At 38.2% G+C, this 72089-nt stretch overlaps 4 protein-coding genes, 1 long non-coding RNA gene and 1 pseudogene across 5 annotated transcripts; 2 read left to right on the forward strand and 4 right to left on the reverse strand.

The window, feature by feature from the left end:
- Positions 1-7936: 7936 nt before the first annotated feature.
- LOC141623332 (trihelix transcription factor GT-2-like) lies at positions 7937-11380 on the reverse strand (annotated as a pseudogene).
- A 1581-nt stretch (positions 11381-12961) lies between these two features.
- On the reverse strand, positions 12962-18068 carry LOC141623333 (protein BOLA2). Its single transcript, XM_074439445.1, has 3 exons — positions 17900-18068; positions 13487-13509; positions 12962-13362 (listed from the first exon to the last, which is right to left on the reverse strand). Exons 1-3 carry the CDS (start codon positions 17960-17962, stop codon positions 13182-13184), a joined length of 267 nt encoding a protein of 88 aa, XP_074295546.1. The 5' UTR covers positions 17963-18068; the 3' UTR covers positions 12962-13181.
- An 18503-nt stretch (positions 18069-36571) lies between these two features.
- Positions 36572-40539, forward strand: LOC141617439 (protein FAR1-RELATED SEQUENCE 5-like). The gene is made up of 5 exons (XM_074434637.1): positions 36572-36734; positions 39148-39626; positions 39717-39939; positions 40059-40382; positions 40463-40539. Exons 1-5 carry the CDS (start codon positions 36572-36574, stop codon positions 40537-40539), a joined length of 1266 nt encoding a protein of 421 aa, XP_074290738.1.
- A 67-nt stretch (positions 40540-40606) lies between these two features.
- On the forward strand, positions 40607-42019 carry LOC141617441 (protein FAR1-RELATED SEQUENCE 9-like). Its single transcript, XM_074434638.1, has 2 exons — positions 40607-40865; positions 41682-42019. Exons 1-2 carry the CDS (start codon positions 40607-40609, stop codon positions 42017-42019), a joined length of 597 nt encoding a protein of 198 aa, XP_074290739.1.
- Positions 42020-47283: 5264 nt separating this feature from the next.
- LOC141621414 (uncharacterized) lies at positions 47284-48675 on the reverse strand. The gene is made up of 3 exons (XR_012532309.1): positions 48621-48675; positions 47464-47569; positions 47284-47356 (listed from the first exon to the last, which is right to left on the reverse strand). It is a non-coding gene; the product is annotated as an uncharacterized LOC141621414 (long non-coding RNA).
- Positions 48676-62930: 14255 nt separating this feature from the next.
- On the reverse strand, positions 62931-64854 carry LOC141617442 (uncharacterized). The gene is made up of 5 exons (XM_074434639.1): positions 64758-64854; positions 63934-64652; positions 63614-63832; positions 63389-63527; positions 62931-63164 (listed from the first exon to the last, which is right to left on the reverse strand). Exons 2-5 carry the CDS (start codon positions 64641-64643, stop codon positions 62931-62933), a joined length of 1302 nt encoding a protein of 433 aa, XP_074290740.1. The 5' UTR covers positions 64644-64652; positions 64758-64854.
- Between the last annotated feature and the right edge of the window lie 7235 nt (positions 64855-72089).

A 72089-nucleotide genomic window follows, 5' to 3' on the forward strand; every position in this document is an offset into this window, starting at 1 on the left:
GCTGCTGATTCGGAGGAGCAGTGGGATTGAGCACATTTTGACTACTCCACCTCAAATTGGGATGGACGTTCGGCTCGTAATAAGTGTTGTTCTGCCTGTAATATTGAAAGGCAGCACAAGACTCATAGGAGTTGGGACAATGATCTGAGACATGTCCCTCTCCTCCACATCTTCTACAGACGAAAGGACCGTCTGACACAGCATTCACCTGATACATCCCTCCTTTGGAAGCTCCTCCCAGCTCATATTTATCAAATCTTGCAGTGAGAGCTTCAAGTGCAGCTACAGAAGAAGATTCAGCAGCTCTTCTTTGATTACCTCTGGAGTTCCCATATTCAGCCTTATGGGTGGCCAAATCATCAATGATCTTCCACCCCTTAGTCTCTCCCATATTCTCAAAGAAATCGGCCATTGGTCAAAGATCCAAAATAGCCCTCTCGATCGTCATACAACCCGTTATAGGCGGTGCATAGACTCCACTTTTCGAACCCATGGTGCGGAATGGTTCGCACCAACTTCTTGAAGCGGACCCATGCCTCGTGAAAGTTCTCGTCAGGCCCTTGTTTAAAGCTCGTGATCTGAGCTCTAATGGCAATAGTCTTCGATGCAGAAAAGTACTTCTTATAAAATGCTAAAGCCAGTGAATTCCAGTCAGTTACACCGTGAGCAGCCCGGTCCAAATCCCTATACCACTCCCTTGCAGCATCGCGGAGTGAGAAGATAAACATGGTTTCTTTTATCTGATCCGGTGTCACGCCAGTTGGTGGGGGTATGGAGCAGCAATAATCGATAAAGGTCTCCATGTGCTTAGCTGCATCTTCATTTGCAGCTCCCCCGAACTGGTTCCTTTCAACCAAGTTGATATAAGAAGGCTTTGGTTCAAATTTTCTTGCCTCCCCTGGTAATACAAATCCCTTATAGAGATTTGCTGCTGTCGGTTCAGAGTGACTGGCGATGGTTGCTTCTTCGGCCATTTCTAGAAAGTCCGGAGAAGTGACTGTTTCAGCTGATGAATTGGAAACTGGAGATGAAGGTGGATCTTCCTCGAAAAGCTCGTTCTCGTGAAAGCTTGACAGAGTACTCAGCTCTTCCTCTGTCGGTAATACCCTTTGTGATCGTCTCAACTCGCGCAAAGATTTCTCAAGCTCAGGATTATAAGGCAATAATTCACCACCCTGTGACCTGCGCATAAGAAGAAACTACAAATAGGATATAAGAATAGTCTAAGGAACGGATGTCCCTTAAACTAAAAAACAGACTAAAATAAAGACAACCAAAAATTAGAACAACTGCCTCCCCGGCAACGGCGCCAAAATTTGACACGGCTATCGCAACCCTATCAAAGATAAAACCTAACGGTCTCAACTAAAATGTAGCAGAGGCAGTCGAGTATCGAATCCACAGGGAGGTAATGTAATTAACAGTTGCCTAATTCTAGTCCTAAAGTAACAATGGGAGGTTTGTTTGAATTTGGTTCTAAACTACGAAGTTTGAAAGGGAGAGAAATAAAGTAAAGAGCAGTAAAGGCAGTAAAATATGATTAAACTATCAAGAAGAGAGGGACATGTCAGGATTTCGGTTCACTACGGTAGTCCCGTGACTCATTGTAAATGATTGGACGAACTAATGTGAGACGGATGTTGAAAGGTCCTTTCGGTCCACTTTCTATCCTAAAATACCACTAACTTAACTTTCATCCTCATTAGGGTAGTCTACTGTTTATAGCAGGCCTATTTAGTCCAATCTCTCGATCCAGGATTAATTTTAGCCAGATTAAAGGGTGACATAGAAGCGTGCACTCAACTAGGTCGGATAAATACAATTAAATTGCTATAGTGACAGAGTCTCGTAATCAATTCGTCTAATTCATTCATTACATCGTCACATTTCTACCACAGATCCCCTAATCCCGACATGAAGGGGGTGTAGTTACACATATCGCTAATTAAACTAACAGCAATTAAATTCCCAGCAGAAAACATTATAAATAAACAATAAATTGCAGTAAGGAAAATTAGGGCAAAAGAAATAATAACACAAATGAGAAATTAAAGCAACCAAATGATTAATTATTATTAAGAGGGAGAAAGGAATTACAATCCAAGCGAATCCGGCGTAAAGAACACAAAATCCGAGTGAAAATAATCCCGAAATAAAGTAACAGTGAAGAGGAAAAGCAACGTCGCAAGGTTTACAGTAGAGTGTTTGATAATATGAAAGATGATCCTAATTAACCTAGTAAAGCGTGCTTAAATAGCAAAGCAAAAGAGTTTAGCGAAATAAAACATCACGCGGGCTAATTAAAGCCCAAACCCATCAAAACCACTCGATCGAGTGGATTAAAACCACTCGATCGACCAATTCTTCAGCCAAAACAGCTCGATCGACTGAAAAGTTACTCGATCGAGCAACAGCTCTTTCTACAGCATAAGGATCGAGTACAAAGTACTCGATCGACCACTTCTTGGATGTAGAAACCACTCGATCGAGTGGAAAACAGCTCGATCGAGTGACTTGACTTCATTTCAGCTCAAGTCCGCGTCTAAGTGCCTTGTAATGCGTGCCTCGACGCTTCCAAACACAGTATCTCACTCAGGAAAATCCCGTCTCCTCTAAATGCATGCAAAAAGGACGAAAAAGGGTACGATTCCACTACTTTCGTGTTCATTTCTACAAAATGGACAAAACGAACCAAAGTAGCCAATTCGGGGCAAAATATCATAAAAACAATATGAAAATGCATAGAAATACGTGCTGAAATAGGCTAAAAAGACTATACATTAGGCACGTATCAGCTGTGATGCTATGGTGTGTGTGTGATTATGGTGGAGTCACTTGCGGGAGTGGCTTCACACCCTAGTTCGCCCTCCGTGGAACCCGACACAGGAGAGGATGTGCACATTAAGGGACATGGATTGATAGTCTCTCGTTGATGAGCTGGACTTGGTGGGGATGGGCTGCGGTCCCCCACCGGCGGAGTGGGTTACCTGTTGCGATGGGTAATCCGTCAAGGCTACACACTTCGGTGTGTAGCCAGTTACTGTGGAGGATGATCAGCCGGTTACATTATTTTTTTGTCTTATCTTGATTGAACGGTACTGACCCCGTTGTTGTTGTTTTGTAAAACCTGCGGTGATCCATTCGGGGATGGTGAGCAGATTGTGACAGGTAATTCAGATGTTTAGCTATGGGACAGTCGTGGGGAGTCATCACTCGAATCTAGCTTCCACCGTCAAGAGACTTAGCTTGCATTCTTTGTAGTTGTTAGACCTTTCACAATTATACTTTGGTTTGGTTTTGGAAATATGTAATCACTAACTCTTTATACTTTAATAAAGGTTGTTTGGAATTGGTAACTTTGATATACTAACCTCGGGAAACCGAGATGGTAATAGTCTTACATGCTAGGGTAGTCCTTGGTAAGGTACCTTGGTATGAGGGGGTGTTACAGATGTTCCTGTTCTTTATACTATTCAATCAAACAAAAATTAAGTACGATATCGCAGTTCGTAAAGCATGTATAATAGTGGGTCAGAATGGGTGATGAAGGGGGCTGGTTTAGACAACGGTCACGCAGGAGGGGTAGGTGATGATAAGCATGGTGGTTGGGTGGTGGCGGCAGGAGTGGTGGTTGAGGATGTGGAGAAAGCAAATTGAAAGGAGTAATGGATTTTGAAGAAAATGTAAAAATATTGGTGTTGAATTAAGAGGGGTAATGTGGGAAATCATGTCCATGATTGAGTAAATCATGTACATGAATGAGCAACACCCTAAAATAAACCGTTAGTGCAAATATTATAATCATGAACGGTCTCAAATTGGTGGTATAAAAACTCTAAGTGGTAGGACTCATCAAAAATGGGGAGTGCATCCCACTTAACCTCTATATTAGCATCACTAAGTCCTCCATCAACTTCAAATTGGTCAACTACATCCCATATAAAAGGATTTTCAAAGGTTTCACATGTCTCGGGTAAAACCTCATTCGTTTCACTATGGTCGGGTTCAAGCTTATCCATGGCACGTGTGTCAACTACCTCCTTCACGAAATGGTAAATTGGAGCGACAATAGGGGCATTTCAATAATGAAAGTCGGTTCATCGTCATCGTCATCCAATAATTCAAAATGGTTAGGGTCAAAAGACTCACATTGGGAGGTTGGGAGAGCATGAGAAGAGGTAATAAGCTCACATTGGCTCGCTTCCTTTTGAGAACGAACTTGAAGCACTTTGAGCTTCTCTTGCATACGACACACATTGAATTGGCGCGCTAACTCTCGACATTCGGTAGCCATGATATCCAAGAAATTCCAAAGCTCCGGCCCAATCATGTTGTAGAGATTCTCATTACTAAACTTTAGAGCCAATCCACGGGTCTCAGAATCCATGCCACCAAGCACGAAATGACCCAAGTAATCCTCATCAAGGACATGTCCAAGAGAGATGAGACCATCAAAAAAGTAGTAGAATCGGTCAAGATAGTCAGAAAAAGGCTCATCTTGGAGTTGTTGGGCGAATTCGTAATTCATTATGAAAGGCCAAGCTTTATTACCTACAAAATAGGCACTAAAACTACAAAGAAACCATGAGAAGATCCCAAGGAACAAGTGTTCCCCGAGACAAAATAAAATAAGATAAAATTCAATAACTAATTAGCAAACAAAACGGTGCTCCCCGGCAACGGCGCCAAAATTTGATAGGCTATCGCACACCTATGCAAAAATAAATACCCTAGACACAAATGAATGTAGTACGTATGGGTCGAATCCACAAAAAGACAGTAGTTTTTAATTAGTTGTTATGGAATGAGTTTTATCTTGAGTCGATTATCGTATGATTGGTTGGTTGGATAATGGAAGAAAACAATAATGATAAAGAAATAGTCTAGGGAGGTCGGGTCACACATGCAAATTATGTAAATGCTCAAATTAAACATAGGAGTTGATAAATCATTAATTGTTTAGGCTTAGAGACACCCACCTCTCGATATTAGTGTCAACCATAGACCGGGTCCTAGAGAAACTCTCGTTTATGACTAGGTCGTCCTACTACACATGCTTAGTCTAATCCGATTCCGTGCCTCTCGACTTATAGAACGAATTAACAAACTTAATCGATGATTATGATCATTAAACAAAGATTAGTCGTGACAATACAAACATGTGATAGAAACAATGAAATGATATTATAACATCCTAGTTTAACAATTGCAAGAACTACTTATGCAGTTATGCATGATTTCCCTTATTCCCTAGACAATTGAATTACTTATTCATAATGAAAACTAATCCAATGATATGTGAAATGGTAAAGATAAACATACTAAGTAGTGATGTAAATGGCAAATGAATAACAAAACAATATTGGAAATAAGATTACCTTAACAATTGGGAATGGACTTGGAAATGAAGAACAAGATAGAACAAATGGAAATAACTTGAAATGTAAATTGTATATAACTTGAATAAAATTGTTTATAACATAATGGAAATGTTAAAGGGAAATCTAATCTAACCTAAACTAAGAACTGAAATGAGAGTATGAAAGTGGTGTAGAAGGTGTGTGAGAAGTGTGTTTTAGGTCCCGGATCAACACCCTTTATATAGGGGTGAAGGGAGTAACATAAACAACATAAAAAGAGGTAACCCCGATCGGGGTCGTGGCTATTTGGCTCCGGCTTCTTAATTCCTCTAGTTAATGCACATAGTATCCAATGTTGATGTTTAATGCCTTGTTTAATCATCCGATAATGATCTTAAAGCATAGCATCCAATGTATTCTAGCATCTTAAGCTTCCACCTAGTTGGACTTGATTTCTTGGGCTTGACTTTGCATAAAACTTTATTTTGCATTTTCATCTTAATCCATATCTTTATGCATGCAAATCCATGTAGCACTTCAATGTTGGTCCAACTCATGCTCCACACTTAGCCTTGTATACTAGCTCTTGCAATTTTGTTAGAAATAAGCTTCTAAAGCTCAACTTCCTACAAAATGTGACAAACCATGCAAAGACAACTATAACACAATATTATCTCGTAAAACTACTAGATTAGTGCAAATGACATATATATTAGAGCTAAAGTAGGGAGTCAAAATGTATATAAAATGGACTTATCAAGTTCAAACCGATGATGAACTAGATTGCATTTTCTTGCCTTGAAGCCCTTTGCGTAAATTGTATTATGAATTATTTGAGTAATTATATTTTAGTGTTCTTTTATGCTACATAAATTTTATTAAAACACCCCAATTCCATAAATCCTAGATTCGTCACTGCCTATTGTACATGCTCTTAAAGAGCACCTCCAAGAGCTCCCATTGTACATACTCTTAAGAGACCTCAAGAGTCATATTGATGTCCCACCTCATTGTGTTCTGTGCAACAATCTTATGGAAAGCAATGAACATTTCTTTTTCGAGTGTCCCTTGATTGGGTCCGTTTTTCAAGATCTGAACATTATTAGTTTCAACGAGTTTTTGTCAAATTATGATAATATTACAAGTCAAAGTTTTCTAATAAAACTTAATTATCTCAAAGACTTAATTCCAAAAGATGAGTTTATTAAGATTATTTTTATTTGGTGGAATGCATGGTTTCATAGAAATGACATTATTTTTAATAATGTTCATTTCAATATCAGCAAACTTATTACTTTATGTAAAAATAGCATCGAGACCTGGAATGTGACTAGATTTAAGGATCTCAACAATCTCGAGATAGAAAACTCAGCTAGAAATAACTCTAGTATGAAAGAGATCTGGTTGGAAAAATCTAGAAACGGTTTCCTAAAGCTAAATTTTGACGGATCAAGAATAGAAAGTAATAAAGGTGCCTTAGGATATTCTATAAGAGATCACAATGGTAAGGTCGTTTTGCTAGGAGCAAAAAAGTGTGGATCCAATAGTATCCTTGTTGCGGAAGCTCTCGCTTTAAAGGAAGGTATTTTAGCAACTCAATCTGAGGTACTTGGCAAATTCCTTGAGAAATTTCTAGTATTATCAAGGATGTGAAATTAGACCTTCATTTTTTCGATGAAGTGATAATTAAACATTGCTTTCGTGAAGCCAACAAGGTTGCTGACTTCATGGCTTCGATTGGACATTCTTGTCCTTCTCTTTCGAGGTGGTTTGATAGCCGGTGGCTTCAACTTACCTCCCTCATTCGAAAGGATGAGATAGGTTGGTCCTACTCTAGAGGATCAACCTAGTTTTCTTACCTAATCAAAAAAAAAAAAACAGAGCCTTAATCCCAAAATGAATTGGGATCGACTGACATGAATCATCTTTTAGAACCGTCACTGGGTGAACGCACACCTCAAAGTGCGAATGGAAAATGGAAAAGTGAAACACAAAAGGGATATTAGAATTAAAACATTTGGATATCCGATCTGATCCGAAACTATAGTTTTTTGGTATAATTTCAAGAAAATGCAATTTTATCTGATACAACAACTTAATTAAAGTTTAAAATATTAGAGAAATATGTAAGTGGTACTTAAATTTCAGGTGAGAACATTGAAGTAAAAGTACTAAAGAAAATTATCATGCAAGATGATCGTGTTTCAAAGTTAATTTTAAAGTAAATTCCAAAATATGAATATTCGCATCCGATCCGATTAATTTGGATATCCGAAACATTTGGTTTAGATATGGATATCTAACTTAAGGAATTTCTAATATGCATATCCGATCCAAACTAACACTTTGGATTCGAATATCCGATCAGTGCTCTGCCCTAAATGTGACAAGCTGGTCTTGTATAATTTGTTTCAAACAAAAAAAAATCGATGTCACCGGGGAACCATTCACCGAAAGATATCAGGAGGTTTAATAACTATAACTCACTTATTATAAATTCAAACCTTTTATTTCAAAAACGCACAAAACCTCTACTAAACGAGTTCTGGTACAACGATCTTACAACTGTTTTTGTGAAAAAAAAAAAAGAAAAAAAAAAGAAAGAAAAGGCGCTTGAACAAAGTATACTACTGCACGCACACAAACCAGCCTACCCAACTTCAGCCTTGAGACATTATGTACTTGGTTGTTCGGTTTGCAAGGATCTCGACACACTACAATGGCTTACATTTCATACACCACCACAACCCTAGCCATGGTCTACAATATCTGATCACTTCATAATTTATACTCTTGTCGGAGAACTAACATTAGGGACAGATTCATAGTCATTTCCATCATTGTCATCTTCATTACCACCATCCTCGGCCTCATTGTTGTGATTCTCAATTTTCTGATTACCATTTTGGCTTGGTGCCACATTCATCATATGCATCAAAAGCTCTTCCGGTCTTGAGCTAGAACCTGAGTTTTCATAATCAGGATCTACTACTCTCTTGGTTCTCATGCCATATAGAGAATCAAGGAGGTGGAAATAAGGGCATGTTTTGGAATCCACAGGCCTCTGCCTGTGGCTGTCTTTCACTCTCCGGTAATACTTGTTTATGTTCTCCCATTTCTCTTTACACTTTTTAGCATTTCGATCGTACCCAATACTTTTCATACCCATTGAAATGTCTTCCCATAAAGGCCCCATTCTTTGATTTTGTAATTCCATGCTAGTTTTAATTCTAATCAAGGCTTCAACTTCCTCTTTTGGCCACCGTGAATTGGAATTTTCGCCATCATCTTTCTCTTTTTTACCCACAATGCTTGGTTCTGATTTCAGGAATTCGTCCATCTGGCCTAACATCCCAGAAAAGTTGCCTTGCTCCGAGATCTTTTGCAAGAAGGCAAGTACAGCTGCATCTTTTGCTGCCGATATCGATCTTTCATGAATCAAAAGTTCATGTTGCTTCTTGATTCTTTCAATTTCTTGCATCTTCCACTCCACTTCTCTGGCTAATCTCTCTTGCTCAAACTTATCTATGGCTTCCAGTAATTTGTTCTGCAACTCCTCTTGTTTCGCAAGCACAGATTTCATCAATTTATCGAATAAATCTGCCCATTTTCTCTTCCTTTTTCGAGCAGTCTCCGATTGGCTCCCTGAAGAAGAGGGAGTTGATGATGAAGTGGTTATAGGACTCATATCAAAATTTACCGATATGGGATTCGTCATTTGGGGAACATATGGCGGGTTGCACGAGATTGGAATTGCATCGATTGTTGTATCCTTCATCATTGTTGCTGTTTGCTGGGAGATGATGCACTTTTGAGTGCGATTTGATGGTGATCAAGAGCTTCAAGATAACTGAAAAACCGATATGTTTTTGCAGTTGGCCGAGCAGACGAACCGTTTTTCAGTCGCTTGTGATACTTGAATATGTTCTCAAATTTCTCCTTGCATTTATGGGCACTTCTACTATATCCAAGCGCAGCCATTCTCCTGCAATCAGACAGGCAAATTCACTTTCAAATTTCATTTAATCAACCCCACCTGTCTGAACCAATAAAGAACACCACGAACTTATACGAGAAAATTCTCGATTGTCAAAATTCAAGTTAACAAGTAACAACGTATGTTATTCCGACTCTTCATATTACCGCATGTAAGTATATAACCTAACCCAACACTTGTTTTTGACAAAATAGAAGTGTCCGACACTTTCGCACACATCCCAATTAAGACATGGTTGATACAATAGCAGAGTCTAAGGAACATAGGTAACAGTGTAACAGCAAGGACTCAATTAAGACACGGTTGACACAATAGCATCAACGACTTTGCGATTGATCAAGATTCAATCATGGCAAACAGCAGTACAGTCAGGCAGTACACTGATTCATCTACAACCCACCCAGTAACAGAAAACTTAAACCAGTCAAATTTTCAAATGAACTCCATACTAAAAGAAGCCCAGGCATTTCCAATTTTCAATCTACCTATAGATACAAAACAACAAATTCATAAGAAAATGACAATTAAGCAGGAGGGGAGCAAAGTATAAATTCTCAAATTGGCAGTACATTTCATCAAGCAAAAACATCAGTCAAACCTGCGTTATCAACCATAAGAACCACCATCCCAGAATCTCTAAATTTTACGATTGAAGAGGTCAAAAACATAGCTCGGCACAAGAATCCCAAACTAACAAGTAGCTAAACTCCAATTATATATAACCCACCTCTACAACATAATAGATACCTACAGCCTATACCTCGCCTTGTTGGATTCTAGAACGCAATAATAACCGAAGCTTACTACTAACAGTCAAGCCAACCACCAAGCTACAATAGCTAAGAGAGTCGATATCACCTAATTTTGTCGATAAACTCATCGACGTTACTTGGGTTCGAATTCATTAGCAACAAAACCGCCACCGTGGCTACCTCATGTCCTCATCCAAAAACCAAAACCAAAACCAAAACCAAAACCAAACCACTACCACCAAGGTTTAGAGAAGAACACAACCTTACATCTAACTAGCCAAGACTACAATAGAGGAAGTACCCACACTTTCTACCTACCAAAAACATCAGACTGTCTTCCAAAAAAACAACCACAAATGTCACACAAACCATCACCTTCGTTTCCTTCCTTGTACCCACCTATAATATAAGTTGCTAGCTATCGAATTCAACAAAATAAAAAAAATGTCCCATATACTTCAATAAAACAGTGATGGACTTTTTAATGATTACACCCAGCCAGTGGCAGAACCAGAATTCAAACATGGGAGCGAAAACATAGATCGAAAATTTTATAAAGCGAATAGCGCTTTTTAACTAAAAATTTCAAATTTTTCATTGTTCGTGGGCGACCACTCCTGCTAGCCCCCTCGCTCCGCCACTTCACAGGCTAATAAACAACCTCATAATCTAATTAGCAAAACCCAGTTCTTAAAATTATAATCATCAGCTCATATTAGCATGACACAGTAAATACAGGTGCTCAGACTACAGTTATTTCAGGTGCTAAGACAGTAATAAAACAGTGAAAACACAGACAGTAAATTTCAACCAAAACAACAAAACCCAATACTTAAAAACATGAAATTAACAAAAGAAGAATGAAAAAAACCTAGAAATTTCCTCCCAAAGAGGGGATTTAGCAGCAGAATCCCTAAAAGCAACATCCAAGGCAGACCTAATCTCAATCAAAGCCATAGTTTCTTTCTCAGGCCATCTATTTCCACCTAAATTACTGCAAAATTCTGCACTTGTTGTTTCACCCACTGAATTATTGTTATTATTATTATTATTATTATTGTTCTCCTCTTCTTCAGTTCTTTCCACCTCATTTTCAACTGATTTCGTCTCATTTTCCCTTGTAATTTCAGCTGCTCCACTGTTTTCCTGCATCTGAAATTTACAGCCTAGAACCAAAAAAGTTGAAATTTTTTTTTTATTGTTTTTTATTGATGGGTTTGAGTTAAAATGAAGTGGGTTTTGGGTAAAAAATTGATTTATGGGGGGGTTTAATTAGGATTAGCTGGGATGTGATATTTTGTTGTTGGATAGGGGAAAAAAGAGGGGTAGGAGGGGTGAATTTAGGGTTTAATCAAGATTTTTGTAGGTCAATAAATAGTATAGTGTCAGGTGAAAATGGAAAGAAATTGGGTAAATTGATAATTTACCTACTTTGTAATAAAGTGTGAGCAGTATGGTCAATCGTTAAACACTTGTGACTTCTCAAGAAAAAACTGTGTAATTCAATTTTTTTTTTTTTTAATTTTTCTAAGGGTGTGTTTGGATTAAGAGATGTGGAGGGAAAAAAAGGGATGAGAATAAGGGATTTAAAATATCTTATTTGAATAACAACAAGTGTATCTAAATAACCACACTCTATTCCCTCTCCCCCCTCCCCTCAATTTCCCTCCACTTTTGTTCTCTTATGACGAATATATCTGTCGCAAACTTATTACGGGTCTCTCTTATGACGAATATATCCGTCGCAAACTTATTACGGGTTAAATATTACCCATATAGATAGATGAGACGAAAATTAGAGTGTATAGGGAGTCACAGATAACTTGTCTTTATTTACCAATATGGGTTTTATTTGACCTGTCACAAGTGAGAATTTATGCTTTGGTTTTTAATTGGAATTTGGGATCCTCTATATTTATTTTCAGCAAGTCTCATTATAGACGAGGCATATTCGTCTATAATGAGAGACAGGTCGGATCCCTCTCACAAAGAGGCAAATGGGAGGTCAAATGGTAACCCACTTGGTTTCCACTTGCCCTCCCATTTGGCTCTTTGTGAGAGGGATCCAGCCCGTCTTTTATTATAGACGAATATGTCCGTCTATAATGAGAATTTGTGATTTATTTTTTGGTCTATACTTTTTTTTTTAGGTCTAATTAATGGTTGAAATACTACTCGTTCTTATCTCTCATTTCGTCACTCGCACATCGATGGGAATGGGTTCATACAAGAGAGATTTGAGATTCGGTCATTAATATAAAGTTCGAATATAAAAATCAGCAACAAACTTCGTCTGTATAGTTAGATACATTCTAATCATGCAGGAAAAAAAAACGTATATGAGGCAAGGGTTACTCTTGAGTCTTGATATTGCGTCACTAATTTATTTAAAAAGAACGTAATACTTTATTGCTATTAATAAGTACGCTGCTCATACTACGATCAGTTTCCTTTAACGCTTATTTAAGATCTTCAAATAAGTGTTGTCAATTAATATCCTCAACTACATGGTATCAACTAAAGAGGGTTTAGCCTAGTGGTTAAGATGGAGATATTATGACAATAGATCACGTGTTCAAGCCCCCCTTCCCTTTATATTGTACTCCGTATTGCCTTGTACCTCATTTGACACCAAAAAAACTATATGGGTGCTAGCCGTGTTTCGATCAATCTCTCTCATAAAGTAGATCATGACCGTGGATGGGAATGCTCATAACCCACCATTCCTCATAAGGTTGTCACAATTCAGGGTAAGCGAATTAAACTGCAGCCACCAACAATCAGAAGACACATTTGGCGGATTCTATCTTGCAAAGACAACACTCTCAAAACAATCATAAGCATACATCAAATTGAAGAATATAACAGGTCAAGCTATGTTTTTATTAATAGTTTTGGACTATGGCCACCATGACTCAAGTGCGTAAATAAATCCGTCACCATTAAACAGAGTTAGATCAACTAGCATCTCTGGGAGTGTTTAAACAAATCCATCATCATTAAACAGAGTTAGATCTACTAGTATGACCAACTACTTGTTCACTTGCCTATAACAAGAGAAGCATTCACATTTTACGCAGATGGTTGGGATTGTTGTTCCCATTGCTCTGGTGTCAAAGCTTTCTTTATCGATAATGCATGAATCTCTTGCATCTCTTTTTCTAGAGCAGCATTAACCATACGATGCCTATCCAGTAATCTTTTCCCTTCAAATTCTTTTGAAACAATCTCGACCACAAAGCTTGCTCCACACCTGGAAGAATCAAAGAAAATAACATTAAAAGATGAGATGTTTAACATTGGTCCGGTTGAAATTTTGCAAGATGGATAGTTCAATTGCTTGAAAAAGGTTTGATCTTGACTCTTGAGTGACTTACCCTCCAGAGGTGTCTACTACTTTCTGCATAAAAAAAAAAAAAAAAAAAAAGAGAGAGAGATTAGTCACCGCGCCTTCATGATATGAGTAATCAAGTTCACAGTCCTACCACAATCCTAGTAAATAATCTGAATGAAATATGACGGATAACATTTGATGTACATATGGTCACAAAGAACAGAGCTTATTTTATAAAATGTTCGAGGAGAGAATGGGAGGGGAGCAGGCAAAGGGAGGACGGGAAATGGAGGAATGGTTTTCTCCTCCGCAATCGATTCGTGTGTTGGAATTATTTTAATTTGACTTTTATTAGGGAAAATGGAGGAATTCATAGGATCCATTTTCCTCCCCTCAATTTCCCTTCAACCCAACACACTAACCAAATAATTTGTCTGCCTCCCTTCCCATCCCCTCCTCATCCAAACAAAGGGTAAGTTTTGTTGCTCGTACAGAATATTGAAAGCTTAAAAACACATCACAAAGCAGATTTCTGATAACATAATGGCATATTATCAATGGTATTTATTAGATATAAGACGATACACAATGTTTCACAGCCAATATGTAAAAGTTCTTTTTAGCTTTACGACAACGTAAAGGGCCTTTCAAAAGGGCACTGATGGTGTAACAACTTGACCCAGAAGAGCAACATAATATACAAGTATGACTTGCCTTTTCCAGTCTGGAAGATCAACTTGTCATGTACTCAAGTTCCAAAGGTAAAACAAAAGAAAAGAAGCCGCTAATGAAGATTGCATCTTGCATCTTTCTAAGCCCAGTAAGTAGATAATTTTGTTTCCTTTCTGAAACATACTACAACTTACAGATATGAATGTCTTAACAGATTAGGCATAATGCCCATTCTTAATTTCGCATATTCTAGACAACTCTCTTGGCTAGTTGCCAATATCCCAATCTTACTTACTTACTAATAGTTTGCTACAGTTACCAGTCATTATTGTAGAATCATAAGCACTGAAATCAACATCAATACAAAGCGCACAACTTTGATTCCCTTTCTAGGCTAGTTTCCTTCTCAGAAATTCTCGACTATCAGCATGATAACAAAGGATTAACAAACAAGAACCCTTGATAATCTAGGTTTTATAGCTTGACTCTTTAAATCTATATCTATATATAAAAGAGAGTTTTTTCGAGCGATTCTAGAGCGTCCACATTATCAAAAATTAATTTAGGAAAGTTTCATAAATAATATTTTTCACATAAAAAATAAAGTGGAGAATCTTTAAATTATTATAATATCTATATTTCCTATTTTATATTCATGAGAAGTTTCTAATTTTTATATAAAAATTATGACATCTCATTTGGCAAAAAAATGTCGTTATAAAAATTATGAAAATAATATAATTAGATTCGTGGTAAAAAATGCTTTCATTAAAGTATAGATTTCATATGATTTGCACATATTAAAGATGGTGTATTTCTTAATATATTATATGTCCCATATTGAAAAACAATGTTAGTGTGGTGATTATACTACACGTATAAATTATAGAATTGTCACACATCGTAAGATTAAAATAAGATGGGTGATCTTATGATTATAAATAGGAGTCTTCATTGGAACATATATACCAACCAAAAACCTTTCGAGTCTCTTAAGCATTGTCTTGGAGAGCTCTTAAGAGTTTATATCATTATCTCTATGGTATGATATATATATATTTTTATATAATGTTGAAGTGATGCTTATAATTTGTATATAAAAATTTTTACATCTCATTTAGCAAAAAAGTAACATAATGTTTTTTTTTTTTGAAAAATTATATAATTAGATTTATGGTAAATAAATGCTAGCATTAGAATATAGTATCATATTATTTGCACACATTTTAAGTATCATAAGAAGTTAAAAAAATGTACTATACGAATATTAATAAATAGTATAGTATTTGCTTATTATTATTAAACTGGATTAGATGTCCAATTAGGTGCGAAAAAGATGGCGTATTTCTAAATATATTGTTTGTCCCACATTGAAAAATAATGTAGGTGTGGTAAATATACTACATATGAATAGTTGAATTGTCCCACATTAGAAGATTACCATGAGGTGAGGTATCACATAATTATAAATAGGAGTCATATTTGAAACTTAGGGGTATCAACTCAAAATATTTTGAATCGCTTAAATATTATCTTAGAGAGTTCTTATAAGAGTTTGTATTAACGGCAAACCTTAGTTACAACAATACTATACAAATATTAATCAGGTAGATATTTCTAAAAACGATATATATTACAATATTAGTGATATTATAATGTTTATTTTAAGAGAATCGATAGTATAATGATTTTATTTAAGACAAAATTATAATTAAAAAATAAAATGGGTGCTAAATATACATAAATTGGTTATTAATGCGTCATATATAGTGATAATTTATGCACTAAAATAGAAAATTTATGAATTATAATACATTCAAGTGTTGCATAAAAAGATCCTGAATCCACAAACAAATCAAGAATAAGCTTTTTTACTTTGATAAATAGTAGAATTAAAAAAATTTTAACTTTGAAATATAGGTAATTATTATGCCTCATTACATTTGACTAACTAAAACACATCATAATTTTTAACCATTAATCAAAATTGCACCAGAGAAAGAAAATATTTTGCATTTGTTTATACATATTATTGCTCCTTCAATTACATCTTAAAAATCATGTTAGGAAAAATAATGTAATTTAAATCATATCATTTGTACATATTTTAATTATGACAAAAAATGGAAAAAAACGTACGGATATAAATAGATAGTATAGTATTTTCTCATTATTAAATCGGGTTGGATATCGAAATATGTGCAAAAAAGATGGTGTACTTTTTAGTGTGTTATTTGTCCCACATTGAAAAATAATGAAAGTGTGGTAAATATACTACATATAAATAGTTGAATCGTCCCAAGTCAGAAAATTATCATAAGGTAGGGTGATCCTAAAATTAATTTAGGAAAGTATCATAAATAATATTTTTTGATGTAAAAAATAAAGTGGAGAATCTTTTAATTATTACTCCCTCCTATTCACTATATTCTTCCCTATTTCCTTATTCGGATTATTCGGTTTTTCTTCCATATTTCCTTTTTTGGGTTGATTTGTATGGTCCAAATTAAATTGCATGTGGGGTAGTGTGTTTTGTGTGGTCCAAATTCACTTTCTTATTTCTTGTGCAAAAAGGAAAGAAGAAGAATATAGTGAATAGGAGGGAGTATAATATTTATTTCTTATATTATATTCAAGTGATGTTTCTAATTTTTATATAAAAACTTTTACATTTCATTTGGCAAAAAAATATCGTTACGAAAATATGAAAATAACATAATTTGATTCGTGGTAAAAATGCTATCATTAGCGTATAGATTTCATATAATTTGTACATATATAAAATTGTGTACTTCTTAGTATGTTATATATGTCCCACATTGAAAAATAATGTAGGATTAAGATAGACCTTATAACCATTTTTTTGTTACTAAGCTAATTAACCTGTTGCAACGCACGGACATCCAAACTAGTATTTACTGTCCAACAAAGTGACATTGTGCAACCAATTTGAAAAACAGGATTTTTCATGAACCTTTTCTTTAAGAATCATGTTACAACTTCCTAAGTGGCAATCATATGTTTCATCAAGTCAATCTCAAATTCTCAAGAGCAACCCATCCCAAGCAAGCTAGCTGAAATCTCAGAGGACCCAATAACATACAAGAAGTCCTAAAAAAAGCCAATTACCATTGCCAAATCTACACTGCTGCGACTGTCGAATTGAATCATTGGTAATTTAATATGACTTGGTTGAAAGTCTCAAAACCGAGTAAGTTGGCATAAATTTATCTTAGTGGACAGTCTAAAGATCCAACCTTTATAAATGTTACAGGAAGCACTCCTATTATACCAATCCAAAACAACTCCCACGCAACCCTAAATTCCTAACCATAAACAAAGGCATTGAAATAGAGACCTAGCTGCTTACATCTTCTATCTTATTCCGTCTCAATCCTTTGTTTACCTATGCTTAAATTACTCTCGCAATGAATTACGAATCTAAACTAAAGTTTACCTTCTCAAGAGGGTAAATCCCCAAAAATATAGTATGTATTTACACAGAAATTTGGTGCTATGAATGACCTGATAAATTCTTGGGTTTGAGTATATTATATATCAAACCAACAATGAAAATCTAAAGTACCCACAATTTATTCTCATAAAAGCAAACAAATTAGCAACCCAATAAACTACTTAATAATTATAAAACAGAAATAGAAGATGGGATTGTCAAGCGGAAATCAAAGAGACCAATAATTAAGTTAGAATCAGTAATTACAGGAAAATATATGCATGAATTAAATAAAAATAGAAAAATAAAGGGGAAAAAAAGGAAACGTACAAGATGGGTAGGGGAGAGCTTAGAAGTAAGAGTTGCCTCCACGGTTTCCTTGGTTACTCCCATTTTTCTCTTCTTCCTGCGTTCTTCTGTTAGTTAGTATAACAAGATGAATGATGATGTCTTTAATTTGATTATTTGACCTTAATTATACAGAGTACATGTTTATATGCTTCATTCATCAAAGTACTTATAGATTGGATATTCTGCGTCGTACATAAGCTAACTCCACTTGACCACTTGTTTCCTTTGGCCCAGTCGGGAATTGGATCCTCTCACTGTTGCTATGTCGAATTTGGATAGTTCAAGTCAGGTTATTTTGGATTTGGATTGTCCGGGTGGTTGTATTGTGGTCATTGAACCAGAAAGACTAAAAAGACAGACGACTGACGTGATACGTAATCTGAAAGATCCCGTGAAATTTAGACACCTGACACGTTATTTAAATTTAATAAAATATATATTTTGCAGTTATATATGTGTGATTTTACTTTTGAAAAAGTATTTTATATTAAATTTAAATAAATGAATGTAAAATTTAACGTTAAATATAACTTATTCTCATTTCTAAAACCAAAAACAAACTTATAATCAATCTATTTCGACATCTCATTACTTGTATAAAAAACATTTTTCCACCAAATTCAACCACATAACAATTCACGTCATTTACCTTAAATTCAACTTTCCGTTTGAAGGTGTGTCCAAATACCATGGACACGCGTTGGACACGTGCCCAAATAAAAGATAAAAGTTAGACACGGCTTTACAGGTGTCCGACACGTTTTGACATGTGTCCGACGAGTGTCGTGTCCGACACGGGTGTCCGACACGGGAACACCAATTAGGAGGAATGTCCGTGCAACCTAGGTGGTCAGTAGGATTTTTGCTCAAACTTCATCATTCCGAGTGATTTTGAAATATTTCAAGCGTCGATAATTTTGGATCAACTTTATAAACGCTCAGATTTTCTTTTCTTTGAGTTGTACTTTTCAAGTTTACGTCGAATATGAATTGAAACGGTTAATGTTGTTAGACCATTTCCACTATTTGTTTCGAATTTGGATCATCTGTATGCCCCAAAATGAGCAATTAGACAATTGCATCATTATTCATTACTCTCATTGTTTTACTATTCAATGTTCAGCAAAAGCTTGTTAATATCCGTCTTAATTCTAAGTGGGTAATCATAGGCTAACTCAGTCGATCTCTTTGTACATAATTGATAAATTATACTCGTGTGTATATATATATATATATATATATATATATATATATATATATATATATATATATATATTGTTCCGGGTGTAATTCCAGAACAGTGTTTGTTTACCACGCAAGCTTGATGAATGGATGTTCTTCCTTGCCTTGGTTCTTCCTCTCGGTCTCTCCTGAAACGATGAACAAACTGAGGGTTCGGCTTTGCACCGAGCGTACTCACTCTGACGCTCAAGTCAGTGAACTTAAAGGGGATTAAGTTGTGTGTTACTTGGCGAAGTATATATTGTAGAGAGATAAGGAAGATATTACCAGATTATGAGGTGTTTAGGTTAGATTGTGGATCCTTTCCTCAATGAGAGTTGAGGAGTATTTATAGACTTTCACCTTTTGTCACGTAGTAGCCAAGTGGCTAGCAGTGGAAAGAGCGATGTACCCTCGGCCGAGGGACCCATGGCGGCCGGCGGGCCCTGTTGACTCCATGCCGAGGGGTCTTGGATATGAGTACGCGGATATGTGCCACGGGTGGCTAGTTGTCTAAGCCAGAGACCAGAGAGACAGTAAGCAGTGCGTCGATCATTTGTCTAAGTCGTTGACTTCTTTGTGGATATCTTTGACCTTGCTCAATATGTTGACTCGGTCAGCGGGTGCAGAATATGCCCCATCAATTTGCCCCCAGCGTAGTCTATGCCGTGGTATGGACCTTCGATGAGTGTTGAGCGTATTCTGCGCAAGCCATACATTTTCTGCCCCGGCTTCTTCTACCTCGGCTTGGTTCTGCTTAGGCCGTATCATATCCCCCCTCCACATGGATGTGTAATGGACATCAGATGTGGAAAAGAAAGTGGCGCTGGCCGAGACCGAGGTTGTGAGTGCCGTGTGCTTTTGATTTCCCCCAGCCGGTGCTGCCAAGCTTGGTCGAATCAGCGGGCCGTTTGGCAAGCAGATACCAAGGGGCGTTTTTGAAGAAGATACGTCTATTGGCATTCTGTCAAGGAGCGTGTTGAAGAAGTTTTGTAACTGTTTGTCGATTGACATTCCATGGCTGCATGCTTGACATGTGTCTCGTTGTTGATTGGTTGACGCTTCATGGGCTTTGCCCTGATTGGTCTGTCTTCGTGGGCTTTGCTCTATAAATAGAGCAGTATGCCCCTTAATTTTCGCACAAAGTTCAACTTCTCAAAAATTTTTCTTTCTTATATTTTCAAGGGTTTCTTTCTCTTCTAATCTTCAGAATCGTTACTTCGGCGTAGCACTTTTTCTTCAAGGTAAACAAACAAATTTTCCAACTTTTAATTGTTAAGTTTTTGTTGTGAACATGTCTTCTGCTGATGTCGGACCTAGTAACCTTGCGCCGGGGGGTTCCCCGTCGCGCCTTGATGAGGAGGAGGAGGGCGCCGCCATCCCGATAAGGTCGGGGGCCCTAGGTCTCCTTCTCCTGAAGTTGATCCAAAAGCTCTGGAGGATTGGGAGGATGATGATGATGATGTTGATGATGACGGTGATGATGTTGAAAGGACTCGTCCTAATGAGGAGAGGCCGTACATCATGGATCACGGCGACGCCTGTAAGGTCCGCCTGACCGTGCTTGGACCCACAAGTTTGCGGTTGTTCGGGTCCCGACTTTTCGAACGTCACTTCTCCTTGGCGGGGAGTATAGTATTGTTATTCTGGGGAAGGTCGGGCGGATCTGTTGCCCTCCTCCGGTCTGTATCGGCGTGTACATCGGACACCGGAGTATGGGCTCCGGTTTCCTACGAATGAACACGTTATGGCCATAATTAAAGCCATGAACGTCGCCGTGGCCCAACTGCACCCGTTGGCCATTAGGACTATAGTCGGCTTTGTGTGGCTCTGCCTTTTCAAGGGGAGGTCCCAACGGTTAACTTATTCCGCCGGCTTCATCACCTTCGCCGTCGGCCCCCGGGTCGCGTTGGGTGGTACAAGCGTGCGAGACGGAGCGGGTTATGTCTCCGTTGTTAAGCTTTCTTCTGCAAGGACTGGAAGGCGCGGTGGGTGTACGTTGAGGTTCCGGAGGATTATCCACGCCCGGTCCTTCCAAAGACCAAGTCAATTTGCGGTGCGAGTAAGGTGGAGCATGACAAATGGGTCTCCGGAGTAAGCTTAAGATGGACGCGGCACAGGTCTCTCTTAATGCGGATGAGAAGCGGGCGATGAGGCTGAGAAGAATGGGATGCCGAAGGGATGGATGCCCCGACGCAGATCATTCTTCGAGGATGAGCCGCTCGCCACGTCGGCCTCATACCGGCCCTCGAACGGGGTGAGTGGGGTCGGTGTGAGGCCCATCTCTGCTTTTAATGTTTTCGTTATTTGAACTTTGATTTATTTCTTCTACTTAACCCTTGCTTCGTTTCCTTTGCGAGACCATTTCGGCCCGGACCGTCTCGAAGATATCCTTAGGAGAATGGGACTTGCCAAGGACAAGACGGTTGTTAATTTGCATCCTAAGGCCCGGCACCGTGATCGCAGACCGCCGCCAAATGATCTCATGGATCGGCAGGTGAAGGCCCTAGATACGAAGGCGGCCCGAGCGAAGGTTTTTGTAACATACCGCGCCGAACGCGGAAAACAAAGTCTTCGGCGGCGACGGCGTCGACATCGGTTCCACCTCCCATCCTTTCGGTCCGAGAAAGAGACGGTGGAGGTCGTTGATATTACCGCCGAGGAGGTGGTCACCTTGGCGGTGGAATCTCCTCTCTTCCGCAAGAGGAAAGAGCCTACTACCGCCGATGCTTCGCTTCTCTCTATCATTGTCGAGGCTCTAAGCAAAAGAAATGCGTCCTCGGCCAAGAAGGCCAAGCTCGGTACAGATCTATCCTGTGGCTCGGACTTAGCGGTTCATTAGGCGTTCGATGACAGGCTCTCCGGTATGTCCATGAATGTTGACATGGATGCTTTGGTTGAATTTTTTGTAGATCCACCGCCGCCGTCTACCGGACACACTGTTGAACGGCGTCTTTGAAAAGCAAGCTGCGCAGGCAAGTGGTCAAGATGCCACCGTCGTCTCCTCCTTCCCGAAGCCTACCCCCGTCCAGATTAGGTCGGAGGGCCTGAGTTTGGCCAGGATCTTTGTCGAAGTGGGCGATGTGGCGGTGCTCTTATTGTGGAGCAAGAAAAGGCCATGGAAAAGCGCCCCACAGCTCGAGCGGCTCGGGCTTGAACTCGATCTTGCGAAGAAGGAAGCCGAGAGGGCCAAGGCCGAGGTGAAGAGGCGGTCCGTCTTTGAGAGAAAACTTAGGGAGGACGCCGAAAAGCGATCCTCGCTGAGAGAGCCAAGGTTGAGGCTGCAGAGGCTGATGCCACTAAGCTGCTGGAGGGGCGTGACCACCTTCAGAAAGTCGCCGACTTTAATGCTAAGAAGAGGGACGAATGGAAGGCCATGTTTCAGGCCCAGGGGAAGGTGGTCCGGAATAAGGAGGCTATCATCGCCCAGAGGGAGGAGGACATTGAGACGCTCCAACACGAGATTCTTCCTAACATGTGCGCCCAATACCGGGACCTGGCCGAAGAAGCCGCCAGGGAAGTGATTGGGGAGCTCTTTCCTCTTGATGGCTCCTTTCCGTGGCAAAAATTTGACGAGCTGCTTGATGACAAGCTTGAAGCTAAGGAGAAGGCCGCGGAGGCGAAGGCCGCTGAGGAGGCGAGGGTGAAGAAGGAGGAAGAGGAGGCCGCGGAGAAGGCGGCCCTTCCGAGAAGGCTAGGGCGCAAGGAGGAAGCGAGAGAATGAGAGCAGCTGAGGTCTTGAGGTCAAGCCGCCAAGACAGCCTTCCGGGTCGCCTACCAAAGACGATCCGCTAACGTTGCGATGGCAAGCAAGAACGGGCATAGGGAGACGGGCGGTCGTCACCGGGTTCACCCGGCATCTCGGATAGTTTCAGCTGTTCGGGGGCCAACTATTAAGCCTTTCCTCCCTGCCATCTTTTGGCGCTTCAAATGATATGTCTGTAACCTTTTGTTCTTCTTTTCCTTGTATGATATAAAGCTTTGGTAGGTTGTGTTTTGGCTTATCCCTATGGGGACGGCCGTCGTCTGTATTCTCCTTGTAATCATTTTCAATAAAGTTTGTTTATTGGCCCCCGGCTTGGCCGGGGCTTTGATCACAATCCTTCACATGTCTTCTTTCGTTATTAATTGAGCGCTTTTTCGTTTTTACCTTCGGCCTGGCCGAGGCAGTTAGAATGCGTATCAATTTGTGTTTAACGTTTTTTAAACATGTTGGCATGTTGGTCGCTTCTTCTTTCACTCTCGGTCTGGCCGAGGCGTCCGATTTGCGTTTTCCAACCGCCGTTGTGAACATGTTAGCGTATCGACCGTTGTGTCCCCTGCCAGGCCTTCGGTTGGCCGAGGCGTCTAGAGGTTACGGCTCGACAGCGTTCGTATCTGTAGACATATTGATCGCTTCCTCTGCCAGGCCTTCGGTTGGCCGAGGCGGCTAGAATTGCGTCTCAACTGTACTTATACGTTCCTAAGGCATGTTGGTCGCTTTCGCGAGTATCAATCGCTACTGGTAGTGAAGGATCGCCGTGGCGTCTACTTCTTGGGTGACTGCCGGCTTGGGCCGTGGCGTCTACCTCGATATGACTACGGAGGGGATAAACACTTTGATGGAAAACTTGGATGATTTTTCAATAGATATAAACACACGTTGGGGTGCCAACAACAGTTTTTGGACACCTCCGCCGCTATACAAAGTATTTCCTGAGGTTGTCAGTGTTCCAATGGCTCATCAAAGGCACACCCTCCATATCTGTCAGCCGGTATGTACCCGGCCTCATTTCTTCAACCACTTTGTAAGGACCCTCCCAGTTGGCCGTCAATTTACCATGAATGTTCCCTTTGTTGGTGGCGGCCGACTTTCTTAGGACTAGATCCCCTACTTTTAAGTCCCTTTTGTGGACTCTTCGGTTGTAGGCTCTTCTCATTCGGTTTTGGTACCGCCAAGTTGAGGCGTGTGTATCTCGGCTTTCTTCGACCAGGTCTAGGGAGGTTCTAAGACCTTCCTCATTTTTTAGGGTTAAAGGTGGCCGTTTCGAATGTCGGCACCGTTGCTTCAATTGGCGGGGCGCTTCGGACCAGACTAAGTGAAATGGACTGTACCCCGTTGCTTCTTTCTCCGTGGTTCGAAGGGACCACAGGACGCCGGGTAGTTCATCGGCCCATCTTCCCTTTAGGTCTTCAACTATCTTCTTCAAACCGTTGAGGATTGTTTTATTGGTCGCCTCACTTTGTCCGTTGCTCTGTGGGTGGCAGACGGAGGAGTATGCAAATTTGATACCAAGTTCTTCCAACCAGTTCATTATTGTGTCACTCCAAAACTCTCGGCCGTGGTCAAATACCATGACTTGGGGTAACCCAAAACGAGTTATGACATTTTCCCAGATTACCTTTCTTACGGCCGCCGTCGTCTTGGCGGGGCATGCTGCGACGCCTTCAACCCATTTGGTGAAGTAGTCAACGGCGACAATCAAGTACTTTCTTCCTCCGGATCTTTTGTTGGAAATGGCCCTAGTAGATCCATCCCCCACTGTGCAAAAGGAAGGGGACTAAGTACCGCTGCAGTCTCGGGAAGGTGCATGTATCACCGGAGCATGCATTTGACAGTTGTTGCACTTTTTGGTTTTGGCTCTGGAATCCTCAAGCATGGTGGGCTAGAAGTAGCCGGCTCGGAGAGCTTTGTGGGCTAGTGTTCTTGCCCCCATGTGATGACCACAGATGCCTTCGTGAATTTTCACAAGATAGCTCTGCGTCGGCCGGGCCGACACATTTGAAGAGTGGCCTTATTACGGACCTCCTGTATAATTCTCCTTCAAACACCAAGTACCTTGCTGCGATCCTCTTTATCTTCGTGAGAGATCTGCGGTCCTCCGGTAGTTCATTCATCATTTGTACTTCATTATCGGAGTCATCCACGTCGTCTCGGCCTCTATGTCGCCCACCATGCCGACGGTCTCGGTAATGCTTTTGGCATTCGATGTCCACCAAGACGGTTCGACCGACATTCTTGATGGTTGAACGGCAAGCTTTGAGAGAGCGTCGGCTCGGTTGTTCTCGGACACGGGAATGCATTGTATCCGAAAAGATTTCAATTTTGAAGTGTCGCTTTTACCCTTTCCAAGTATCTTACCATCCCGTCGTCTCGAGTCTCGTACTCTCCTCTAATTTGATTAGCCACTAAAAGTGAATCTGTTTTCAAAATGATGTGTTCCGCCCCGGCAGCTCTAGCTAGCTCGACTCTGGTTATCACCGCCTCGTATTCGGATTCGTTGTTTGAGGCCGAGAAGGTAAATTTCAAGGCGTACTCAAACTCGTCCCCGTTTGGGCTGATGATAAGTATCTGGCTCTGAGTTGTTCGCCGTGGAGGACCCGTCGGTGTATACTTCCCATACTCCGGGGTTTTGCTCTTCTTGATATGTGCACTCGGCCAAGAAATCTGCAAGTGCCTGTCCCTTTATCGAGGGCCTCGGCTTGTATTGAATGCCGAAGCCGGATAGCTCTCATCGCCCATTTGATGAGCCCGCCGGATTGCTCAAATTTTTCCAATGCTTTCTCCAATGGTTGGTCGGTTAAGACCGTCACGGGATGTGCGTCGAAGTAAGGCTTCGATTTCCTTGCGCAACGACGACAGCGAAGGTCCTTTTTCAATCGGTGGGTAATTTCTTTCGGCGGGCAACAATGTATGGCTGACAAAGTAGATTGGGTGTTCTTTGTTTGTCTTCTTTCTCGATGATCACGACCGACCGTGGCCGAGGTAACTGCTATGTATAGATATAGCGTCTCCCCCAACATCGGCCTGGACAGGGTTGGGAGAGTTTGAAGATGAGCTTTCAGTTGTTTGAAAGCTGTGCTCTGTTCCTCCCCCCAGCTGAAGTCCTTATTTCCCTTCAACACTTTGAAGAATGGGGTGCTCTTGTCGGCTGACCGAGAGATAAAACGGGCTAGAGCCGCCATCCTTCCGGTCAACATCATAACCTCTTTTCGATTCCTCGGCTCGGCAGTCCAAAGATTGCTTGGACTTTTTCTGGATTGGCATCAATTCCGTTGGCGCTGACAAGCACGCCGAGGAACTTACCTGATCGGACACCGAAGTTGCATTTCATTGGGTTAAGTTTCCTCTTGTATTTCCTTAGTGAACAAAATGTCTCGTGTAAATCGGCTAAGTGCTCGCTGTCAGACTTGCTTTTTACAATAGCATCGTCGACGTAAGCCTCAATGTTTCGCCCTTTTTGATTCTGGAACACTTTGTCCACCAGTCTTGTGTAAGTTGCGCCGGCGTTCTTCAAACCGAACGGCATCATTTTATACATGTATGTGCCGTTACCGGTGATGAATGCGCATTTAGGCATGTCTTCTTCGGCCATGAATACCTGATGATACCCTGAGAAGGCGTCCAGCAGGCTCAACATAGTGTAGCCTCTTTGTGGCGTCGATTAAACTATCTATTCGAGGCAAGGGATAGCAATCTTTGGGGCACGCTTTATTAAGATTGGTAAAATCTACACACATCCTCCACTCCCCCGATGATTTCTTCACCATTACAACATTAGCTAACCACTCAGGATAAGTACAAGGCATGATAAAGCCCACCGCTAGTAATTTATCTACCTCGGCTTTGATGGCCTCATCTTTCTCGACCGAGGAGTTCCTCATCTTCGCTTGACGGGCGAGCGGTGGAGAGTACGTTCACCTTGTGAACATTACCTCCCGCTCACGCTGGCATCTCGGCCGCCGAGTAAGCGAAGACGTCTTTGTTCTTCCTCGCAGGTCAGGAGAGCGGCCCCGATTTTGGCTCCGTGTTGACACCGACAGTTACGGTGCGCCCTGGGTCAATTTCTACTTCTTCGGTCTCGGCTCCTTCGACCATGCCGACGGTTGCATCCATGAGATCGCCCTTCTGTTGTAGGGATGGGCTCTTCCCCTTCTCTGACTTCTTCGCCACTTTGAGGGATTGCATGTTGCACCCTCTGGCAGATATCTGGACGTTGACTACTTCGTCTTTTTCGTCCTTTGAGACGAGCTTATGCGCTTCCCCCCGGTCCGAGACATACATCAGTGTCAGGGCCCGGATGGACATTACTGCATCGGCCTCGCTCAGAGTGACTCGGCCTATGAGAACGTTGTAGGCGGACGAGCCGTCAATGACCACGAACTCAGACAGGACGTTCTTAGCCGCATTCCCCTCGTCGAACATCACCGGCAGCCTGATTGACCCCAGGGGTACCAGGCCGGCCCCGGAAAAACTGTACAACGGATTGGTGCAGGGGCTCAAGTCCTCAACCTTCAGACCGAGGTTGGGAAAGCACTCCCTGAACATGATGTTCGTGTAGGCGCCTGTGTCAATCAGGCACCTCTTGACCAGGTGGTTGGCTATGTCCAAGTGGACTACGAGTGGGTCGCTGTGCGGGGCGATGACTCCCTCGTAGTCCTTCTTCCCAATAGTCATATCGGGGATGTTGGAAGCGGGGATCGCTGTTTTGGGCACAAAATTGATGGCCTGATATAGCTCGTTCAGGTGCCGTTTGTGCCCATGAGCGGATCCACCGTTCTCGTTGCCCCCGATGACAACATGTATTACTCCTATCCGTTCAAAGACGGATTTTTTATTTGAGCCGCCGGTATTAGTCTTTTGACCTCCGGCAACATATTTGCTGAGGCTCCCCTTCCGGATCAGCTCTTCAATGGCATTCTTAAGATGCCTAGATTTGTCGATTAAGTGGCCGGTGTGGCCGTGGTACTCACAGTACTGGCTCGTGTCACCGTCCCCCCTCGCCTTGGGAGGCCTTTCCCACTTCTGACCCTCGTTCTTGCTCAGGGCAAAGACCTCGGCAGCAGATACGACCAAGGGGGTGTGACCATTGAACCGCTTTTGGTAGTACGGTCCTGAACTCCCCCCGGCGCCCGCCGAGTTCTGTTTCCTGGCGGACTTGTCAGACCGTGACCTATTATTGTCACGGCGTCCTTCATCCGGGTTGTCCTCCCGGCGGCTCTTTCTCTCTGAGTGCCCGGCCTCGCTGGGGCCTACCCAGGTTTTGTGGTAGTCCTCCACCTTTATGGCTTGGTCGGCCATCTTCCTGGCGGAGTCTAGGTTCAGGCCTCCGCACTTGATGAGCTCGTTTTTTAAGTCTCCTCCGGGGAGGCCTTTCATCGTGCGAAGGCCGCCGTCGCTGCTCACTCACGAATCTGCAGAACCTTGGCGTCGAACCTCTTCACATAACTTCGGAGAGACTCGCCTCCCCTCCCGTCCGATAGTCGGAGATCCGATGTCTCGACGGCCCTCCTCTTATCGTGCAAGAATTTGGGCCAAAAATGTGTCCCTTAGGTCGGCATAACAAGATACCGAGCCCCATCGGGTAGCCCCTTGTACCAACTTTGTACCATCCCATGCAGAGTCGTTGGGAAGACTCGGCACCAAACCTCATCGGGTTGCTCCCATACCGACATGTAAGACTCGAAAGCCTCGGCGTGGTCGGTTGGGTCGCCTTCTCCTTTGTATGATATGGGTGGCAACTTTAGCTTAGTCGGCACCGGGACCTCTAGGACATAGGCATCGAGGGGCTGTCTGACCACGTGTCGAATGACACGCGGCGATCGGCTCCTCGCATCCTTAGTCCGGCTCCTCTCCCCGTGGCGGGAAGGGCTTCTTCTCCGACTCTGGTGAGTCGGACTCCTTCTCCGAATCTGGTGAGTCGGACTTCTTTCACTCCTCTAGGGCAGGCCTCGTCGGTGCTGCGGCGACACTGTCCTCCCGCGAGTGCGGGAAGGACTCAGTCTACCACTTGCACTGGGCTCCCGGCGTCTTGACATGGTCGCCTTCCTCCAATGCTTCGTTCAAGTTTCTCGGAGTCACTTTTTGGACCCTGATCTCCTGTGGGGGTGCCGCCGCTCTTGTCGTTGTGACAGTGTGAGTCGGCGTGCTACCCATTAGTTCCAGGAGTAGCTTCAGTTTAGCTGCATCAACCACATGTCCCATGATAGTGACTTGGTCGGCGGGCAGCGGTGTATCTTGTTCCTTCGGCATCCCGTTCGTCGTATCAGTGATACGGCCGGTGGGGGACTGCCCGATTTCAGAGTTGTGGAATGTGTCATCTTGGTAGAATTCAGTTTCCACAAGCACCGTTTCTGGTTGTTTCGACATCTTCTTAGCTCGTTGGGTGGGTTTTGTTTTGTGTTTTTTTTTTTTGTAAGGGATTTGACTAGCTTCTAGTATCTGTTTCCCCACAGACGGCGCCAATTGTTCCGGGTGTAATTCCAGAGCAGTGTTTGTTTACCACGCAAGCTTGATGAATGGATGTCCTTCCTTGCCTTGGTTCTTCCTCTCGGTCTCTCCTGAAACGATGAACAAACTGAGGGCTCGGCTTTGCACCGAGCGTACTCACTCCGACGCTCAAGTCAGTGAACTTAAAGGATATTAAGTTGTGTGTTACTTGGCGAAGTATATATTGTAGAGAGATAAGGAAGATATTACCAGATTATGAGGTGTTTAGGTTAGATTGTAGATCCTTTCCTCAATGAGAGTTGAGGAGTATTTATAGACTTTCACCTTTTGTCACGTAGTGGCCAAGTGGCCAAGTGGCTAGCAGGTGGAAAGACTGATGTACCCTCGGCCGAGGGACCCATGGCAGGCCGGCGGGCCCTGTTGACTCCATGCCGAGGGGTCTTGGATATGAGTACGCGGATATGTGCCCCGGCTGGCTAGTTGTCCTAGCCGAGGCACAAGAGACAGCCGATTGTGTCGCGCTTGCTATTTTGTCTAAGTCGTTGACTTGTTGTGGATATCTTTGACCTTGCTCAATATGTTGACTCGGTCGTGGTGCAGAATATGCCCCATCATATATATATATATATATATATATATATATATATATATATATATATATATATATATATATATATATATATAAGAGATCAACTAAGGTCAACATATGTATTTGAGTCCATAAGGTCTATTAAGGGCCCTTGGATGGTGAAAATGGATGGCCAAGATCAACCTCCAAAAAGTGTGTTTATGAACTAATATCACTCATTCTCTCCTCCTTCACTAATCCTTCTAATTAATCATTAATTCACTATAACTTCTTTTCCTCTCATCCACTTCTCTCACATATCACACAACTCATCTCCTCTCTCAAACCCCAAAAAATAAAAACCCAAAAACTCCAAATAAATAAAAAACCCCAAAAACACAAATAAATAAATAAAACCCAAAAAATCCAAATAAATCAAAAAATCCAAATAAATCAAAAAACCCAAATAAATAAATCATTCATTCCTCTCTTCCTCATTCACCACCACCCACCACTATCCTACCCGACACCACCCACCGCCACCCACCTCCACCACCGCCGTCGGTAAATTCTATAAACTCGTTTTTTTTTTTTTTTGCGTCTCGGTTTTTTTCGTCACTTTATTTTTTTTTTTGCAGATTTTGTGTTAAATTTGTTGTTTGGGGTCGGTTTATTTTATTTGTTAATTTTTGTTGTTACTTATTCTTTTCAAATCTCTTCTTGTTATACTTTTTTTTTTTTAAATTTCGGGTTTTAAATATCGTTTTTTTTTGGTGATATACTTTTTATTTTTACAAATGTCGTTTCTTTAAAATTCGTCTTGTTATATAAATTTTTCAGTTTTAGTCTTTAAATTTAAATGTATATATTTATTTATTTTTTTCTCAAATTTCAATGTTTATAACTCCAATCTCTTGTTTTATAAAATTATTTAAAATTATGTATAACTTCAATCAACATTATGTATAACTTCACTGACATTATGTATAACTTTAATTTATATTATGTACAACTTCAATGATATTGTGTGCAACTTCACCTATATTATGTATAACTTCAATGAACATTATGTATAACTTCACTGATATTATGTATAACTTCACTGGCATTATGTATAACTCCACTGACATTATGTATAACTTCACTGACATTATGTATAACTTTAACTTACATTATGTACAACAATGTCATTGTGTTAGTTTCAAATCTTAATTATATTTGGACAAAAGTTATACTATTATGGATTAAAGTTGCACGATTTTGGACTAAAGTTATACAAAAAAGGACTAAAATTATAATATTATGGACTAAAGTTATACAGAAAATGACTAAAGTTATACTATTATGGACTAAAGTTACTCAATTTTGGACTCAAGTTATACAAAAAAGGAATAAAGTTATACTATTATGGACTAAAATTATACAAAAAAGGACTAAAGTTATACTATTATTGACTAAAGTTACACAATTTTGGGTTAAAGTTATAGAGAAAAGGACTAAAGTTATACCATTTTTGTATAACTTTAGTCCTTATTTGTATAACTTTGGTCCACATTTGTATAACTTTAGTCTATTTTTGTATAACTTTTACTCATTTCGATAAATTTGTTGGAATTTATATAATTTTATGTAACTTTAGTCCAATTTTTTGTATAGCATTAGTTCAAATTTGAATTGATATAAGTACTGTTTGTATAACTTTAGTCAATTTTTGTATAACTTTAGTCTTTATTTGTATAACTTTAGTCCATATTTGTATAACTTTAGTCCGTTTTTGTATAATTTTAGTCCGTTTTTGTATAACTTTAGTCCTTATTTGTATAACTTCTGTCATTTTTTGTATAACTTTAGTCCAAATTTGTGTAACTTTAGTCCAAAATTGTATAACTTTATTCCATAATAGTATAACTTCAGCCATTTTTTGTATAACTTTAATTCAAATTTGTATAACTTTAGTTCAAAATTGTATAACTTTAGGAATATAAATTCAGATTTGAACCAACACATAAGAAGATGATAGTAAAGTTACACATATTGTCAGTTACATATCATAAATTGTGAATAAAAATAAATCAATAAGTCAAAAAAGTACAATAAAAAAACTTCAATAACAATAATAAAAAATTAACCAATAAGTAAAAAAAAAAACCAAATAACAAAAAAAAATCAAATAACAAAAAAACAAAAAACAAAAAAACCAAAACCAAACCAAACAAAAAAACCAAACAAAACAAACTTGAATGGTTGTGTAACTTCAATTTACACAATGTATAACTTTAGTCATAAATAGTATAACTTTAATGTAAAAAGGGTATAACTTTAGTCGTAAATAGTGTAACTTTAATGTTTTAAGGGTATAACTTTAGTCATAGATAGTATAACTTTAATGTTTTAAGGGTATAACTTTAGTTGTAAATAGGGTAACTTTTATAAAACCAAATAAATCTGAAAAATTAAAATCAACAAATCTAAAACCAATAGATATGAACTTTAGTCCAAACCAAATGAAAAAAAAACGAAAAAAACAAGATCTAACAAAAATTAATTAAATAACAACATACCACATAATAAAATTTTAGCTTAATATCAATAAACAAAGAAAGAATGGATTGAAAAACAAAAACCGATAAAAAAACAAACAAAACCAACACAAAAAAAGGAGATCAGAGAGATGGTGGTGGGAAATAAAACAAAAAACAATAAAAAAAATCTGAAAAAAAAAACCGGAAAAAAAAACCAGATCTGAAATAATAATAAAAAAAAACTAAACTAAAAAACTATTAGCTGTAAAGAAAAAAAAAACGCAAAAAAAGTGAAAAAAAAGACAGAGACAAAAAAAACACCACCCACCATCCATTTTTTTTCTAAAAAACACAGTAGATCTATTTTTTTTTTCAAAAAAACACCACCACGACATATCCTTCACCAACCACCATCCATTTTTTTCCTTTCCTTCACCCGTCGCAGCCTCCACCATCACCATTCCAGATTTTTTTTTCTTAAATTTCGAGGCAGCAGGAGGAAGGCGTGAGTGTGATTGTCGATGGTGGTTGGAATGGTTGTCGATGTCAGTGGTGGTGGGAATGTTGTCGGGGCAGCAGGAGGAAGGCGTGTGGGGAATGGTGGTCGTGGGTGCGTCGATTGGCGACGGTGGTCTGAAGCGGAGGTGGGGGTGGTGGGAAGCCGAGATCTGGGCAGCAGGAGGAAGGTGGCTGGGTCATTTTTTTTCTGAATTTTTTTTATTTTGGTTTTTATGTTATTTGGTTTTTGTTTTTTTTAGTTTATTTTTATTTGGGTTTTTTTTTTGTTTTGAGAGAATGAGAGGAAAATGAGAGAGAAAGAGGGATGAGAGAAATGTGAGAGAATGAATAATGAGTGAGTGAGTTGGGAGAATTAGAATGAGGAAGGAGTTATACAAATTAGGAAAGAGTTATACAGGATTAGTGAGGGAGATTAGGGAGAGAGATTTATGGCCCTCCATCAAGATGGAATCTCATCCCTCCATCCCTTCCATCCTAAGGTCCTTATAAGAACTTAGGGACTCATAAGATGTAAGGGCCTTATGAGAACCCTTATATATATATATATATATATATATATATATATATATATATATATATATATATATATATATATATATATATATATATATATATATATATATATAGAGAGAGAGAGAGAGAGAGAGAGAGAGAGAGAGAGAGAGAGAGAGAGAGAGAGAGAGAGAGAGAGAGAGAGAGAGAGAGAGAGAGAGAGAGAGAGAGAGAGATAGAGATCAACTAAGGTCATTTCATCTTATGAGTCCATAAGTCCTTCTAAAGGCCCTTGGATGAAGAGAATGGAAGGCTATGATTAGATCTCAATGGATGGCTACAAATTAATCCCTCCACCTTTTCTCTAATTAGCTCATCAATCCTATTAACATACCTCACTAATCATTCATCATCTCATTATCACAACTTCTTCTCATCTCTCTACATCTCAATTCTTTTTCCTCTCTAAAAAACCCAAAAAAAATCAAAAACCTCCAAAAATCAAAAACCCAAAAAAATCATTCATTCATCTCTTCCTCATTCACCACCACCAACCACCACCCTCCCGACACCACCCCACCACCCGCCGCCAACCCCACCGCTTTTTTTTTTTTTTTTTTTTTTTTTTTCGTGTTAGTTTTTATGTTTTGAGTTGTTTTTTTCCATTCGTTATTTTTGTTATCTTGTATTTTATTTATTTATTTTTCATTCTTTTATTTTTACTTGTTTTCTCAATTCTCGTTTTTTTATAAAAAAAAACTCATATTTAAAATAACACAAACAATAACACTCCCAAAAAAAAAAATATATAAAAAGTGCAACCTTAATTGTAAATTGTATAACTTTAATGTTTTACGAGTATAACTTTAGTCGTAAATTGTATAACTTCAATGTTTTAGCGGTACAACTTTTGTATAACTTTTGGTTGGAGTAAAAGTTATTATAATGCATATTTTGACATTTCAAATATCGTCTTATTTTTTATTTTTACAAATGTCGTTTCTTTAGAATTCGTCTTTTTTTTTTTTTTTTTTTTTTTTTACAAATGTCGTTTTTTTAAAGTTATTATAAATTTTTCAGTTATGGACAAAAGTTATACTTTTATGGACTAAAGTTATACAAAAATGAACCAAAGTTATACAAAAATGAACCAAAGTTATACAAAAATGGAATAAAGTTATACAAATATGGATTAAAGTTATACAAATATGGACTAAAGTTATACAAAAATTGGACTAAAGTTATACAAAAATGGACCAAAGTTATACAAAAATGGATTAAAGTTATACAAATATGGATTAAAGTTATACAAATATGGACTAAAGTTATACAAATATGGACTAAAGTTATACAAAAATGAACCAAAGTTATACAAAAATTGGACTAAAGTTATACAAAAATGAACCAAAGTTATACAAAAATGAACCAAAGTTATACAAAAATGGACCAAAGTTATACAAAAATGGACTAAAGTTATATAAATATGGATTAAAGTTATACAAATATGGACTAAAGTTATACAAATATGGACTAAAGTTATACAAAAATTGGACTAAAGTTATACAAAAATGAACCAAAGTTATACAAAAATGGACTAAAGTTATACAAATATGGATTAAAGTTATACAATTTTGTATAACTTTGGTTCATTTTTGTACAACTTTGGTTCATTTTTGTATAACTTTAGTCCAATTTTTTGTATAACTTTAGTCCAATTTTTGTATAACTTTAGTCTTTTTTTGTATAACTTTGCTCTATTTTTGTATAACTTTGGTTCATTTTTGTATAACTTTAGTCCATTTTTGTATAAATTAGTCAGTTTTTGTATAATTTTAGTCCTCATTTGTATAACTTTAGTTCATATTTGTATAACTTTAATCCATTTCTGTATAACTTTAGTCCTTATTTGTATAACTTTAGTCCTTGTTTGAATAACTTTAATCCTTATTTGTATAACTTCAATCATTTTTTGTATAATTGTAGTCAAAATTTGTATAACTTTAATCCAAAATTGTATAACTTTAGTCCTTATTTGTATAACTTTAGTCCTTATTTGTATAACTTCAGTCCAAATTTGTGTAATTTTAGTCCAAAATTGTATAACTTTATTCCATAAGAGTACAACTTCAGTCATTTTTTGTATAACTTTAGTCCAAATTTGTATAACTTTAGTTCAAAATTGTATAACTTTAGTCGTAAATAGTGAACTTTTATATAAAACAAAAAACAAAAACAAAAACAAGTCAAAAATAAACCCTTAAAAAACAACTCTTAACTAAAAAACAAAAAAAAAGAAAAAAAAAACCAAAAACCAAAAACAATATATATAAAATCTGAAATAAATGATCACTGAAGTTGCACATAAGGGCATTGAAGTTGTACACAATGACCACTGAAGTTGTACGAAATCTGAAATAACAAAAAAATTTTATATATCATGTGTATAACTTTAATGCACGCAGTGTATAACTTTAATAGATAAGATGTATAACTTTAGTCATAAAAATTGTAACTTTAATGTTTCAAGGGTAAAACTTTAGTCGTAAATAGTGTAACTTTAATGTTTCAAGGGTATAACTTTAGTCATAAAATGTATAACTTTAATGTTTTAAGTGTATAACTTTAGTCGTAAATAGTATAACTTTTATAAAAACCAAATAAATATAAAAAATAAAAAACGACAATTCTAAAACCAATAGGTATTTAAAATAATATGAAAAATTTAAAACAAATCTAAAAATCTAAAAACTAGATCTAAATAAATAACAACATAATAAGTAAATAACAAAAAAAAAAAAAACCAACAACCCAACCCAACCCGAAATCTGAAATAAACCAAATAACAATAAAAAAAAACCAAATTTAAATATCGTGTGTATAACTCTAATGCACGCAGTGTATAACTTTAATAGACAAGATGTATAACTTTAGTCCAAAAAATCAAATAACAATAACAACCAAATAAAAAAAATAAAAAATAAAAACAAAAATAAAAAACAAAAACAAAAACAAAACAAAAAACAAAGAACAAAAACAAAAATAAAACAAAAAACAAAGAACAAAAAAAAACAAAAACGCAGTACAAAAACAAAAAAACAAAGAACAAAACCAAAAAAAAAATGGAAGGAGGAGGAAGGAAGGAAGGACGGCGGAGGGAGTATTGGTGGCAGGAGGTGCGGGAGGAGGAGGAAGGACGGCGGGAGGGTGGCGATGTCGGTGTTGGGGGTGCTGTTGATGTCGGTGGGGCTGGCGTTGGGGAGGGAGGAATGGTTGTGAGTGAAGGTTGTTGCGGTGGTGTGTGGTTGTGTGCAGTGTTGGTGGTGGCGGGCGCGGCATGCGACAACAGGGAGGGAGGAAGGCAGTGGTGAGGTCGTGAGTGTGGTTGTCATTGTCGGTGGTGGTGGTGGGAATGGTTGCTGATGTCGGTGGTGGTGGGAATGTTGTCGGGGCGGCAGGAGGAAGGCGTGTGGGGAATGGTGATCGTCGGCGCGTCGATTGGTGATGGTGGTCTGGTGCGGAGGTAGGGGTGGGGGTGGTCGACGGCAACAGGAAGGAGGAGGGAGGAACTACGGTGGTCTGGTGAGGAGGATATCGGTGGTGTGTTTTTTATTGTTTTTATTTGTTTTGTATTTGTTTTTGGGAGAGAACAAATGTGAGAGAATGTAGAGAGAAGGGAGAAGTTATTGATAATGAGTGATATAATGTTTAGTGGGGAAGGAGTTTCTGATAAATGGGGAAGAATGGATTAGTAAGAAACATAATTGCAATGAGGAGGTAATTAGACTAGATTGATTTGTAGCCTTTCATTTTGATTGAATCTCATCCCTCCATCCACTATATCCAAAGGCTTCTATTAAGACTTAGGGACTCATTATATATGAGGGCCTTATAAGAACCCCTCTATATATATATATATATATATATATATATATATATATATATATATATATAGAGAGAGAGAGAGAGAGAGAGAGAGAGAGAGAGAGAGAGAGAGAGAGAGAGAGAGAGAGAGAGAGAGAGAGAGAGAGAGAGGGGGGGGGGGAGAGATCTAATGAGTCCCTTACCTCATTTGAGTCCTTAAGTCCTTATAAGGACTCTTAGATGGACAACATCTAAGGTGGAGGTTTTTTTTACAAAATATAGGCCAAAAAAAAGGGAAAAGCTTGGGTAGGAAAGAGGACAACATTTCCTGCAAATTATCCTTACCAATGATCATTTCCTGCGGACAAAAGGATATATCCTTTGTACTATGTTTACACTCCCCACATTCTTCCTTCCTTAACACACTTATTTCCAACTTTATTCTTTTTTTCTTCTCTCTAAAACTGGGTTCTTCTATCTAAGAACGAAGTTTTCAGCTAAAGTTCTCTCTAAATCCTGCAAATCAGCGTAAACATGCAAATAATAGATGACATCAATGGTATTTCTTCATTTTATTCATTGTTTTCAGTCACGTTTTAATATTTTCAGTTGAATAGGATGGATGAAGGTAATGATAAATTTTGCATGTCATCGAATTTGTTCATTCTTATTTTTATTATTTGTTACTGGGTTTGAAATGAATATTGTTAGAAGTAAATCTTCATGCTGGGTTTCATTAATTTGAGTTTTGAGTAGCATCAACGCATTCTGACAACATTTACATGAACACTTTTGCTATAGTTTTACATTTACACTTTTTATTGTTATATTTTTTATGTGAGTTAGCATTCTGACAACATTTACACTTTTGTTGACATTTACACTTTTAAAGCATCACATTTACATCGCATTCTACGACATTTACACTTTTTGTGTACTTTTACATTTACACTTTTTAATTGTTATAGTCACCTTTGCATTTTTATTGTTATATTTTTTATGTGAGTTAGCATTCTGACAACATTTACACTTTTGTTGACATTTACACTTTCAGACCATCACATTTACACTTCGTTTCTGCTGACATTTACACTTACACATTTGGATGTTTACTTTTGCTATAGTTTTACATTTACACTTTTTAATTGTTATAGTCACCTTTTAATTGTTAATATTATAGTTTTAATTTGAGTTAGCATTCTGAAAACATTTACACTTTTGTTGACATTTACACTTTTAAAGCATCACATTTACACTGCATTTCTGACAACATTTATACTTTTGTTGACATTTACACTTTCAGACCATCACATTTATACTTCGTTTCTGCTTACATTTACACTTACACATTTGGATGTTTACTTTTGCTATAGTTTTACATTTACACTTTTTAATTGTTATAGTCACCTTTTAATTGTTAATATTATAGTTTTAATTTGAGTTAGCATTCTGAAAACATTTACACTTTTGTTGGCATTTACACTTTTAAAGCATCACATTTACACGGCATTTCTGCTGATATTTACACTTACACTTTTGGATGTTTACTTTTGCTATAGTTTTACATTTACACTTTTTAATTGTTATAGTCACCTTTTAATTGTTATTATTATAGTTTTAATTTGAGATAGCATTCTGAAAACATTTACACTTTTGTTGACATTTACACTTTTATAGCATCACATTTACACTACATTTCTGCTGACATTTACACTTTTGCTGACATTTACACTTTCAGAACAACACATTTACACTTCGTTTCTGCTGACATTTACACTTACACTTTTGGATGTTTACATTTACATTTACACTTACACTCTGTGCACATTTACAGACTTGCTAAAACAGAATGGAGTTCAACCTGACAGGCAGGAGCTGTGTAGGGAGGTCGAGAAGAGGTTTACACCGTACATCGGCCAGGAGTTTGGGGGGGTTGAGGAAGCGGTGACTTTTTATAAGATATACGCCATTGCTTGTGGGTTTGATGTACGTAGGTACACAACAAAAAAATTGCGTGGCGGTGAGATCAAGTCAAAGCTCGTCGTCTGCAATCGAGAAGGTTTCGCTCACAAGACGCCCAGTAAAGATCGGGATGACGGACTGGTTGGGGAGAAGTCACAGAGGATATTCAGGGTCACTAGAGTGGGGTGTAAAGCGAGGATACGACTATATATGAAGAATGGTATTTTATTAATTGACCGGTTCCACGAGGGTCACAATCACGAGCTTATCTCACTTAAGGACAGAGAGTTCCAGAAATTGTCGCGTAACATAACGGATTATCACAAGATGATAATCGTTTCGAACTCAAGGGTTTGTAATACATAATCGCTCTCTATACTAACTAAATAATTCCATTCATGTTATATTTATATGACGTATCTGTTAATGATTGATTGACAGCTGAAGATAGGAGCAACAAAGACATACAGAATCTGCAAAGAACAAGTGAATGGATACGAAAACATTGGAGCAAGCTTAAATGATTTTAAGAACTTCCATAGGGATGTTAAATGTTTCATTCACGAACGGGATGGTCAGTTGTTTGTTGACCATTTCAAGAAAATGACTGAAACAAGAATAGGTTTCTACTTTGACTATGACCTTGACGATGATAGCAGCCTACGTAGGGCCATACGGGTGACGGCATCGCCCGAGATAATTACAAAATTTTTGGTGATGCGGTGTCATTCGACCCAACTTACTCCACCAATAAGTATTCTATGGTATTCACACCATTCACAGGTGTTGACCACCATAAACGATCTGTGACGTTATGTGGGGCTCTAATTGCAAGGGAAGATTATGAGTCATTTAATTGGGTTTTCAGCCGGTTTTTACAAGCAATGGGGGGTAAGGAACTCGAGTACATAATTACAGATCAGGACCCAGGTATTATCAAATCTGTCCCTCTTGTTTTCAATACAGCGCGCCATCGGTTCTGTATGTGGCATATAATGAACAAAATGCCCAGTAAGTTTGGTGTCTCGAGGAGTGATTATAATGAGTTCATGTGCAAAATTAATGACATTATATGGGACGATGAGCTTGAGGCAGCAGAATTTGATGGTATCTGGGAGCAAATAATTGAAGATAATGGTGTTGGCGTAAATGATTGGTTTGCAGATACATATGCTATATGGGGACAGTGGGTGATGGCGCATTGCAGAGACTTGAGGATGGCGCCGATTATGAGGACGACTCAAAGATCAGAGAGCGAAAATAGCTTTTTCAAGAGGTTTGAGCATAAGTCAGGAACATTGGTTGAGTTTTGGATGCGTTTTGAGAGCGCTATGTATCAACAAAGACATACACAGAAGCAGCTTGAAAACATGGATAAGCACTCGTCCGCAACGGCGTCAACACATCTGACATTAGAGATTCATGCTGCAAAGGTGTACACCTATTCAGCTTTCCAAAAATTCAAACAAGAAGCCATCTTCTCAATTGATACATGTAGAACAGGAGGTTTCACCGAGAGAGGCGAGCTAGAGGTAACTACTGTCAAAGATTCATCCAGCAAGAAGAATTTTGAAGTTGCATACAATCCAGGTAGTTTACACTTCGTATGACATTTACACTTTCTGTTTTTATCTCATTTAAATTCCTATAACTTAATATTTACACTTCTAATAACTTAACATTTACACTTTACAGTTCATGACATTTACACTTCCTATTAGTTTACATTTACACTTCTAATAACTTAACATTTATACTTTACAATTCATGACATTTACACTTTACATCATATGACATTTACACTTCCTATACCTTAACATTTACACTTTTCCACTTAATGACATTTACACTACATTTCATGACATTTACACTTTACATCATATGGCATTTACACATTTAAATCCCTATAACTTAACATTTACACTTCTAATAACTTAACATTTACACTTTACAGTTCATGACATTTACACTTCCTATTAGTTTACATTTACACTTCTAATAACTTAACATTTACACTTTACATCATATGACATTTACACTTCCTATACCTTAACATTTACACTTTTCCACTTAATGACATTTACACTTTACAGTTCATGTCATTTACACTTCCAATTAGTTTACATTTACACTTCTAATAACTTAGCATTTACACTTTACAATTCATGACATTTACACTTTATATCATATGACATTTACACTTTCTGTTTTTATCTCATTTAAATTCCTATAACTTAACTTTTACACTTCTAATAACTTAACATTTACACTTTACAGTTCATGACATTTACACTTCCTATTAGTTTACATTTACACTTCTAATAACTTAACATTACACTTTACAATTCATGACATTTACACTTTACATCAGTGACACTATTTTTAACGTTCACACTTACATGCTAGCTTTAACTGATGACATAGGTACACGTAATGCAAGCTGCAGTTGTACGATGTTTGAAAGAACCGGAATCCTATGCCGCCATATAATATGGATTTTTTCAGCAAGTGGGATAAAGACTATACCAGAAGATTATGTTGTAAATAGATGGATGAAAGAGTATCTCCGATTAAGGATTTTCAATACTAATGGTGAAGGGACAGAAAACATGCAAGTCATCGATGAAAAACAAATTGCAATGTCAATAATGTGGTCAGAAGTTCATGAAGCTGTAGGGCTCCTTCGAGACAGAGGAGTAGCTGATGTTGACAGCTTTTCCGTTGTAATTAGGGCATTTAAATAGTCCCTGTCACCATTAGGGGAAGTGTTGAATAAAAATCAACAAATGGAGAAATTTTTGAATTGTACGGCATGTGAGGTAGTGACGATATTGCCACCAAAGAATTCGAAAAACAAGGGGACCGGAAAAAGATTGCTGTCAGCCAAAACAAAAAGCAATGGTGTTGGCTAGGAAACCCAAACGTAAGTGTAAGAATTGCAAGAGAATGACAAATCACGACAAGAAGAACCGCCCTAACCCCTTCTCAGCACACACGCCATTGTGCGAAGGGTCGTCTGAACCAGAAGAGGATGAAGGAGAGGAGGAGGAAGAGCTGGAATCAGAACAAGAATAGACGTCAGATCAGTGACAAATGTTGTTCTATATATTTTGAGTGTGTAACTTAAAACTTTGATGTGTTATAACTGGAGCGGGCGATTAGGAATTGGTCTCATGGCAGTGTAACTTTGAACTGCAGTTGGTGTAACTTTTAGTAACACCAACGTTAAAGTTACACTGTCATAAGACCAAAATCTCTCTGTTTTATTAGATAGCCAAATATTGTGTTACTTGAACTTATTTTGGATTACTTATGTTATTTGAAGTAACAGTTACACTTATTTTCAAATAACTGGTGTTAACATTTACACTTGCCATGTCAGCACATTTACACTTCCAGTATCTTCACATTTACACATACTCTATCCTCACATTTACACTTCCAGTATCTTCACATTTACACATACTCTATCCTCACATTTACACTTTGAATATCTTCACATTTACACTTCCAATTTAGTCAGATTTACACTTTATTTGATCACATTTACACTTCTCCTATATTCACATTTACACTTTCTATTTGTTCACATTTACACTTTTTTTTGGTTCACATTTACACTTGGGCTGTCACCACATTTACACTTCCCATGTCACCACATTTACACTGAAATTCAATTTAATTTCAGTGTGTTTACATTCACACTTTCAGTATGATAAAGTTGACACTGACAGTGTTAACATTTACACTTTAAGTGTGTTAATAGTTACACTTAAAGTGTAAATGTGACTAAATTACAAGTGTGTTATAAGTTACACTTGGAATTTAGTCACATTTACACTTTGAAAAAACTATGATTATAACTGCCAAAAAATAGTCAACCATTACACTTCATTAGTGTAATTTACCATTACACTTCATTACTGTAATGATTACAATTGCAATTTAAAAATTACACATTTGTGTAAACAATGCCAACCAAAATATAAAACATTCTTTTCTAAGTTCAAGATTGCCAAACAAAATACATTTCAATAAAAAAATATGTCCACAAATTGTTTACTTTTTTCGATAACACAGCCTTAATTTTGCGCTTCTTTTGTAACTTGGCCCATAAATCTTCTTTTCCAGCGATAAACCCATTCAACTTTGCTTCAAAAATGTCTCTGTTGACATTTATGTCAGCTAGAACAAGCGTCGCCACCAACTCGTCTACCAAGTACCGTCAATTCCTCTTCCTCTCCAAGTCTGGATGCTCAAAAGGTTGACCCTCGTACATCAGCATATACATCATACAGAAAATCCCTGATTCTGTTATGTTAGGAAGGGGTGTTTGGCGTCTGAACGGGATTTGCCGATGCTCAAAGCTAGTAATCTCGTATCCCATGTCCGTTCTGACATCCAAATAATCGCTAACAGCTGATGCCTGCCATTAAAGCACTAACAATTAAATAAACCATCTATTGTTCATCTCTTCGAAAATGATTTATTGGCATCAGACTTACCACTTGGCGAGTAACATTGCACATTTCAGACTGATCCCAGTTGGCATGATGTAGGTAGTCAAGGAGATCAAGAGTTTGTTGTCCAAAATTTATACGCACGCATGCAAAGTGCCCACCAATGTTCACAGGTACGAAGATAAACTCGGCATTCAGGTTGAAAGTTTTATCACAGTCCTGGATGAAGGTATCCCAAATGTGATACAGCCGATCAGTGATGTCATTAGACTGTGAGCCTGCTTCACGTATATCCAAAAGCTGCATGATACATTCCTGTTCAGAGAAGTGAGTGAGCCTACATAATAAAAGTAAAAACTAATGTATAACATGGATAAAATTTCTTTTTTAGTTTAGTATATAAAAGTAAAGGGGCAATACTAGTTTCTTGATCGAACAAGAAATTTTTTATTGCCCCTTTACTAGTTCGTTTTTTTATATATTTTTTTTTTTTTATTCTTTACTAGAAAATCCTAAAAAAAAATAAAACGAGTTTACAAAAGTCTTATTATGTCAATTCGTCTTTTCTTGTTTTTTTAATTAAGATAAGAAGTAGTTTTTTACGTAACTATAAAAGGGGGCGGATGTAGCCAAGTGGATCAAGGCAGTGGATTTTTAGGCTTTGTGGGGGGAGTGTACCATATGACGTATCCCAAAGAAGGCCATCCTAGGAAGTAAGTATTCAGCGAGACTCCAAATGGTTCAAAAAAACCCAAGACTCAATGACAATGAGGCGACATTACAACCTCGGGAAGCATGGTCATGATGTCGGACGGCGTAGCGCGGCATGCCTCTTTACCAAGAGATTGATTCGCCGCAATGAAACACACGTATAATAGTAAGAAATTGAGAAGTAGTTACAAATTAAATATCGTAACTAATTGGCCCTGTTATAAGAGTCTGGCAGATACTAACGAATTTTCAAAGTTGTAGTCGTCTAACAAGCAATAGTCCACCGCATGCTTTCGACGTGATTGAACACCCCTGACCAAACTTTGATTGTTCCGTAAGAAGGTCGAGACAACAAGAGTCTGCGTACCAGCAGCCCCACAGTCAATTGAGCATCCCAAGCCACCCCCCCCCCCCCCGCCCTGGGGATGGCTCCTTACGACTGACAAAGGTTGGCTACCTGAAGACTGCACTGACGCTTGAACAACAACAGGGTTACTTTCCGCATGTATGGCTACAGGATTGACCACAGGGCTTCCTTCTATGCGTTTAGGGGGTGGGTCTGCAACACGGGTACGTTTACTGTACGTAATCTCTTCCTCATCGTCCAGACTCCGCTTCTGTGCAGCATTGGAAATAGAATTCAGACCTTGACCATACTTTTGCCTGAATTGGGTTATCCTTTCGAGAACTCTCTCCCTCACTTTGTTATGGTCACTCAGGATAAGGATCGACACCACTTCAGCCCGGATGAGGTTGATAACGTCCATCTCACCTAAGGCGCAGTCAAAAAAGCTTCCCATTGAAAAGCAGCATGTGTGTCATCATGTACACCCCGCAATCAAACGCAGAATACCCCCTACCTTGCCATTTAAATTCGACATTGACAAATTTAAACCCGACGACCTTTGAACCTCTGACAAACCCTTTAGACTCCAGATACTCGCCCATTAAATCACACTGTAAAAGGTATTTCAAAAAAATAGTCAATTTAAAAATAGTGTTTACAATTCCAGAATACATATACACTAAAGAACAAATTAAGGTATGCTATTTATAATTATTACCGCAATACGCGAAATTCCAAAATATGGAAGCTTCTCAAAATCATCGTCGTAGCGACGGTTGTCCAAATACTCTATCTGCTCAGATACGAAGTTTATGCATGCACAGCTGTAATGATCATTATTGCCAAATAAGACCGGGATGAAGACCTGGCGGATGTGACAACAAAGACATAAAAGATACACTCAGTAAAATTTCACATTTACACTTTCAATAATTCGTCACATTTACAGTCCCTGTGTCATGACATTTACACTTTCCATATATTCACATTTACACTTTATATGTCATGACATTTACACTTCATATTTAGTCACCTTTACACTCCCTATGTCATGACATTTACACTTTCTATATAATCACATTTACACTTTATATGTCATGACATTTACATTTACACTTTCTATATAATCACATTTACACTTTCTATATACTCACATATAATCACATTTACACTATACATCATGACATTTACACTTCACTATGTCTCACATTTACACTTCCTATGTCATGACATTTATACTTTCCATATATTCACATTTACACTTTATATGTGTTGACATTTACACTTTCTATTTAGTCACCTTTACACTCCCTATGTCATCAAATTTACACTTTCTATATAATCACATTTACACTATACATCATGACATTTACACTTCACTATGTATCACATTTACACTTCATATTTCATGACATTTACACTTCACAATATCTCACGACATTTACAGTTCACTATGTCTCACGTTTACACTTCATATGTCATGACATTTACACTTTACATATATTAACATTTACACTTTATATGTGCTGACATTTACACTTCCTATTTAGTCACCTTTACACTCCTTATGTCATCACATGACGTATCCCAAAGAAGGCCATCCTAGGAATTAAGTATTCAGCATACTCCAAATGGTTCAGCAAAATAGCCCAGGACTCAATGACAACAGGCGACATTACAACCTCAGGAAGCATGGTCATGATGTCGGACCGGCGTAGCGCGGCATGCCTACTATACCAAGAGATTGATTCGCTGTAATGAAACACACGTATAATAGTAAGAAATTGAGAAGTAGTTACAAATTAAATATCGTAACTAATTGGCCATGTTATAAGAGTCTGGCAGATACTAACGAATTTTCAAAGTTGTAGTCGTCTAACAAGCAATAGTCCACCGCATGCTTTCGATATGATTGAACACCCCTGACCAAACTTTGATTGTTCCGTAAGAAGGTCGAGAGAACAAGAGTCTGTGTACCAGCAGCCCCACAGTCAATTGAGCATCCCAAGCCATCCCCCCCTCGCCCCAGGGATGGCTCCTTACGGCTGACAAAGGTTGGTTACCTGAAGACCGAGCTGACGCTTGAACAACAACGGGGTTGCTTTCCGCATGTATGGCTACATGATTGACCACAGGGCTTCCTTCTATGCGTTTAGGGGGTGGGCCTGCAACACGGGGACGTTTACTGTACGTAATCTCTTCCTTATCGTCCAGACTCCTCTTCTGTGCAGCATTGGAGACAGAATTCAGACCTTGACCATACTTTTGCCTGAATTGGGTTATCCTTTCGAGAACGCTCTCTCTCTCCCTTTGTTATGGTCACTCAGGATAAGGATCGACACCACTTCAGCCTGGATGAGGTTGATAACGTCCATCTCACCTAAGGCGCAGTCAAAAAGCTTCCCATTGAAAAGCAGCATGTGTATCATCATGTATACCCCGCAATCAAACGCAGAATACCCCCTAGCTTGCCATTTAAATTTGACATTGACAAATTTAAACCCGACGACCTTTGAACCTCTGACAAACCCTTTAGACTCCAGATACTCGCCCATTAAATCACACTGTAAAAAGAATTTCAAAAAAATAGTCAATTTAAAAACAATGTTTACAATTCCAGAATACATATACACTAAAGAACAAATTAAGGTATGTTATTTATAATTATTACCGCAATACGCGAAATTCCAAAATATGGAAGCTTCTCAAAATCATCGTCGTAGCGACGGTTGTCCAAATACTCTATCTGCTCAGATACGAAGTTTATGCATGCACAGCTGTAATGATCATTATTGCCAGATAAGACCGGGATGAAGACCTGGCGGATGTGACAACAAAGACATAAAAGATACACTCAGTAAAATTTCACATTTACACTTTCAATAATTCGTCACATTTACAGTCTCTGTGTCATGACATTTACACTTTCCATATATTCACATTTACACTTTATATGTCATGACATTTACACTTCATATTTAGTCACCTTTACACTCCCTATGTCATGACATTTACACTTTCTATATAATCACATTTACACTTTATATGTCATGACATTTACATTTACACTTTCTATATAATCACATTTACACTTTCTATATACTCACATATAATCACATTTACACTATACATCATGACATTTACACTTCACTATGTCTCACATTTACACTTCCTATGTCATGACATTTATACTTTACATATATTCACATTTACACTTTAGATGTGTTGACATTTACACTTCCTATTTAGTCACCTTTACACTCTCTATGTCATCAAATTTACACTTTCTATATAATCACATTTACACTATACATCATGACATTTACACTTCACTATGTATCACATTTACACTTCATATTTCATGACATTTACACTTCACAATATCTCACGACATTTACAGTTCACTATGTCTCACGTTTACACTTCATATGTCATGACATTTACACTTTACATATATTAACATTTACACTTTATATGTGCTGACATTTACACTTCCTATTTAGTCACCTTTACACTCCCTATGTCATCACATTTACACTTTCTATGTAATCACATTTACACTATACATCATGACATTTACACTTCACTATGTATCACATTTACACTTCTTATTTCATGACATTTACACTTCACAATATCTCACGACATTTACAGTTCACTATGTCTCACGTTTACACTTCATATGTCATGACATTTACACTTTCTTCTTAATCACATCGAGGCATTTACACTTTCTGTGAAAATCACACATACACTTTCTGTGTGATGACATTTACACTTTCTGTGTGATTACATTTACACTTCACAATAGGTCACATTTACTCTTACCATATCAGATCCAAGTTGAAATGGAGACAAACAGGATTGAATCCAAGCATCCCACCCACCAGATTTCGTCCTTTTTTTCAAGAACAATTCCTTTCTTCTTGGCTTTCCAAATATCCAGTATGAGTACTACTGTTCAAAGGAAGGCAGCGCTATTAAATTTAGACACTTACGTTACAATTAAATTGGAACTATACAAATTGCATTGAGTGAGGATAGGACAAGTACGGTGTGACTAAGCCCGAAGAAACAACGAGAGGATGCAATCGGTGCGGTTTGGTCATACATCATCTTATTGATTAGTAGGCACCAACAATCGATTCTGAGAAGACATAACTTCCTGTCCAGGTTCAAGGGTTAACATGTCTTCCCGTGACACGAAGAAAAAGTCTGAAAATACTACCAATTCTTCCCTACAAAAAAAGAAAAAAATATATAAGGCGAACATGATTACGACAACATATAAGTATTAATATGTTTGACATAGAAATTAATCGACTCACCCTTTAAACCAAGCTTCTGATTTGTTAAATACGTAGTCCAGGACGTATTTCTTTTCCTTAAAAACAGCCCTAAATAATTTCTTATTCAGCTGCAGGTCTACAGTAACAAAGCCCTGCTCGGGCATGGGTTCCCCACAATCCATGGTGCAAGTCAGGTTCTCAGGGACCACTTCCATGCACTGTAAGGGCTCAGTTGAATGAAATAGGAAAGGGTGGTGATCCATGTTACTCCGGGGGACATAAATTTCCCGACCATCCGCAGGAACAGCTGGTTCATAAGGGCCTGCCGCATCAGTCATTCCAAAATCCTCACCTGGAACCCCCTTAAATGCCTCAGCTAGCTCTACAGTAGATACAAACGTACACTAAAATTCCGGCAACTTAAACTCAGAGGAGGGTGCTTCAACAACCACCTTATCTGCTCCCTCTACAACATCCATGGGCTTGTCATCATTCTGAAATGAACCAGGACAAGCGGGTTGTGCAGTAGGGCGTTCACCTTGCTCGTTGACCATGCCACTACCACTCTCTAACCCTTCTGCGATGCATCTTCACGGGCTGTGGTCGAAACAACGCCAGGTTCACCATCCGGTACTTTCGTACCACTAACTTGGGGTCGGTCAATGGGCTGTTCCACTCCCGGTGCACCGCTAACATCCACAGCCTCACCAGGCACTAGTCCAACCACCAGTGGTTCGGGCCCACGGCAGGGCCCCTGATCTTGAGGCGGCTCCATGTCCATGCCCTGCACAGCCTCGTCCTGGTCTATCGGTGCACCGTTAACATCCACAGCCACGCCAGGCACTAATCCAACCACCAGTGATTCAGGCCCACGACGGGGCCCCTGATCTTGAGGCGGCTCCATATCCATTCCCTGCACAGCCTCGTCATGTTCTCTCGGTGCACACCGCTGTCTAACAATTTATTCAGCGCGTTATCAATATCAGTTGTCGCTATAAATTTCAACTGAAATGAAGATGAACCATCTTCAATTGACGGGACTACCACATCCGCATCCGCCTTGTTCGCTACTTTTGAATAAGACGTCTCCCCTTCACCAGTAACAGGCCCCTGTTCTTGAGCCAGCTCCATATCCATACCCTGCACAATCTCATCCTCACCTATCTGTACGCAGCCCTCTTCCGCTTCACCACCACCATCACCAATATCTGTCAAACCTTGCAGCGCTTTCTCAATATCAGCAGTCGAAATAAATTTTAGTTGAACTGAAGATGAACCATCTTCAGTTGACGGACCTACCACATCCGCATCAACCTTATTCGTTGCTTCTGACTTACACTTCTCAACAACATGTTCAGCTTTCTCAGGGGCACCACTAGTGTCAGGCACTTCCCCTCCTAAACTTTCCTGCTCCTCGTTCAATGAGGGCTTTGTGTAAGCTTCTTCAACTTCATCCGGGCTATAAATTTTCTCTAGAATCTGTCGATCCGTTAATTGAGTCAAGTCGTCGGTTAAATCTAGCCCACATTCCTCTTCCTCTCGTCGACAGGCTTCGTTAAGTTCGGCGGTGTTGTAGAAATCGGCGGTCTCCATTACCGTGACATAGCCGCATCACCCGCTTTATCACCCAAATCGAATCTTTCGCAAGTGATACAGGCTTTACGATGAGCCGTAAACTCGAACTTAGGAACCTTGGTCTTTTTTTCTTGCTTGCCTTTGTTTTTTCTTGGCCACCTTCCCAACATCCGACAATGAGGAGCGTTATCATTATACTTCTTCAATTGGGAAGCTAAATTTCCAACTTTTTCAACATATTCCTTCACCTTTGCACCTTCAAAAAAAGCTTGCGTCGCTTGTGACGGAACAAGATCGGTTGAAGAAGTAGCACCGTTGTTAAATTCTTAAGCATTGCATTTGCATCCGTATACCAGGAATAGAAGGCCACGGCGTTCCTTTGAATCTTCAAGTACAGCTCGTGTACACCCTACAATTGGTAACAAAAAAAGATTTAAGAGTCTAGATACACAAAATATACCTGCTCAATATATATATATATATATATATATATATATATATATATATATATATATATATATAGAGAGAGAGAGAGAGAGAGAGAGAGAGAGAGAGAGAGAGAGAGAGAAGAGATCAAGTGAGTCCACCCAATTTCATTGAGTCCCTAAGTCCTCTTTAGGGCCATTGAAAAGATGAGATGAGGGGTTGAGATTGGAAGGGAAAAGGGAGGGATTAGTGCTAAAATTAGGGGATTAATCCTAATTAATCACTTTCCCTCACTACCTTCACTAATCAAACCCTAATTTCACTATAAAACCCTTCTTTTTCCACCCACTTCTCTCTCATCTCACAATTATCCTCCCCCTCATCTCTCTAAAAACCAAAAAAATCTCAAATCCTCTCAAAAATCCAACAAAATTCAAAAACCAAATAATTCAAAAAAATTTTCCCCCTCTTCCTCACCTACCCGACCCCACGTCCACCTCCACCGCCACCTACCCACGCCCACCACCACACGCCCCCACTACCACTCCGGCGACATTGCTCCACCCCAAACCAACTCTACGACCGCCACCACCTCACTAGCCACCGCCTTCTTCCTCTCCAACAACCGCCCACAACAACACCTCGACCCGACACCATATTAGCCCACAACAACACCCCATATTACCACAACAACCGTCACCTCATATTTCTAAACCCGACCCACCGCCGCCACCACCACCACCCAAAAAAAAAACTGCAGCCTCCTCTTTCCAGATCCACGACAACCACCCCACGACAACCACCAGACAACCCCGCGACCGACAACCACCACGACAACCCCACGACCCACAACTCACGACACCTTCTCCCGACGACCATAACACCACCACCAGATCTGCCTCTCTACCTCCATTAAACTGGATCTCAGGCCACCACTGCCGCTCCTCCACTCACCACTCACGGCCACCACTGCCGCTCCTCCTCTTTTCCTCTTTTTTTTTTCTCTGTGATTTTGAAATAAGAAGTAGTTGGTGGTTTTGGTTCAACATTCACGTGGGAATGTGTAGTGTTTTTTTTTTTTTTTTTTTTTTTATCATTTTCTTTATTTTTTGGAAATGAGAAAGTGTTTGGTGGGTGGGGTTCAACATCACGTGAATGTGTAGTGTTTGTTTGTTTTTTTTTTTTTTTTTTTTTTTTTTTTATCATTTTCTTTATTTTTGGAAATGAGAAGTGGTTGGTGGGTGGGGTTCAACATTCACGTGAATGAGTCCTGATTTTGTTTGTTTTTAATTTTTTTTTTTTTGATGATTTCGAATATCGTCTATATATTTAAAATCGTATTATCATGATTTTTATTGTTAGATCTAATAAATATATTTATTATACTCATATTTCTTTACATTTACACTCGTATTTCATTACATTCACACTTATATTTCTTTACATTTACACTTGTATTTCTTTACATTTACACTTATATTTAATTTCTTTACATTTACACTCGTATTTCTATACATTTCCACTCATGTTTCTTTACATTTACACGCATTTTTCAGATTTACACTCACATTTCTTTACATTGACACTCATATTTCTTTACATTTACACTCATATTTTTTACATTTACACTTGTATTTCCTCACATTTACACTCGTTTTTATTTAAATTTACACTTGTATCTCCTCACAGTTACACTCGTATTTCTCTTAAATTTACACTTGTATGTCCTCACATTTACACTCGTATTTCTTTAAATTTACACTCATATTTCTTAACATTTACAGTCATATATCTTAACATTTACACTCGTAGTTCTTTACATTTACACTTGTATTTCTTTACATTTACACTCGTTAAAATTATATAAATTTGCACTCATATTTTTTGTGGATATGAGTTGGTGGGAGAGGACGATAATGGTGGTGTTTTTTGGTAGTCGGACTAAAGTTTTACTCGTAAAGGACAAAGTTACAGTTATAAAGGACCAAATTCACACTCAAAGGACTAAAGTTACACTCTAAAACCTTTAAATTGACTAAAAAATCAAATTTATACTCTTAAAATGTTACATTTACACTCGTAAAACTTCACATTTACACTTGTAAAATGTTAAAATTATATAAATTCAAAATTTCCGTCACAAAAAATCAAATTTACACTCTAAAAATGTTACATTTACACTCGTAAAACTTCACATTTACACTTGTAAAATGTTAAAATTATATAAATTCAAAATTTCCGTCACAAAAAATCAAATTTACACTCTTAAAATGTTACATTTACACTCGTAAAACATCACATTTACACTTGTAAAATGTTAAAATTATATAAATTCAAAATTTCCGTCACAAAAAATTAAATTTACACTCTTAAAATGTTACATTTACACTCGTAAAACATCACATTTACACTTGTAAAATGTTAAAATTATATAAATTCAAAATTTCCGTCACAAAAAATCAAATTTACACTCTTAAAATGTTACATTTACACTTGTAAAACATCACATTTACACTTGTAAAATGTTAAAATTATATTTCCGTCACATTTACACTTGTAAAACTCACACAACATTACATTTACACTTCTGAAATCTAAAACTCAAAACTGATTAATTAGGGGCTAGAGAGAGAAAGAAAAATTAATTAGTATGTAGAAATTTGATTAGTGGTAATTTTTTTTGGTAATTTTCAATCTCAACCATCCATCTCAATCCAACCATCCACATTTTTTTCCTTTTCTTTTTAAAGGCCTTTAATCAAATTCATCTCAACCTTCCATTTAGTCCATCCAATGGCCCTTAGAGGGACTTATGGACTCAATGGCCCATGTTGGACTCATTAGATCTTACCTCTCTCTCTCTCTCTCTCTCTCTCTATATATATATATATATATATATATATAGAGAGAGAGAGAGAGAGAGGAAGGATCAAGTGAGTCCACCTCCAACCTTTGAGTCCCTAAGTCCTCATAAGAGCCATTGAAAAGATAGGATGGAGGGTTGAGATTGAAGGAAAAAAGGGAGGGATTAATGCTAAATGGAGGGGATCAATCCTAATTAATCAGTTTCTCTCACTACCACACTAATCAACCCCCTAATTTCACTATATAACCCTTTTTTTCCACCCACTTCTCTCTCCTATCACACAATTATCCTCCCACTCATCTCTCTAAAAACCCCCCAAAACCAAAACAATTCCAAAACCCAAAAATTCAAAAAATCAAAAAAAAAAATTTCCCTCCTCATCCTCACTCACCCACCACCACCCAACCCCAGCCCCGACCTCCATTTGTGCCTCCTCCCCCCTGCCTGTCGTGACCCACAACAACCGCACATCACCACCACCTTTTTCTAATGCCGCCACTCACCAACTAGCAGCACCGCCACCACCATCACCATCAATTCAAAAAAAAAAAAAAACGCAGCCCCTTTTCAGATCCACCACAACCAACTCACTACAACCACCACTGCCTCACGACCACCCCACCACAAATACCTCACGACAACCACCACAACCTCACGACCACCCCACGACAACCACCACTAACTCACCACCACCCCACGACAACCACAACCACAACCACCTCCAGATCCGAGCCCCACGCCTCAAACAGCCCAACCAACTCCCTTCCTTTCACCAACCGACCACCCCTACCCGCCATTCTCGCAAGTCACAACCCGACACCACCATATCTCCACTCTTTTTTGCAGATCTGGGCCGCACTGCTCATGCACCACCACGCCGCACCACCACGCACCACCACGCACCACTCCTTGCCGCCACCTCTCTCTCCTCTCACCCATGTCGGGTTTTTATGCTTTGTTCGTGTCTAGTGTAGTGTGTGCACTCGTTTATCTCTTTCTCTGTTTCTCGTTTTCCTTTTTTTTTTTTTTTTTTTAAAGATTTGAGAGTAGATCTGACAGTAGTTGAGAGTTGTGTAAATAAATGGTGGTGGTTGTTGTGTTTGTTGTTTTTTTTTTTGTTTTTTTTTTTTTTTTTTTTTTTTTTTTTTTTGCAACAATAAAGTGTTATGTTTATTATTATTGTTATTATTATTAGATTTAATGTTATATTTTTGTTAGATGTTTTTTTTCAATCTCTCTTTATTAGATCTAGTGTTGTTGATGTTGTTTTATCATGATTTTTATTCTAGATCTAATAAATATAATTATTATACTCATATTTTTTTACATTTACACTCATATTTCTTTACATTTACACTCATATGTCTTTACAATTACACTCGTATTTCTTTACATTTACACTTATAATTTTTACATTTACACTTGTATTTCCTCACATTTACACTCGTTTTTATTTAAATTTACACTTGTATCTCCTCACATTTACACTCGTATTTCTCTTATATTTACACTTGTATCTCCTCACATTTACACTCGTATTTCTTTAAATTTACACTCATATTTCTTAACATTTACAGTCGTATTTCTTAACATTTACACTCGTATTTCTTTACATTTACACTTGTATTTCTTTACATTTACACTCGTTAATATTATATAAATTTGCACTCATATTTTTTGTGGATATGAGTTGGTGGGGAAGGACGATGATGGTGGCATTTTTTGGTAGTCGGACTAAAGTTTTACTCGTAAAGGACAAAGTTGACACTTATAAAGGACCAAAGTTACACTCAAAGGACCAATTTACTCTTAAAATACTACATTTACACTCTTAAAACATTAAATTTACACTCGTAAAACATCACATTTACACTTGTAAAATGTTAAATTTATGTAAATTTAAAATTTCCGTCACAAAAAATCAAATTTACACCCTTAAAATGTTACATTTACACTCGTAAAACATCACATTTACACTTGTAAAATGTTAAAATTATATAAATTCAAAATTTCCGTCACAAAAAATTAAATTTACACTCTTAAAATGTTACATTTACACTCGTAAAATGTTAAAATTATATAAATTCAAAATTTCCGTCACAAAAAATCAAATTTACACTCTTAAAATGTTTACATTTACACTCGTAAAACATCACATTTACACTTGTAAAATGTTAAAATTATATAAATTCAAAATTTCCGTCACAAAAAATTAAATTTACACTCTTAAAATGTTACATTTACACTCGTAAAACTTCACATTTACACTTGTAAAATGTTAAAATTATATAAATTCAAAATTTCCGTCACAAAAAATCAAATTTACACTCTTAAAATGTTACATTTACACTCGTAAAACATCACATTTACACTTGTAAAATGTTAAAATTATATAAATTCAAAATTTCCGTCACAAAAAATCAAATTTACACTCTTAAAATGTTTACATTTACACTCGTAAAACATCACATTTACACTTGTAAAATGTTAAAATTATATAAATTCAAAATTTCCGTCACAAAAAATTAAATTTACACTCTTAAAATGTTACATTTACACTCGTAAAACTTCACATTTACACTTGTAAAATGTTAAAATTATATAAATTCAAAATTTCCGTCACAAAAAATCAAATTTACACTCTTAAAATGTTACATTTACACTTGTAAAGCATCACATTTACACTTTTAAAATGTTAAAATTATATTTCCGTCACATTTACACTTGTAAAACTCATACAACATTACATTTACACTTCTGAAATCTAAAACTCAAAACTGATTAATTAGGGGCTAGAGAGAGAAAGAAAAATTAATTAGTGTGTAGAAATTTGATTAGTGGTAATTTTTTTTGGTAATTTTCAATCTCAACCATCCATCTCAATCCAACCATCCACATTTTTTTCCTTTTCTTTTTAATGGCCTTTAATCAAATTCATCTCAACCTTCCATTTAGTCCATTCAATGGCCCTTAGAGGGACTTATGGACTCAATGGTCCATGTTGGACTCATTAGATCTTACCTATATATATATATATATATATATATATATATATATATATATATATATATATATATATATATATATATATATATATATATATATATATATATATATATATATATAGAGGTAAGATCTAATGAGTCCCTTACCTCACTTAAGTCCTTAAGTCCTTATAAGGACCCTTAGATGGACAACATCTATGGTGGAGATTATTTACAAAATGTAGGCCAAAAAAAAAAGGGAAAAGCATGGCTATGAGAGAGGACAACAATTCCTGCGAATTGTTCTTACCAATGATTATTTCCTGCGGACAAAAACATATATCCTTTGTACTATGTTTCCACTTCCCACATTCTTCCTTCCTCAACACACTTAATTTCAGTCTTTTTCTTTCTTTCTTCTCTCTAAAACTGGGTTCTTTCATCTCCAAACGAAGATAAAGTTCTCTCTAAATCCTCCAAATCGGCGTAAACATGCAAATAATATATGGCATCAATGGTATTTCTTCATTTTATTAATTGTTTTCAGTCACATTTTCATATTTTTCAGTTGAATAGGAAGGATGAAGGTAAACATTACAGTTTTGCATATTTGCATGTCATTGAATTTGTTCATTCTTGTTTTGATTATTTGTTCTTTGGGTTTGAAATGAACATTGTTAGAGTTAAATCTTCCTGCTGGGTTTACATTAATTTGGTTTTAAATTTGCATGAACGCATCCTGACAACATTTACATGAACATTTTAGTTGTAGTTTTACATTTACACTTTTTATTGTTATCTTTTTTATGTGAGTTAGCATTCTGACAACATTTACACTTTTATTGACATTTACACTTTTAAAGCGTCACATTTACACTGCATTATTGCTCACGTTTACACTTTTCCTGTACTTTTAAATTTACACTTTTTTATTGTTATAGTCAACTTTGCATTTTAATTGTTATATTTTTTATGTGAGTTAGCATTCTGACAACATTTACACTTTTATTGACATTTACACTTTTAAAGCCTCACATTTACACTGCATTATTGCTCACGTTTACACTTTCCCTGTACTTTTAAATTTACACTTTTTTATTGTTATAGTCAACTTTGCATTTTAATTGGTATATTTTTTATGTGAGTTAGCATTCTGACAACATTTGCACTTTTATTGACATTTACACTTTTAAAGCGTGACATTTACACTGCATTATTGCTCACGCTTACACTTTCCCTGTACTTTTAAATTTACACTTTTTTATTGTTATAGACAACATTACTGCTCACGTTTACACTTTTCCTGTACTGTACACAGGCACACTTTACATCATAATACATTTTCACTTGAATCCCCTATAACTTAACAATTACACTTCTAATTACTTAGCATTTACACTTTACAATTCATAACATTTGCATTTTTATTGTTATATTTATGTTGACATTTCCACTTTTGTTGACATTTACACTTTTAAAGCATAACATTTACACTGCATTGCTGCTCACGTTTACACTTTTACACTTTTGATGACATTTACACTTTAGGACAATCACATTTACTCTTTTTGCTATAGTTTTACATTTACACTTTTTCGTTAATATTATAGTTTTAATTTGTGTTGGCATTCTGAAAACATTTACACTTTTGGTGTACTTTACACTTATAAAGAATCACATTTACACTGCATTTCTTTTGACATTTACACATGACATTACAAAGACATTTACACTTTGTTTCTCGACATTTACACTTACACTTTTGGATGTTTACTTTTACTATAGTTTTGACATTTACACTTTTCTTCGACATTTACACATGACATTACAGCACATTTACACTTTGTTTCTACTGACATTTACACTTACACATTTGGATGTTTACTTTTACTATAGTTTTGACATTTACACTTTTGATGACATTTACACTTTCAGAACAGCACATTTTCACTTTGTTTCTACTGACATTTACACTTACACTTTTGGATGTTTATTTTTACTATAGTTCTGACATTTACACTTTTGATGACATTTACACTTTTACAACAGAAAATTTACACTTCATATCTGAGAACATTTACATTTACACTTACACTCTGTGCACATTTACAGACTTGGTAAAACAGAATGGGGTTCAACCTGCAAGAGAGTGTGTAAGGAGGTGGAGAAGAGGTTTACACCGTACATCGGCCAGGAGTTTGGGGGTGTTGATGATGCAGTGACTTTTATAAAGATATACGCCATTGCTTGTGGGTTTGATGTACGTAGGTACACAACAAAAAAATGGCGTGGCGGTGAGATCAAGTCAAAGCTCGTTGTCTGCAATAGAGAAGGTTTCGCTCACAAGAAGCCCAGAAAAGATCAGGATGGCGGACTGGATGGGGAGAATTCAAAGAGGATATTCAGGGTCACTAGAGTTGGGTGTAAAGCGAGGATACGACTATATATGAAGAATGGTGTTTTAGTAATTGACCGGTTCCACGAGGGTCACAATCACGAGCTTATCTCACTTCAGGACAGACAGTTCCAGAAATTGTCGCGTAACATAACAGATTATCACAAGATGATAATCGTGTCAAACTCAAGGGTTTGTAATACATAATCAGTCTCTATACTAAATAAATAATTCCATTCATGTTATTTTTATCGACGTATCATTAATGATTAATTGGCGGTGAAGATAGGAGCAACAAAAACATACGAGAATCTGCAAAGAACAAGTGAATGGATACGAAAACATTGGAGCAAGCTTAAATGATTTTAAGAACTTCCATAGGGATGTTAAATGTTTCATTCACGAACGGGATGGTCAGTTGTTTGTTGACCATTTCAAGGAAATGACTGAAACAAGAATAGGTTTCTACTTTGACTATGACCTTGACGATGATGGCAGCCTACGTAGGGCCATATGGGCGGACGGTACCGCCCGAGATAATTACAAACTTTTTGGTGATGCGGTGTCATTCGACCCAACTTACTCCACCAATAAGTATTCTATGGTATTCACACCATTCACAGTGTTGACCACCATAAACGATCGTGACGTTCTGTGGGGCTCTAATTGCAAGGGAAGATTATGAGTCGTTTAATTGGGTTTTCAGCCGGTTTTTAATAGCAATGGGAGGTAAGGAACCCGAGTACATAATTACAGATCAGGACCCAGGTATTATCAAATCTGTCCCTCTTGTTTTCAAGACAGCGCGCCATCGCTTCTGTATGTGGCATATAATGAACAAAATGCCAAATAAGTTTGGCGTATCGAGAAGCGACTATAATGACTTCATCTGTAAAATTGATGACATTATATGGGACGATGAGCTTGAGAGCGGCGAGGAATTTGATGGTCTCGGGAGCAAATAGTTCAAGATCATGGTGTTGGCGTAAATGATTGGTTTGCAGATACATATGCTATAAGGGGACAGTGGGTGATGGCGCATTGCAGAGACTTGAGGATGGCGTCGATTATGAGGACAACTCAAAGATCAGAGAGCGAAAATAGCTTTTTCAAGAGGTTTGAACACAAGTCAGGAACATTGGTTGAGTTTTGGATGCGTTTTGAGAGCGCTATGGACCAACAAAGACATACACAAAAGCAGCTTGACAACATGGATAAGCACTCGTCATAGCAGCGTCAACACATCTGGCATTAGAGATTCATGCTGCAAAGGTGTACACATATTCAGCTTTCAACACATTCAAACAAGAAGCCTTCTTCTCAATTGATACATGTAGAACGGGAGGTTTTCGAGAGAGGCGAAATAGAGATAACTATTGTCAAAGATTCAACTTAAAGAAGAATTTTGAAGTTGTGTACAGTACAGGTAGTTTACACTTCCTATGACATTTACACTTTCTGTTTTTACCTCTTTTAAATTCCTATAACTTAACATTTACACTTCCTATAACTTAACATTTACACTTCTAATAACTTAACATTTACACTTCCCATTAGTTTACATTTACACTTCCTATTAGTTTGCATATACACTTCTATTAACTTAACATTTACACTTTACAATTGATGACATTTACACTTTACATCATATGACATTTACACATGTAAATCCCCTATAACTTAACATTTACACTTCTGATACCTTAACATTTACACTTCCTATTAGATTACATTTACACTTCTAATTACTTAGCATTTACACTTTACAATTCATGACATTTACACTTTAGTTCATTACATTTACACTTCTAATACCTTAACATTTACACTTCCTATTAGATTACATTTACACTTCTAATTACTTAGCATTTACACTTTACAATTCATGACATTTACACTTTAGATCATTACATTTACACTTCTAATGACTTCACATTTACACTTTACAATTCAATACATTTACACTTTACATAAGTCTCACTGTTTTTAACGTTCACACTTACATGATAGCTTTATCTGATGACGAAGGTACACGTAGAGCAAGCTGCAGTTGTACGATGTTTGAAAGAACCGGAATCCTATGCCGCCATATAATATGGATTTTTTCAGCAAGTGGGATAAAGACTATACCAGAAGATTATGTTCTGAATAGATGGATGAAAGAGTATCTCCGATTAAGGATTTTCACATCTAATGGTGAAGGAACAGAAAACATGCAAGTCATCGATGAAAAACAAATTGCAATGTCAATAATGTGGTCAGAAGTTCATGAAGCTGTAGGGCTCCTTCGAGACAAAGGAATAGCTGATGTTGTGACTTTTCCACTGTAATTAGATCATTTAGACAGTCCCTCTCACCATTAGAGGAAGTGTTGAATAAAAATCAACAAATGGAGAAATTTCTGAATTGTACGGCATGTGAGGTAGTCACGATATTGCCACCAAAGAATTCGAAAAACAAGGGGACCGGAAAAAGATTGCTGTCAGACAAAACAAAAGCAATGGTGTTGGCTAGGAAACCCAAACGTAAGTGTAAGAATTGCAAGAGAATGGCAAATCACGACAAGAGAAACTGCCCTAACCCCTTCTCAGCACACACACCATTGTGCGAAGGGTCGTCTGAACCAGAAGAGGATGAAGGAGAGGAGGAGGAAGAGCTGGAGTCAGGAGAAGAATAGACGTCAGATCAGTGACAAGTGTTGCTTTATATATTTTGAGTGTGTAACTTAAAACTTTGATGTGCTATAACTGGAGCGGGCGATAAGGAATTGGTCTCATGGCAGCGTAACTTTGAAATGCAGTTGGTGTAACTTTTAGTAACACCAACATTAGAGTTACACTGGCATAAGACCAAAATCTCTCTGTTTTATTAGATAGCCAAACATTGTGTTACTTGAACTTATTTTGGATTACTTATGTTATTTCAAGTAACAGTTACACTTATTTTCAAATAACTGGTGTTAACATTTACACTTCCCATGTCAGCACATTTACACTTCCAGTAACTTCACATTTACACATACTATATCCTCACATTTACACTTCCAATTTACTCAGTGTTAACATTTACACTTCCCATGTCAGCACATTTACACTTCCAGTAACTTCACATTTACACATACTATATCCTCACATTTATACTTCTCCTATATTCAAATTTACACTTCCTATTTGTTGTTAGTTACACTTTTTTTGTTCACATTTACACTTGGGCTGTCACCACATTTACACTTCCCATGTCACCACATTTACACTGCATTCAATTTAAATTCAGTGTGTTTATATTCAAACTTTCAGTATGTTAAAGTTGACACTGACAGTGTTAACATTTACACTTTAAGTGTGTTAACATTTACACTTAAAGTGTAAATGTGACTAAATTACAAGTGTGATAATGATTACACTTGCAATTTAGTCACATTTACACTTTGAATAAACTATGACTATAAATGCCAACAATTACACTTCATTTGTAAAAAGCTTCATTAGTGTAATTTACAATTACACTTCATTCTTGTAAAGCTTACACTTGCAAAACATTATTTACTAAGTTCAAGAGTGCCAAAAAAAATACATTTTAAAAAAAAAAATGTCCACAAATTGTTCACTTTTTCGACAACACAGCCTTAATTTTGCGCTTCTTTTGTAACTTGGCCCATAAATCTTCTTTTCCAGCGATAAACCCATTCAACTTTGCTTCAAAAATGTCTCTGTTGACATTTATGTCAGCTAGAACAAGCGTCGCCACCAACTCGACTACCAAGTACCGTCGATTCCTCTTCCTCTCCAAGTCCGGATGCTCAAAAGGTAGACCTCGTACATCAAAGATATACATCATCTGAGAAAACCCCGATTCTGTTATGTTAGGAAGGGTGTTTGGCGCCCGAACGGGATTTGCCGATGCTCAAAGCTAGTAATCTCATATCCCCCGTCCGTTCGACGTCCAAATAATCGCTAACGGTGATGCCACTTGGCGAGTAACATTGCACATCTCGATCGATCCGTTGGCATGATGTTGGTAGTCAAGGAGATCCACGTTTGTTGTCCAAAATTTATACACACGCATGCAAAGTGACCACCAATGTTGACAGGTACGAAGATAAACTCGGCATTCAGGTTGAAAGTTTTATCACAGTCCTGGATGAAGGTATCCCAAATGTGATACAGCCGATCAGTGATGTCATTAGACCTCGTGAGCACGCTTCACGTATATCCATAATTTGCATGATACATTCTGTTCAGGGAGTGAGTGAGACTTCATAATAAAAGAAAGAACTAATGTATAACTTTGAGGCTTTGTGCGCTGGGAGGAGGGGGGGACGGTGTACCATATGACGTATCCCAAAGAAGGCCATCCTAGGAAGTAAGTGTTCAGCAGACTCCAAATGGTTCAGCAAAACAGCCCACGACTCAATGACAACAGGCGACATTACAACCTCAGGAAGCATGGTCATGATGTCGGACCGGCGCAGCGTCGCATGCCTACTGTACCAAGAGATTGATTCACTGCAATAAAACACACGTATAATAGTAAGAAATTGAGAAGTAGTTACAAATTAAATATCGTAACGAATTGGCCCTGTTATAAGAGACAGGCAGGAACTAACGAATTTTCAAAGTTGTAGTCGTCTAACAGGCAATAGTCCACCGCATGCTTTCGACGTGATCGAATACCCCTGACCAGACTTTGATTGTTCCGTAAGAAGGTCGAGACAACAAGAGTTTGCGTACCAGCAGCCCCACAGTCAATTGAGCAACCCAAGCCATCCCCCCCGCCCCGGGGACGGCTCCGTACGGCTGACAACGGTTGGCTACCCGACGACTGCGCTGACGCTTGAACAACAGCGGGGCTGCTTTCCGCCTGTATGGCTACAGGATTGACCACAGGGCTTCCTTCTACGCGTTTAGGGGGTGGGACTGCAACACGAGGTCGTTTACTGTACGTAATCTCTTCCTCATCGTCCAGACTCCGCTTCTGTGCAACATTGGAGACCAGGTTTTCCAGCGGGTTCAGACCTTGACCATACTTATCTCTGAATTGGGTTATCCTTGAGCGAACGCTCTCCCTCACTTTGTTATGGTCACTCAGGATAAGAATCGACACCACTTCAGCCCGGACGAGGTTCAGAACGTCCATCTCACCTAAGGCGCAGTCAAATAGCTTCCCATTGAAAAGCAGCATGTGTATCATCATGTACACCCCGCAATCAAACGCAGAATAACCCGTGCCTTGCCATTTAAATTCGACATTCACAAATTTGAACCCAGCAACCTTTGATCCTCTGACAAACCCTTTAGACTCCAGATACGCACCCATTAAATCACACTGTAAAAGGAATTAAAAAAAAAGTCAATTGAAAAACAGTGTTTACAATTCCAGAATACATCAACACTGAAGAACAAATTACGGAATGCTATTTATAATTATTACCGCAATGCGGGAAATTCCAAAATATGGAAGCTTCTCAAAATCATCGTCGTATCGACGGTTGTCCAAATACTCTATCTGCTCGGAAACGAAGTTTATGCATGCACAATTTTGTAATGATCATTATTGCGATAAGATCGGGATGAAGACCTGTCGGGTGTGACAACAAAGACATAAAAGATACACTCAGTAAAAAATTCAGATTTACTTTTTCAATAATTCGTCACATTTACAGTCCCTGTGTCATGACATTTACACTTTCCATATATTCACATTTACACTACATATGTCATGACATTTACACTTCGTATTTAGTCACCTTTACACTACCCGTCTCATAGCTTTTACACTTCACTATATCTCACATTTACACTTCCAAAGTGCTGACATTTACACTTTCCATATTCACATTTACACTACATATGTCATGACATTTACACTTCGTATTTAGTCACCTTTACACTACCCGTCTCATAGCTTTTACACTTCACTATATCTCACATTTACACTTCCAAAGTCTCGACATTTACACTTTCCATATTCACATTTACACTTTAAATGCGATCACATTTACACTTCCTGTTTAGTCACCTTTACACTCCCTATGTCATCACATTTACACTTTCTATATGTTCACATTTCCACAATACATACATCATGGCATTTACAGTTCACTGTGTCTCACGTTTACACTTCATATGTCATGACATTTACACTTTACATATTTTCACATTTACACTTTATGTGTGCTGACATTTACACTTTCTATTTAGTCACCTTTACACTCGCTATGTCAATATATTTACACTTTCTATATAATCACATTTACACTATACATCATAACATTTACACTTCACTACGTATCACATTTACACTTCATGTTCCATGACATTTACACTTTCTTCTTAATCACATCCAGGCATTTACACTTTCTGTGAAAATCACATATACACTTTCGGTGTGATGACATTTACACTTCACAATAGGTCACATTTACACTTACCATATCAGATCCAAGTTGAAATGGAGACAAACAGGATTGAATCCAAGCATCCCACCCAGCCCAGATTTCGTCCTTTTTGTCAAGAACAATGCCTTTCTTCTTGGCTTTCCAAATTTCCGGTCTGGGGCTCTGTTCAAACAAACGGCAGCGCTATTAAATTTAGACACTTACTAATCAATTAAATTGGAACTATAAAAATTGCATTGAGTGAGGATAGGGCAAGTACAGTGTGACTAAGCCCGAAGAAACAACGAGAGGATGCAACTGGTGCAGTTTGGTCGTACATCATCTTATTGATTAGTAGGCACCAACAATCGATTACAGAATTCATAACTTCCTGTCCAGGTTCAAGGGTTAACATGTCTTCCCGTGACACGAAGAAAAAGTCTGAAAAAACTGCCAATTCTTCCCTACAAAAAAAGTTTGATTTATATAAGGCAAACATGGTTACGACAACATATAAGTATTAATATGTTTAACATAGAAATTAATCGACTCACCCTTTCAACCAAGCTTCTGATTTGTTAAATACGTAGTCCAGGACGTATTTCCTTTCCTTAAAAACACCCCTAAATAATTTCTTATTCATTTTGCGGGTTTACGAGAACAAAGCCCTCGCTCGGGCATGGGTTCCCCACAATCCATGGTGCAAGTCAGATTCTCAGGGACCACTTCCATGCACTGTAAGGGCTCAGGTGAATGAAATAGGAAAGGGTGGTGATCCATATTACTACGGGGGACATAAATTTCCCGACCATCCGCGGGAACGGCTGGTTGAGAAGGGCCTGCCACATCAGTCTTTCCAAAATCCTCACCTGGAACCCCCTTAAACGCCTCAGCTAGCTCTGCAGTAGATATAAACGTACACTGAAATTCCGGCAACTTAAACTCGGAGGATGGTGCTTCAACAATAACCCTTATCTCGAACCCTCCGCAACATCCATGGGCTTGTCATCATTCTCGAAATGAACCAGGGCAACCAGGTTGTTCAAGAGGGCCCTCACCTTCCTCGTTGACCATGCCACTACCAATCTCTAAACCTTCTTGCGATGCATCTTCACGCACTGTGGTCGAAACAACGCCACGCTCACCATCCGGTGCTTTCGCACCACCGACTTGGTGTCGGCCAACGGGTCGCATTCCACTCCGGTGCACCGCTAGCATCCTGACCTCACCAGGCACTAGTCCAACCACGAGTGGTTCGGGCCCGCGGCAGGGCCCCTGCTCTTGGGACGACTCCATGTCCATGCCCCGCACATCCTCATCCTGGACTGTCAGTGCACCACCCTGTGCCACTTCAATGTCACCGCTGTCTGACAACTTTTTCAGCGCGTTATCGATATCAGCTGTCGCTATAAATTTCAACTCAAATGAAGATGATCCATCTTCAATTGACGGGACTACCACATCCGCACCCACCTTGTTTACTACTTTTGAAGAAGACGGCTCCCCTTCGCGTAAAAGGCCCTGTTCTTGAGCCACTCCATATCCATACCCCGCACAATCTCATCCTCACCTATCTCGTACGCAGCCCTCGCCGCTTCACCGCCACCATCCCCAACATCTCGCCAAACCTTGCGGCGCATTATCAATATCGCGATCGAAATAAATTTTAGTTGAATCAAGATGAACCATCTTGATTGATCGACCTACCACATCCGCATCACCCTTATTCGTTGCTTCGACTTACACTTCTGAACAACATCTTCAGCTTTCTCTGGGCCACCACTAGTGTCAGGCACTTCCCCTCCCAAACTCTCCTGCTCCTCGTTCAATGAGGACTTTGTGTACGCTTCTTCAACTTCATCTGGGCTATAAATTTTCTCTAGAATCGCCGATCGGTGTATTGAGTCAAGTCGTCGGTTAAATCTAGCCCGCATTCCTCTTCCTCTCGTCGACGGGCTTCGTTAAGTTCAGCGGTGTTGTAGAAATCAGCGGTCTCCATTACCTCTGACATCGCCGCATCACCTGCTTTATCACCCAAATCAGAATCTTCTGCAAGTGATACAGGCTCTACAGTAGGCGTAAACTCGAACTTAGGAGCCTTGGTCTTTTTTTTCTTGCTTGCCTTTGTTTTTTTCTTGGCCACCTTCCCAACATCTGACAATGAGGGAGCGTTATCATTATACTTTTTCATTTGGGAAGCTAAATTTCCAACTTCTTCAACATATTCCTTCACCTTTGCTCCTTCAAAAAAAGCTTGCGTCGCTTGTGACGGAACAAGATCAGTTGAAGAAGTAGCACCTGTTGTTAAATTCTTAAGCATTTCAGCTGCATCCGTATACCAGGAATAGAAGGCCACAGCGTTCCTTTGAATCTTCAAGTACAGCTCGTGTACACCCTACAGTTGGTAACAAAAAAAGATTTAAGACTCTAGATACACAAAATATACCTGCTCAATATATATATATATATATATTAAATAAAAATATGCGATTAATTAAACATTCATAACATAAATCTTACATCTACAGCCCTAGCTTTCAACTCATCGTCATCTTCAACACCGGGAGGGAGTTCAATCTGAATAAACTTCTTATCGGGTGATGTACCCGACGTTGAAATCAGAAGAGGCGTGGGGCTTGCCAATGGCGCCTTGGGCACGCCAACCTATAGCCAACATCGTATTACCAGTGTCCTTCTCATCGGGGTCTTGTTTTGACATCGCGGGTACATCACCTTCGACAAAGTTAGACGACCCAGTGGACCCACGTCCAACTCATCCTTTAACCTCTTCGATAGAGTTTTGGATCCCAATCTTTGAATAAGTGGAAGGCCATCTGGGCAACTCTTGCCACGGTAATCATACCTTGAAAATAAGTAATCATAAGGAAAGGGATACAACCAAGCGGATGTGATCGCACGTTGCGAGCCTCTTTACTGCAAAGCATTAGCTAGACATTCCAATACATACGAGCACCGGTCATACTCGGTATGGCACTCACATCTTCAACCACTTTCAAAAGTTTGATTTCAATGCCGTTGTTCAATGTCGGCGCAAGGAATGATGAAATGCTAAGAAGCACAAACAGTGCGCGAGAATTCATCGCCTCCATCTTTGAATTGCTCGACTCAATATAATTGAAGACGTCTCCTAAAGGAATAGAATCGGAATTTGATTTCACTTTGAACTTTTGCGCCACGAGTTGTTTTATGCGCACATATTTTTCATCTTTAGCACCAGGCATGTGTCAGAGGGTACTATTTCCATCTCTCTCTCACCAACAGGTAACATGAAACAGTCATAGACATCGTACTTAGTAACCATAAACTCCTTCAACTCCGACGCCCTGAAAACATGAGAACCATCGCTAAAAGCCTCAAGAAATTCAGGAACATGTGAAAGCGGGAAACTTCTGAGTTTAAGATGAAGCAGCCCCCCAAATCCAATCCTCTGTACAGCAGCTCGTTGGGCAATGTTAAGCTTACCAATAAGCTTGTGAAGCCGGTTGGGGCGACACTTGACGAAACTTGATAGGGGTAACCTCGGTTGTTGTTCACCTCCGGGTACTTCTCCATCGATACCATCGAATCGGGAACAAAAGTACATAAGAAATGCACGATGATCAGTCAACCTATAACAGTCTACACATTTACATTTACACTTACTCTATCCTCACATTTACACTTCCAGTATCTTCACATTTACACTTCCACTTTAGTCAGATTTACCCTTTATTTATTCACATTTACACTTCTCCTACACTCACATTTACACTTTCATTATCTTCACATTTACACTTCCACTTTAGTCAGATTTACCCTTTATTTGTTCACATTTACACTTACTCTATCCTCACATTTACACTTCCAGTATCTTCACATTTACACTTCCACTTTAGTCAGATTTACCCTTTATTTATTCACATTTACACTTCTCCTACACTCACATTTACACTTCCAGTATCTTCACATTTACACTTCCAATTTAGTCAGATTTACCCTTTATTTATTCACATTTACACTTACTCTATCCTCACATTTACACTTCCAGTATCTTCACATTTACACTTCCACTTTAGTCAGTTTTACCCTTTATTTATTCACATTTACACTTCTCCTACACTCACATTTACACTTTCATTATCTTCACATTTACACTTCCACTTTAGTCAGATTTACCCTTTATTTGTTCACATTTACACTTACTCTATCCTCACATTTACACTTCCAGTATCTTCACATTTACACTTCCACTTTAGTCAGATTTACCCTTTATTTATTCACATTTACACTTCTCCTACACTCACATTTACACTTCAAAGTATCTTCACATTTACACTTCCAATTTAGTCGATTTACCCTTTATTTATTCACATTTACACTTACTCTATCCTCACATTTACACTTCCACTATCTTCACATTTACACTTCCAATTTAGTCAGATTTACCCTTTATTTATTCACATTTACACTTCTCCTGCACTCACATTTACACTTTCATTATCTTCACATTTACACTTCCACTTTAGTCAGATTTACCCTTTATTTATTCACATTTACACTTACTCTATCCTCACATTTACACTTCCAGTATCTTCACATTTACACTTCCAATTTAGTCAGATTTACAGTTTTAGTGTTCACGTTTACACTTACTCTATCATCACATTTACACTTTGAATATCTTCACATTTACACTTCCAATTGAGTCAGATTTACGCTTTATTTGATAACATTTACACTTCTCCTATCCTCACATTTACACTTTCTGATTGTTCACATTTACACTTCTCCTATCCTCACATTTACACTTCGGCTGTCCTCACATTCACAGTCCCAATTACATCACATTTACAATCCCCAAAAACAGGCTCGATTAAAACCCTAACAAATACATTGTCACTACCCATCAATTCAGATTTACACTGTGAATTTAATTAAATACTCAAACACACAATAAAATCACAGAAATTGAAACACACAATAAAATTGAAACACGCAATAAAACAATTACGACTGAAGCATAAATTGCAAAATAAAAAAATTTAAACAAAGAAAAGAATAAAGGATGATCAATAAATTACCTTCAAACTGAGATAAAGAAACAAAGATAGGAACTACAAAGGTTTGAATGCGATAGAATACAGAAAAGAAATGGATTTGTTGTATTTGGTAAGCAAGAGAATGGAACAGTAAGGAATAGAAAAGAAATGAAGAAATGTGAAATGAAAGACAGGAATAAGGAAGGACGGTTTTTTGAAATTATGAGGAGGTTGTATGATCAAGTGGAGGGAAGTTGAATAACGTGCAAGTGACTGAGGGGAAACATACATGCAGAATGAACAGTAAGTCTAATAGCCTAAGGAGAGAGGTAATTAGTCTACATATTATTTTAATGTTATAAGTTGCTTTTTGGTGTAATCTTAGCCATTCATCCTCACAATCTAAGGGCTATAAATGGGACTTATGGACTTAATGACTTAAGGTGGACTCACTTGATCCTTCCTCTATATATATATATATATATATATATATATATATATATATATATATATATATATATATATATATATATATATATATATATATATATATATATATATATATATTAAAAAATACGCCTTTAATTAAACATTCATAACATAAATCTTACATCTACAGCCCTAGCTTTCAACTCATCGTCATCTTCAACACCGGGGAGTTCAATCGAATAAACTTCTTATCGGGTGATGTACCCGACGTTGAAATCAGAAGAGGCGTAGGGCTTGCCAATGTCGCCTTGGGCGCGCCGACTATAGCCAACATCGTATTACCGGTGTCCTTCTCATCGGGGGTCTTGTTTTGACATCGCGGGTACTTCACCTTCGACAAAGTTAGTCGACCCAATGGACCCACGTCCAGCTCATCCTTTAACCTCTTCGATAGAGTTTTCGGATCCCAATTTGAATAAGTGGAAGGCCATCGGGCAACTCCTACCACGGTAATCATACGGCGAAAATAAGTAATCATAAGGAAATGGATACAACCAAGCAGATGTGATCGCACGCTGCGAGCCTCAGCCTGCAAGATTAGCTAAACATTCTAATACATACGAGCACCAGTCATGCTCTGGTATGGCACTCACATCTTCAACCACTTTCAAAAGTTTGATTTCAATGTCGTTGTTCAATGTCGGCGCAAGGAGTGATGAAATGCTAAGAAGCACAAACAGGCGGCAGAATTCATCCCCTCCATCTTTGAATTGCTCTGACTCAATATAATTGAAGACGTCTCCTAAAGGAATAGAGTCAGAATTTGATTTCACTTTGAACGTTTTGCGCCACAGCTGTTTTATGCACACATATTTTTCATCTTTAGCACCAGGCATATGTCTAGTAGGTACTATTTCC

This window comes from Silene latifolia, chromosome X (assembly GCF_048544455.1).
Source record: "Silene latifolia isolate original U9 population chromosome X, ASM4854445v1, whole genome shotgun sequence".
Lineage (NCBI taxonomy): Eukaryota > Viridiplantae > Streptophyta > Magnoliopsida > Caryophyllales > Caryophyllaceae > Silene > Silene latifolia.

Bases quoted from the DNA above. Each gene is read 5' to 3' on its own strand.
- LOC141623333 (XM_074439445.1), bottom strand. From the start codon at position 17,962: ATGGGAGTAACCAAGGAAACCGTGGAGGCAACTCTTACTTCTAAGCTC. The intron at 13,510-17,899 runs GTACGTTTCCTT...TTTTTTATGCAG, and splicing joins AGCTCTCCCCTACCCATCTT to AAAGTAGTAGACACCTCTGG. The intron at 13,363-13,486 runs GTAAGTCACTCA...TGATTCTTCCAG, and splicing joins GTAGTAGACACCTCTGGAGG to GTGTGGAGCAAGCTTTGTGG.
- LOC141617439 (XM_074434637.1), top strand. From the start codon at position 36,572: ATGGAAGGAGGAGGAAGGAAGGAAGGACGGCGGAGGGAGTATTGGTGG. The intron at 39,940-40,058 runs GTAGGGCCATAC...CACCATTCACAG, and splicing joins TGACGATGATAGCAGCCTAC to GTGTTGACCACCATAAACGA. The intron at 40,383-40,462 runs GTATCTGGGAGC...ATATGGGGACAG, and splicing joins TGAGGCAGCAGAATTTGATG to TGGGTGATGGCGCATTGCAG.
- LOC141617441 (XM_074434638.1), top strand. From the start codon at position 40,607: ATGTATCAACAAAGACATACACAGAAGCAGCTTGAAAACATGGATAAG. The intron at 40,866-41,681 runs GTAGTTTACACT...CTTACATGCTAG, and splicing joins TGAAGTTGCATACAATCCAG to CTTTAACTGATGACATAGGT.
- LOC141617442 (XM_074434639.1), bottom strand. From the start codon at position 64,643: ATGGGTGCGTATCTGGAGTCTAAAGGGTTTGTCAGAGGATCAAAGGTT. The intron at 63,833-63,933 runs GTTAGTTCCTGC...GTTTTATTGCAG, and splicing joins GACTACAACTTTGAAAATTC to TGAATCAATCTCTTGGTACA. The intron at 63,528-63,613 runs GTTATACATTAG...ATATACGTGAAG, and splicing joins CCAGCGCACAAAGCCTCAAA to CGTGCTCACGAGGTCTAATG.